Below are 70,969 nucleotides of genomic sequence, written 5' to 3' on the forward strand. Positions count from 1 at the left end.
GAGCAACCTGAACTAGTGACTAGGGATGATTACTTCCATGGTCCAATTCACCACACTGTTCCTGATAGAGGCCAGGATGCTGTTGGCCACCTGGGCACACTGCTGGGTCATATTCAGATGCCTGTCAACCAAAAAACCCCCAGGTCCTTTCCTGCCAGGCAGCCCTCCAGTCACTCCTCCCCAAGCCTGTAGCGATGCATGGGGTTGTTGTGACCCAAGTGCAGGACCTGGCACTTGGCCTTGTTGAACCTCATGCCCTTGGCCTCAGCCCATCGATCCAGCCTGTCCAGGTCCCTCTGCAACACCCTCCTACCCTCGAGCAGGTTGACACACGCACCCAACTTGGTGTCATCTGTGAACTTACTTGGGGTGCACTCGATCCCATTGTCCAGATCATTGATAAAGATTTTAAAGAGAATCGGCCCCAGTACTGAGCCCTGGGGAACACCACTCGTGACCGGCCACCAACTGGATTGAACTCCATTCACCATCACTCATTGGGCCCGGCTGTCCCAGAAGTTTTTCACCCAGCGAAGTGTACGCCCATCCAAGCCATGGGCAGCCAATTTCTCCAGGAGAACACTGTGGGAAACTGTGTCAAAAAGCTTTACTAAACTCCACGTAAACAACATCCACAGCCTTTCCCTCATCCACTCAGCGGGTCACCTTGTTTTAGAAGGAGATCAGGGTTGTCAAGCATGACCTGCCTTTCGTGAACCCATGCTGACTGCGCCTTATCGCCTGGTTGTTCTTCATGTGCCACATAATGGCACTCAGGATGACCTGTTCCATAATCAGGATGATGTCTTCCAAGTTGCTCTTCCATGCGGATGATGTGGGAAGGGAGGTGCAATGACACGTGCAGAATGACAGCAGGACACCTCCCAGGCTCCCAGGTGGGGACGAGGAGGCCATCAGGCTCTTGTACTCCTTATAGGCATCAGTGGCAGAGGTGACAGTCACAGACACGGAGATTAAGACCTTGGATCTCTTGGGGGCTTTTCACATTTCAACAGCCCCACACTGTTGAAACCACCGCAGGCTGTCCTATTGTGTTCCACACCTGGGCATGGTCCCTGCAGGCTGCAGACATCTCCCCTGCTTCTCCACCTTGCTCTCGCCTGAGCAACTCACTAAGCTTTCTGAAGTCTCGCCATCCTTCGGGGATATGTCTTTAATAAACACAAAGCCACGGGCTGATCCACATTCTTTCTGGATGGCCGCCTTTTCCACAGCACTGCCCTTGGAGTGACGTTTCTTTCTCCCGTTTCCTGTTTAAACCTCCCAAGCTACAAGTTCTGGCATTATTTCTTTCTCATGCGGTCTCCCACGAAGAAGAAAAGCCCCGTTATCTCTGAAACTGTCCTTCGAGCAACCCCTGTCCTGCCCAGAGCCCCTCCACCATGGGGCCAAAGGGGCAAAGAAGCCCACATTCCTCAGCCTCCCCACGCAGCGCATGTGCACTATACGCTGAACCACAGCTGGGCAGACCTCCTCTGGGCACTCTCCAGTTCCTCCCCACTCCTCCAAAATGGGGAGCTGCACACAGGGGGACACTTTTCTTTGGGGGGCCACTCCAGTTCCCAGCACCTTCTCCTCAGGATCACTGCTCAGCACGTTAGGTCCCAGCAGGCTCTGATGCACCTGGTTATTCCTTCCTCCCCCTCAGTGCAGGACTGGATGCTTCTCCTTGTAAACTTCTAGAGGTTGCTCTTGGCCATATCCCAGAGTTTCTCAAGGTTCCCCTGAAGTGAAGCTCCATTGCCCTGGACTGAAGATCCATTTGCTCAGCTGTTCATGTTTCTATGCTGATGGCTCACCCTGGTGGTGCTGTCTCTCACAAGATAACATGAGGAGTTGCAGGCCATGATACACAATTAAAGGAGGTACTAGTTCAATAGAATTGCCGCCTCAAGTAGGAAGTACCGTGACAACCATCACCAAAATACCAGTGAGGGTACTGGTATGGTGCGCTGCCTGTATGGCAGACTGCGTTAGTGGAAAATATAGACCTGTATAGACACACAGAGAAAATGGATCCCTCCAGGAGCTGGTTGTAGATGCTCTATCTAGAAGCCGGCCCCAGGATCTCCTCATCCCTCAGTTCCCCCCCACATAAACAAGCACACGCACACACAACTGCCTGTCTCCGGTATGGAAACACAAAACCCCTGAGGCTGGCAGGCAGCCAGCTTCCACCTCCTCTGTGCTTCCTCTTCAGGCTTGGGTTTTGTCAGCAGCTTCTTTCTCATCCACGCCGTCCTTTCTGAATGTCAAGGCGGGCCATTGTGGAGCGTGAAGAGGAGATCCTCAAGCAGCCCTCCGCACCCTGCTTCTCCGCAGGGCCGTATCCCACAGGATTCTTCCAAGCCAGTCCCCCAGCAGGCCAAAGCCTGCTCTCCAGACGTCTCCTGCTCTCGGCCTTTTTCCTTTCTCTCAGGAGCCTCAACTCTACCTTCTTAGCCCTGGCTTTTACAACCCTGACTAGCTGTTGCTTGTTTGTTGGTATGAAGTCTGGAGCAGACGTTCACCCGCCACAAAGCTGCCAGTTTCCCAGGTTGTTCTGTCCTCTCCTGTTGACGCCTCAGCTCCCAGCCGAGTCTGTCTGTCCCCAGGCAGAGCTCCCTGCATTCCTGCTGCTGCCTCACAGAACGGGCCAGAGGAATGCCACAGAAACGATCGGAGGGATGGAACCCCTCTGCTGTGAGGACAGGCTGAGAGAGTTGGGGCTGTTCCGTCTGGAGAAGAGAAGGCTCTGGGGAGACCTTCTTGCGGTGTTTCAGTTGTTACTTCAAAGTCTTCCCCTCTGAGACCTGCTGTCTGCACTCTGTGTCTCTCCTTGCTTGCTCCCCTGGGGAGCTGAGAACCCGCTACTTCATGGACACTGCAGCCAAGGCTGCCACTCCATTATCACAGCCCTGATCCTTTTTTCCCTGATTGCATGTAGGAGATCCAGGTGAGCATCACCTCTGTTGGCACATCTGGCAGCTGTGCTCAGAAGCCGGCCCCAGGAACCCACAGAAACTTCTGGGTCTGTTTGAACCCTGCAGTGTCCCCTCACCCAAAAGGGCTCACCAAATCTGCTGCCCAACCCCTAGAGGATCTCCATTCCCCCAGGAAGCTTCTACACTGAGGGCATCCCCCTCCTGATCTTAGAATCACAGAATCCTCATGGTTGGAAAGGACCTTTGAGATCATTGAGTCCAACCAAAAAAGCTACAATCTCTGCCGCTAGAACATGCCCTGAAGTGCCACATCTAGATGTTTCTTAAACACCTCTAGGGATGGTGACTCAACAACCTCCCTGGGCAGGCTGTTCCAGTGCCTGACCACTCTTCCAGTAAAGTCATTCTTCCTAATATCTAACCTAAACCTCCCCTGCCGCAACTTCAGACCATTTCCTCTTGTCCTGTCATTATTCACCTGGGAGAAGAGGCCAACACCCAGCTCTCTACACCCTCCTTTCAGGTAGTTGTAGAGGGCAATGAGGTCTCCCCTCAGCCTCCTCTTCTCCAAGCTAAACGTGCCCAGCTCCCTCAGCCTCTCCTCATATGCCCTGGTCTCCAGACCCCTCTCCAGCCTGGTAGCTCTCCTCTGGACACGCTCCAGCACCTCAATGTCCCTCTTGTACAGCGGGGCCCAGAACTGAACACAGCACTCGAGGTGAGGCCTCACCAGTGCCGAGTACAGAGGCACAATCACGTCCCTACTCCTGCTGACCACGCTATTCCTGATACAAGCCAGAATGCTGGTGGCCCTTTTGGCCACCTGGGCACACTGCTGGCTCATGTTAAGCTGGCCGTCCACCAGCACCCCCAGGTCCTTTTCTGCTGGGCAGCTTTCCAGCCACTCTGCCCCAAGCCTGTAGCCTTGCTTGGGGTTGTTGTGACCGAAATGCAGGACCCGGCACTTGGCCTTATTAAACCTCATACAGTTGGCCTTGGTCCATCGATCCAGCCTGTCCAGGGCCCTCTGGAGAGCTTTCCTACCCTCCAGCAGATCAACACCCACACCCAGTTTGGTGTCATCTGCAAACTTACTGAGGGTGCACTCAATCCCCTCATCCAGATCATCGATAAAGATATTAAACAAAACTGGCCCCAAAACTGAGCCCTGAGGGACACCACTGGTGACCGGCCACTAAGAGGATTTCACCCCATTAATCACAACTCTCTGGGCACGGCCATCCAGACAGTTTTTAACCCAGCGAAGAGTACACTTGTCTATGCCATGATTCACCAGCTTCTCCAGGAGAATGCTGCGGTGTCAAAGGCCTTACCAAAGTCCAGACAGACAACGTCCACAGCCTTCCCCGCATCCAGAAGGCGGGTCACATGGTCATAGGGAGAGATCAGGTTGGTTAAGCAGGACCTCCCTTTCCTAAACCCATGCTGGCTGGCCCCGATCCCTTGGCTGCCCTGCGCTTGCCGTGAGAGCTCACTCAAGAGCTGAGCGAGCTCTCCCCAGCTGTCTCTTCTGCAGACTCTCTATCCATCCATTACAGCACCTCAAGCTTTCTGACTTGTCCCACACACCTCGGCAGTTATTAAGTCAATGTCACAGCTCTGTGAGAGCACACAGAGCTCCAGCTCCTCCTGTCTGAGCCCCAGGCTCTGGGCATTGTCGCACATTTGGGCTGCAGCACCTCAGCTGTGGCACCAGCGCCAAGCTCTAAATTGTCACAGATCTTGTGCCATAGATCCTGGGCAAGCAAAGACTTTGTCCTGGTTTGAGGTAAAACAGAACCAACTTTCTGTTCAGTAATTTTACTTCTGAGCTAGGCCTCTTCTAACTCTCTGATGTTGTGTCTGAAACAGTTCGTTCAGTGATAAGACAGTTTGTGCCAAGGAACGCTACGCAGCGAGGCTCTTGCTTATACTTATTGCTATAACAACCAAGGTCAGCTAATTCTCATTATTTGACCCGTTAGAGGGTCAGAAGTGGAAAAACATAGAGGAGTCCCACCTGTGGGTAGGAGCGGACAGGACAGGTGACCAAAAATTGACCAACAGGGGTATTCCCAGCTGAGAGAGCTGGGACTCTAGCCTGGAGAAGAGAAGGCTGAGGGGAGACCTTATTAATGTTGACAAGTATCTAAAGGGTGGGTTTAAGGAGGATGGAGCCAGACACTTTTCAGTGGTTCCCAGTGACAGGATGAGGGTAACAGGCACAAGCTGGAACATAGGAAGTTCTGATCAAATATGAGAAAAAACTTCTTTACGGCGAGGGTGACAGAGCCCTGGAACAGGCTGCCCAGGGAGGCTGTGGAGTCCCCTTCTCTGGAGACTTTCAAGACCCGCCTGGATGCAGCCCTGAGTCATGTGCTCTGGGCAGTCCTGCTTTAGCAGGGGAATGGGACTAGATGATCTCTAGAGGTCCCTTCCAACTCTGAAAAATTCCGTGATTCCGTGATTCCGTGATCCCATCTGCCCCATGCTCAGTATAAAAGCTGAGGGATCAAAGGGTCAACTCTCTTCCTCCAATGGCTGACGTCCGAGGAGGACCCTGTCTGTTGATCTGCCCTTCATCCTGAACCATGTGTTCCTGACCCCAACTCTGGAACCTGGTTCCCACCCGTCGCTGGGTCCAGCCTGGGACTTCCCCAGTGCCTGCTGGTGACATCATCCTGGGAGCTTAATACGGTTTTGTATATACTGTATCTATTTCATTATTTTCTTTTTTATTTTATTATTAATATTTCATTAGTTTAGTTTCTTCTAAAGTCGTAAATCTCTCTTTATCTCTCCCTCTCCTCCCCGTGCACGGGAGGCTGGGGGGGATCATCGGTCACTGGCCATTGGCCAATTTGTCTAAAACCACGACAGACTTTCCTTCAGAGCAGAGACATGCTGGTCTGGATGGCAGGTGGCAATGTAAGGGTGAAAGTAGGGGCCCACAAAGTTAGAAAACTGTGCTCTTCCAGAGGCAAGAGAGAAACAGGGCTTGCCTTTGCAGCCCTGACAAGAGAGGGCTTTTCTGTCTGTGGTGTGGTGGAGGTCAAGCTGATCTCCAGGAAGGACAAGGAGCTGCTGAGAACGTCCTTGGTTATGGACATTGATCCAGATACACTGTGAAAATTGTTCACCTGTTCCTTGATTGCATTACAAAGAGGGGAATGAAAGATAAAGGCAAGAAGAATCAGCAGCATTTGGAAGTGTTGGCACAGGAGTGGAGACCCTGCTGTGATATGCCTCGCATTTGTGCTGGGCAGCTTTGGCATCTGAGGTAGCGCCACGGGCCTGCATTTGACCACTAAGTTGAGCAGCTGCCCTGGGCTAGGCTAGGCAACGTAGGGATGTCCATGGGAAAACTTTGGTTCCACTTGGGAACCAAATGTAGGAAATACAAGTGAAGGAGAAGAGAAACACAGGCTGAGCTCCCCCTGTGGCACGTGACTCCATCTGGGCAGATGAATACCTCCGTCGGCTGCCCTAACCATACTGAGGCGGGACAGGTTGAGTTGTCCTAAATGTGATCATCTTCTATCATTTCAGTTGGCCGAAGGGATTCCCCACCATCATCCAGGACGATGCCCCCAGATGCTGCCCTGTCTCTCACAACTGCTCCATTAGAGCTTGCAGTGCCCCGCACCTGTCCTGAGCCACCTCAAATGTCACCCTGTGTTTGCATCAGAAAAGGTCCCCCCTGGCCTCTATCTCCATTTTTAACATGGCAGCTCAGATAAAGACCTCACACCGATTTTGTGCAGCTGAGCTGAGGCAAGAGGAACCCCACCTCCTGTGGGTCTGTGGGATGCACTGGAGAAGCTGAGTGCCCCTCCAGCCTGGGGAATGCTGCTGAGAGCTGAGGTGCCTACATTGGCTTGGCTCAACCCCCGTCCTGCACAGGTGGAAATGATCCCCTGCCTGTTACTGCCTACGTGCCCTGCCTGACAATGGGAGAGGAGTGGGGGTTTTGAGATGGGAGCATTGGCACCTCCCGTCGATGCACACATCCTGGTAGAGCAATTCCCACTGCAGGAATCAGTCTGGCCAGTGTTTAGAGAGAGACCGTTGGTGATTACTTCAGTTTGCTTTGAATCCTGTTCCCCAGGAGAGACCCTGCTGCCTTTCAGGAGCTGTCAGCCCTGGAGCCCCAGGGCCACCTTGTGGGAGTCGGGGAGGATGGGGAGGAGGCAGAGAGAGTTATGCCTGGTCTTCTGCTGAGCTGGGCTGGGCTCCTGGGATGGAGGGAGCTCACGGCAAGCGGGCAGCGCTGCAGAGAGACAGCTCTGCCCAGGAGCAGCTCCTCTGCCAAGCGCAGCAGGGCTGAGGGCACTGCCTGCAGGCAGCAAGAGGAGAGGAGGGAGGCAGCATTAGGTTAAAGGCAGCCTGGAGTGGGAGGATCCTGAGAGTTAACAGGGGGAGAAATCTTCATAAAGCAAAGCGGCTGTAGTTCCTGCAGAGATCTCCAAAAGCTGGCACATCCCACAGCCCATGGGACCTTTCAGGAGCACTCTCACAACTCCTGTGTTGTGTTTTAGGAGGACATGCTGGCGAGCAGGGCTTTCCTGTGGCACCATCAAAGGCACAGGGCATGACGGCTGCCTTCTTCCATGAACAGCCCAAGGGCTGTGAAGGTGGGTGTGCAGCCGGGGGTGCCCAGGGCTGTCCTTCAGAGCAGGGTCCCTGCACCCCAGGGGCTATGTGCTGGGGCGGGGACATATCTCCTGCCAGGGTCAGCTCTCAGCCTGCCTGGGGAGCTTCCCACGGCAACTGTGGGGAGAAGCTGTGGGTGGAACGAGCAACCACGGGTAGGGGGGGCACCTGCTGTTGAGAGTATGCTGCGTGTGTCAGGGCTGCTCACAGCTCAAGATCACCTCCAGGCATCCCGGAGAGGACTTTTCAAGATGGAGTTCCCTGGAAGGGAAGTGTCCCTCTTTTGAGATCTCTCATCTTGTTGGCTGGGTGGGCAGTGGCACATTTTCAAGGCGACTTTTCAATTGCAAACTCAAAGGAGAGATCGCTGTATAGATTGGGAGCTTTTCTGGGTCTGTGTTTAGTTTCCAGTTTTTCAGATTTTTTGGGGGGGATACAGACAGAACCAGCATCCCCTTTCTAGTCTCCTCAGGGTTTGTGGGACCTGCTCTTTAGCCCCTGCACACACGGAGAGGCTGCAGGGCAGAGCTGGGCACAGAGGGGCTGGGCTGGGGTCTGGGAGCACTGGAGGGAAGAGACGAGGGGCCAGGGAAGCAGCTCCTGGCAGGGAGAGCTCCAGGCAGCAGAGATGGGCAGGGGAGGAGGGAACTGCTAAAGGAAGCCCTGTTGTAGGGGAGATATCGGCACCTCCCAGCCACCTCCGCAGTGCAGATGTCTTCCTTGAGCAACCCAGCCCAGCCCTTGGACCTCACTGCCATGGGTTCTCAGGTGGGAGTCACCTTTCTGTCCAGCAGAGCAGCAGAAGAGGCGAAGGGCATCCCTTCTGCCACGTGCCCATTTCTGGTGATCAGCAATCGGGACGAGGGCAACTGTCCTGCCTTCTCACTGTCCGGGAGGTGGCATGCACAGCTGGGCGAGGGTAACGCTGTCCTGAGGGCTTGGCTGCCTCTGCCCTGGCCTCTCTCAGCCAGGCCCTCACAGTATTTTTCCTGCTTTATCCACACATCTGTTTAAACTTATATTTTATCGCTGTCAGCCTCCCCGGGGAGGGGAATTTCAGCTGCAGAGTCCCACACTGATCTTGTTCATCCATTCCTGTAGTTTGTCCATGGAAATAAGTGTCCCAGCTTTCCTCTAAGCTGTGGGGCTGTGGGCAATGCTGCTGCGATTGAGAGACGGGACGCTGCTTGATGCAAGCAAAATGTCAGTTTATTAGATGCGTCGGAAAGCCTTTTATACAGCTACTTAACAATTACATAAATTCTATCATTTCTGATTGGCTTAGCTCTAAATATTTCATTACAATAATCCCTCCTACTTGCGGTTTCGCTACATGCTAGAAGCTACGGTTTTGCTATGTGCTAGAAGCTACAGTTATAACTTGTTGCCTACTCCCTACTTCTTCAAGGTTATTTGTCTCGGACCTGCAAGGCCAGCTGTTCCCTGACTCCTCAGAGTTATTTGTCCCAGGTCTGCAAGGCTGGCATGCCCTCGAGTTTCTTGCATACTTGTACTTTTCCGCTGGCAGACCCGACATCTCCCCCTTTTTTGTTTCTTTAAAGGCAGAACTGAGGCACGGGTTTAAAGGTCATCATACTCAGTGAGCTGGACAGAACTAACACTAGCGTAAATCTTTGGAATATCACCGTTTTGAATAAACCATGTATGTCGAACAACTTTAGTCACCATAGACCTGACACAGGAAAGAACGCAGCTTAGAATCAAAAGGCCTACCAATATAATAACTAATATGAGCACAGCAGATTGTACCAGGCTCCTAAGCCAGCCGTTTAGCCCAAACCAATCACCTAAAGCACCCAATCCGAAGAAGTCCGTATCAGATTGCACCTTCTGTGAATGCGTGAGGAGTTGTGTAATTTGCTTATGTATCGAAGAAGAGTGGTCCTCTAAGTCCATGCAGCACATTCCGTCAAAGTCCTCACAGCCATGTCCGTGGGCCAGTAGCAAGAAGTCAATAGCGGCTCTGTTTTGCAGGACTGCGTGTTGTACCGTGGACAAGTCTTCAGCCATCTCAGATAGTATGCGGCTGGTAGCATTTGCTTGCTTAACAACCCAACAGGCAATTGCATCTAAGTCTCTGTGGGCTCTCGCTGCTGCCACCCCAGGGGTAAATAGCGAGGCGAAAAAAACCTCCCAGCGATTCCATAGCTTAACATTATCGTCGCAAGTATTTTCTAATGCTTGTGTTGTGTCATGAGTAAAACGTAACCGCTGTTTTGGGCTTGGATGATAGTGAGGAGTGCCAAGACTAAGCTGTCCAATAGTACACGGGCCTCCTCTAGGGTTGGAAGGGATCCCAGACCAAGCTCTATTTCCGCAAATAAAAAAGAACCCCAAGGGGAGCTGCCTAGGGAGCATGGTACCGGGGGCTGAGTGAGTGGCGTCTCGAGCAATGCTCAAACACCATTGTTGTTGCCAGAGGGTAGCATTACCAATAGGTGAGATGGCGGTCGGTGCAGAATCCTTTACTAAGCGCCCCTCTTTTTGGGCCCCCGACCATGACCTAAGGCCAATAAACTAACAATGAGAAGCATTAAGAGAATCTACTAAGTCAATTTCCTGCGGCTTGGGCCCTATTGGCAATTTATCATCCCAATAATCGTATTTTTCAAAAAGGTCCTTAAGATTTTGCCATGAAAAAGGAAACCTTCCGGAAATACTGTACTGCTTCCGTAAGGTTGTCATAGAGTTATTAAACAGTAAAAAGGTCGAGTTATTCAGTGGTACCCCTACTAAGCAGGTGATGAAGGGCGAGCTGGGCGTAGCAAGACTGGCACAAAAGCTAGTTGTATTGAGCGACCTGGCCAGAGTAACCCAGACGTTTTGATGGGGGTCAAAAAGGTGAGGGTGGTACCCTGGCAAAGGATTGGCATGTGTCCAGGCCACACATGTACAAAAAAGTGTTAACAGGATCAGGATCATGATGTTTGAAGGAATTTTTTTTCGTCTTTTTTTTTTTTTTTTTTCAATGCTAAATTCTTACAATGCTAATTGTATATATTTCATATATTAGGCAACTGTCACACCATCTATTGGCCAATGTTAACCATCACTACCATCTCTTACCACAGCGATAGCAGTCACATAAAACCCAAGGGTCACAATTACCACAGGTGACGCAATGAATATGTTCTACTGGAGTCTCTGCTCTATTGTCCATAAAAGCACTGCATCAGTCCTCCGAATGTTCTCCGGTATGCTGTTCAGGGGAATGATCTAGCTGTGGATTGGTGTTGTGGCCGCCCGACTGTGGTAGGGGTTCACGGAACGGTCGCACGCTCTTCGCTGGGATCCACCTGGGGCCTCGTTCTGTGGAAACACAAGCATAGCCTCTGCCCCATGTGACAAGGGGGTATGGCCCCAAGACCTTACCTGTCTCAGGGTCGCGGATCAGGACTGGAGCTTTTACGCTGGCTTCGAAAGAAGTGTTTGTGTTAAAGTGGCGAACGATCGGAGGGTTGTTATCTATTAAAGAACAATTTAAAAAGTTAAAAACATACAAGGCTTTCTGTAGACGTTCTTCAGGGGTGGCTGTCCCTACTCCCCCCTTCTGTTGCTGTAACAAGCGCTTTAAAGACTGATGAGAGCGTTCAATCAGGGACTGGCCCGTAGGGGAATGCGGGATCCCAGTGATGTGAGTGATCCCCCAAGAGATAAAAAAGGTTTTAAGTGCAGCTGAGATATAAGCAGGGCCATTGTCTGTTTTGATTTGTGCAGGGATGCCTAAGGTAGCAAAAGCACGCAGCAGATGCCTGCAAACATCTTTTGCCGCCTCCCCCACAGGGCAGGAGGCAAATAGAGCGCCTGAAAAGGTGTCAATAGAGGAATGGACGTATTTTAATCTCCCAAATTCTGGATAGTGTGTGACATCCGTCTGCCATAATTGCAGGCTTTGTAAGCCTCTGGGATTAACCCCACATGGTGCCGTAGGAAAAGAATGTTTTTGACAATCAGGGCAGACAGCGATAATGTTCGCCGCTTGCTGAGAAGTGAGGCCAAACTGACGTTTGAGGCCCCCTGCATTCTGATGGAAAAAGGAATGACTAAGCTTAGCTCGTGCAATACGGTCAGGTAAAACTTGTACCGGCAGAGTGAGCATATCGGCCCGTCGATTGCCTTCTGCAATAAACCCAGGTAAAGAGGTGTGCAATCTAACATGTAAAACAAAATAGGGATGTGTTCGAGAGGTTAAAAGGAAAACAAGTTCCTGCAACAAAGCAAACAAATCAGCATGCGAAGTATGACGCAGCACCGAGGCCTCTGCCCGTTCGACGACGCCTGCAACATAAGCAGAATCAGTAATAAGATTCAGTGGTGTAGACCACTTACGAAAAGCTCGAACAACAGCGGCAAGCTCTACGATTTGAGGGGACCCGGAGACTGTCTCAACGTCCGGCTCCCATTGTTGAGAGCGGTCATCCCACCAGACAATCACCGACTTGTGTGTTTTTCCAGACCCATCGGTGAACACAGTAAGGCCTTGGAGGGGCTGGTGACATCTCTTTGGTATGGATATTAAGTTAAAGATGTAGAAGCTTGTGGGACGGAGGATGTGAGGTTAGTTGACCCGTATAATCTGTTAAGGCAAACACGAAAGCATCAGACTGTTGGAATAACCATTGTAGGTACGTATTAGTTACAGGTAAACAGATAGAAGCAAAGTCCATCCCTGACAGGGCAAGCAAGCGCTGCCGTGCTTTAATTACCAAGGAAGCAAACATTTCATGTTGCGTCCAAATTGTTTTAGTGGGCTGGTTGGGTAAAAAGACCCACTCAATGATTAATAAGGGATCAGGATTGTTAGGGTCCCATTGAAAAATCAAAGCATATCGCGGACGTGCAGGGTTCAAAATAATTAAATTGAAGGGCAATTCAGGCGCACAGCGGTGTGCTTGCCGTAAGGCGATGGCTTCTGCTACTTTTTGTAATGAGGCAGCGGCTTCAGGACCCAGTCGACGAGGGGAGCGTAAATTGGAATCTCCCTTGAGGAGTTCAAACAAAGGGCTTAAGTCTGAATTGGAGATTCCTAGCAAGGGTCGGACCCAAGTAATGGTCCCTAATAATTTTTGAACATCGTGCAAATTTTTAATGTCCGCCTGTATATGCACAGGTTGGGGAACTATCGTCTGGGTCCTGATGCGCCAACCCAAGTAGGTCCAAGGGGGCATTTTCTGGACTTTTTCGGGCGCAATACAGAGGCCTGCCGAATTGACAGCGGCCGTGACAAGGGCTACGGCCTTTTCCATGAGCTCAAGGTGAGGCGCAGCCATCAAGATATCATCCATATAACAGAACTTGAGGCAACACAACCCTGACAGGGCTAAGTACCTTGGCGACATACCATTGACAAATTGTCGGGCTATTTTTCATTCCCTGTGGCAGTACAACCCACTGATATCGTTGCACAGGGGCTTGCATATTGACACTTGGGACTGAAAAAGCAAATTTGGCAGCGTCATCAGGGTGTAGTGGAATGTTAAAAAAGCAATCCTTAAGGTCAATAATGGTGAGATTCCAATTGCGGGGGATCATAGTTGGAGAAGGGAGCCCTGGCTGCAGAGCTCCCATATCTACCATAGCATCATTGATTTTTCTGAGATCATGGAGCAGGCGCCACTTGCCAGATTGCTTCTTAATAACAAAGACAGGTGAATTCCAAGGACTAGTAGTAGGTACTATATGTCCTTTTGCTAATTGTTCCGTAACCAGTTCTTGGAGAGCACGAAGCTTTTCGCGTGGTAGGGGCCATTGATCTACCCAAATGGGCGTCTGAGTTTTCCAAGTCAGTTTCAGGGTGTCGCGCACCTCAATGGCCCATCCTAAAAATGTGACTGAATGGAAGTTCCCCATTGTGACAGCACATCACATCCCCATAAGACCATAGGAACAAGCAGCACAAAAGGCTTGACGGAAGCCACTCGTCCTTCTGGGCCTTTGATTTGGATCAATTCCGAGGATTGGTGGCTTCTACCAACTCCTCCGATTCCGGCTAGTGCCTGAGGCACAGCTGCCAAAGGCCATTGTGGAGGCCACTTCGCCTGTGAAATTACGGTAACATCGGCCCCTGTGTCAATAATCCCATTTAGGATTACTTGCTGAGTGCCGTGAATAAGAGTACATTGACAAAGTGGTCGCTTCTGGGAAATGGACTGTACCCAGAGAATCTGTGGATCCCCAGTAGATCCAAAACCTCCTTGTCTTTGCTGCGGAGGTGGGTGAGGCGAAAGAGAGCTTGCATTCTGCGGGATCAGTAGTAATTGTGCAATGCGGCTTCCTTTGGGTACTGTGCAAGGGGGAAATGGGGTCCAGGCCATGATTTTAATTTCCCCAACGGTATCCGCATCAATTACTCCAGGCAATGCAAAAAGTCCGGCTAAGGTAACCGATGATCTCCCTAATAGTAGCCCTTGTGTTGTCGGGGGTAAAGGACCTGAAACATTAGTTGCTAATAAATGAACAGAGGAATCAAGCAACGTTACTGCGTGTGAGGTTGCCAGGTCCAATCCGGCGCTACCGGCTGTTGCTGGGCGAAGACTTGTGGCGAGGTCACACCCATCTGCATGGCTCGATTCACCGGTGACGACACTTGTGTCTGTGCGCGTCGCTGCCCTGCGCTCCGCAAGCGGTTTCCCTGTATCGGCTGCCCTTGAAAATTATACTTAGAACGACATTGATTAGCATAATGACGCCCCTTCCTGCATCGGGGACAGATCCCAGGGGCTTGAGCTTTAGCTGCCCCATTAGAAGCGGGACAATTTCGTTTGATATGGCCTGGTTTACCACAACCGTAACAATTTCCTCCCCCAGACATGCCTCTCATAGCTGCGAAAGCAGCTGCCATCGCTTCAAATTTATGGTCCACAGTACCGATACCATTACAAGCCTCTACCATTTCAACCAAAGTCGGAGCTGGGTTAGGGAGAGATTTAAGTAATTTTTTACAGTCGGCGTTAGCACTTTCAACTGCTAATTTTAATAGCAAAATCTCTCGAGCTTCGGTATTATCTATTTGGTGTTCTAAAGCTTGCTTAAGTCTATCAATGAATTGCATGTACGGCTCCCGAGGTTCCTGTGTAATAGAGGTGAATGCCTTTTGAGGTTTACCGGAACTGGGTATTTTAAGTAAAGCCTTTTTTGCTTCTTCGCGGATCGCTTCCAGGGCCTCTCGTGGACAATCTCGAGCCTGTGCCGCTGGATCAGAGTGCTGACCCATACCCATAAGGTGCTCCATGGTCAGTGCAGCAAGAGCAGCATTATTATGACCCACGTAGCTGGTGAGGAGAGTTTGAAGGCCCCCCCTCCAATGCGACTCCCAGAGGGAATACTGGGAAGGGGTTAATAACAATTAAGCTAGCGATTTTAAATCATGGGGAGTCATAACATACGTATCAAAGACAGAAGACAGCAGGCTTGCAAAATATGGGGAAGAGAGCCCGTGTTCTGTGACGGTACGGCGCAGCTCTTTAATCACCGGGACGGACAAAGCCTCCCACTGCACTCCCCGGCCTTGATAAATAACAGGGGCGACTATCATTCGCGCTATTTCCAAGTCACCTTCTTTTAAAGCTTGACGTCTAATATTCGCCCACGTATCATGAGGGTCAGGGGGGTACAAGTCAGGCTCTTTATCGGGATCAACGGGCGCCGGGTCAAGCGGATCTTCCTCAGGAGGGTAGCCTGCGGCACAGACCTTTAAGGGTCCGGGCGACTTAGCGCGTCACGGAGGTAGCGGAGGGGGAAGCAAAGGCTGAGCTGATGAAGTTCCCCCTTAGTATCTGGAGAGTCTTTATGGCCCCTTTCCTGTGCCTTAATAGCCTCAAAGATATTTCTCCACCACGGAAGCAAACACTGAGCCTCGGCATTCCCTGACGTCGCTGAGTCCCACAACTTTACCCCCACATCGTCCCAAAGTTCCCGGGTAAAAATACTGGAGGCCGTAACAGTGGGGATCTTCATTTGTACCCACTTAAGCATAATCTTTAAGTCCTGCCCGGAAATATCTTTTTTATGTTTCCGGAGGAGCGTTTTCATAACTTCATATATGTCTCTCTCTGCGGGGGACATCTGATTCCCCATGTTTCCCACAGCTCACCTCTTAACTCCAGAGGGATTCCTGCCCAGTTCCTGCTTCCTTTCAGCAGCTCATTCAAAGTTCCGTGGGACTCGCAGCAAGCCGCTCAGCTAGGCGGTTCACCACCCCATCACGTCGGGGTCACCAATTTGCCGCGATTGAGAGACGGGACGCTGCTTGATGCAAGCAAGATGTCGGTTTATTAGACGCGTCGGAAAGCTTTTTATACAGCTACTTAACAGTTACATAAATTACACAAATTCTATCATTTCTAATTGGCTTAGCTCTAAATGTTTCATTACAATAATCCCTCCTACTTGCGGTTTCGCTACATGCTAGAAGCTACAGTTTTGGAATGTGCTAAAAGCTACAGTGATAACTTGTTGCCTACTCCCTACTTCTTCAAGGTTATTTATCTCAGACCTGCAAGGCCAGTTGTTCCCTGGCTCCTCAGAGTTATTTGTCTCAGGTCTGCAAGGTCGGCATGCCCTTGAATTTCTTGCATACTTGTACTTTTCTGCTAGCCGCCCCCAACAGATCTGCTCTGGTGTCTCCTGTCAGTGAGGACAGAGGGATGCTCTCCGAGCACACTGTGCTCTTCACACAAGTTTTCATGGCTCGCACATGCCTACACTCCGTGAGCGATGTTTACTTGCATAGGACAATTTGTCTTGTCACTCCAAACTAAGCCCTGGAAACCCTCCCTCAGCTTTTGGCTGCAATAGAAAAGGCTGGAAACACTGGAAAAAGGTGCTCAGTCCTCAGCACTAGAAGCTGCATGGGATCAAAATCCCAAAGAAGCCAAGAGTTTGTCTCCAGCACAAAGACACTTGACAGCACTTTGTCTTCACAGGCTGAGGTGTCCTGGACAGACACAACCATCTGAAAGCCTTGGAAACAAAACTCTTCATTACAGGTTTGATACATGGTCCCCTGAAAGGCAGGACATAGGTGGAAACCAGGGAAACAGCTGCTCTCAGAGAGAAATACAGATCAATGCTGCCATGCGGCACTTTACATCCTCAGGACAATTCCTGTCGATAGCTAGGAAGTGGAGAGAATGAAGAATTAGCGTTGTTCCAGCAGGAACACCAGGACCTTGAGGAAGCTGGGGTTGCCTCTCACCCCACCCGAAATGACTGTCCAGAGCTCCTCCGCACTGCAGCTCCCCACTGCATATGGGACGTGGCTTTTGACTGCTGGTCATAGGAGTTATTTCAGTTGACAACTTCATAGCTAGGAAGGTTCACCACCTCCAGGGTAGACAACAGCAGGAACAGAATTCTCCTGTGAGCTAACGTCTGCACTTCTCAAAGCCTTCCAAATATTTCATCGAAAAGAAAAAATTACTTGCTTAGAAACAAATGGACAATTTTCCAAATGCTGGGTGATTCAAGGGTATGGCAAGGAAAGAAAAAAAGAAAGAAACAAACAAAAAGGTAAAAATAAACAAAAAGCATCAGTTTCATGATGGTGTGAAGAAACAGGAAGATGCAAGGCTCTCATAAAAGTCACTTCTACACAGCTGTGGAAAACCTTCAAGAAAATTCTTTCAGTTAGAGGTGCAATCTCCACTATCCACTCTACATCCTCTTCTTTCCAGGTGCCAATATCCTGACAGCCCTGCAGGACATGCCCAGCTCCAGAGCAGCCCGGTGACGCAACAGCACAGATTCCATCCCCCAGGCTCCCACGGCCTCTAGGATGTCATTGTGCATTTCCACGACGACCCTGTGGTCTCTCCAAGGCCAGCTGGCAGCTGGCACCACACCCTGTCTTGCCGGGTTTCTGCCTGCCATCGAGGTACGGCAGCAGCTCCCGCTCCTCCTGGTGCTCCTACCCTGCGGGTAACCCCCCAGCCGGCTCTGCCCGCCAGTATCCCCCCATCACCCCTCTTGGCTTCCCCCAACAGAGAGGTTGCCTCTGCGGCTGCTGATGGCATCGCAAGTGCCCACTGTGAGCCTCACCGCCCCCGCCACGCTGTCACCGGTCACTGCCAGCGTGCAGCCGGGGCACTCCGAGCCTGCCCAGGCCCAGCCCAGCACCCACCAGCTGGCGCAGGCCAGCATCTGGCAGGGGGTGCCAGGGCCCCTGGGTGTCCTAGGGCAGCTGGGGCACATCCCCCACGGGGTGCCACTTCCCCCTGTGGCTGCTCCCTGTCCTCGTGCCTGCAGCTGGGGACAGCAGGTGGTGACAGGGCTCCTGGTGCCCCACCAGCCCATGGGGTTGGGGCCATGGGCCGTGGCCCACCAGGAACCCCTGTCCACCATGGCTCAGCATTGGGGGCAGGGCCTTCCTATGGCCCACACCCTGAGCACCAGCATCAAGAAGGCGCTGGAGGCCTCTGAGAATGACGTGGTGGTCATCAAGGGCAGCGGCCCCGACACCAGAAAAAAGTCCAAAGGTGAGTTTTGGGGGGTGGCAGAGCCCGTGGGTGGCCATCCCATGCCCAGGAAATCTTGCATCGCCATGGGGTCTGGCTGGTTTTGATTGCTCTGTCAGCAGGGGTGACCATCCTGGACACCCTGGAGAAGCCCCCGGTCCTGCCTGAGCTGGGGCCACACAGCTTTGCCGAGGCCTTTCCCGAGCTGGCAGGGGACAACCTGCACTTTCAGGATGAGCACGAGCACTTTCAGGAGTTCAACGTGGACATCACCGACATGCTCGCCTGGCTCGACACCCTGGAGGGCGAGGACACCGTCCCCGATGCCCTCGACATCTCCACCAGTCTCACCAGCACTGCCTTCCCCAACCAGCCCTGCCAATTCTCCGAGTACGGGGCAGAGGGTGACTGCCCTGAGGAGCAAGTGGTGGCGATGCTGGGAGAGGCCTACCCCTTCTTAGGGGTGGCAACGTCCCCCTTGCTGGACCACAAGGGGACACAGGGTGGGGTGGGAGCGGTCCTCCCCACCTGGCTGCCACTTTGTCCTGTAGAGACTTGTGGGGACAGTCCCATGGAGAGTCCCGTGAAGGATCGTCCAGAGGGTCCTCCAGAGAGTCCTCTGCTGAACTCCGTAGCAGCCCCCCAGCACCATCCGCCCCGCAAGGCCCAGCTGGTGGAGGAGGCACCGCACAGGCAGCCCCGGGTGCTTTTGAGCCGCTTGCCGCTGCCGCCGGGCATCGTCCCCCACTGGGTAGTGCCCAGATCAGGGAAGGCGGGCAGAAAGCAGGTGAAGCGCCCCGTGCCAGAGGGCACCCCAAGAATGGAAGAGACCTCCTCACGGGACAATATCCCACCCAAGAAGAGAAAGAAGATGGTGGTGTGCCAGGTGCTCAAACACTCAAAAACCCTGGGTGAGGGAAAGCTGATGGGGGACGGTGCTGCAGCTGGTAGCAGCAGGCAGCACGTGGGCAGCAGCAAGAGGAGGGCATGCCATGGCAACAACGTGCCCACCAGGCAATCCCGAACCCTGGGGGATGAGCAAAGTGCCCCACACCCCCCGACCACTGTTGATGGGTTGATAGGGAAGGTGGGGAGCACAAATCCCTGTGGCATGCGACCCGCACCCAGCCACTCCAGCCCCAGCCCTCTACCACGTCTCGCTTTCCTTCTTAAGTCATTAAAGGTTTGATGTTTGTTTCACATTGCTTCTACCTGCGGCCATTCGTGCAGCGGGAGGTGGGGGGGTTAACGCAGCCCCTGCCCCACACGTAGAGCTGCCCCTCCACCTCTTCACCCCAGGATATGAGGAACCCCCCCAAGATTCCGGAAAACCAGCAATGTGCTTCAGGACAGAGACAGAGGAAGAGAAAAAGAGGAGCAGGGAGCAGGACAGAGGGAGAGCAAGGGGAAACACAAAAGGGACAGGAAGAACGGCAGAGAAAGAGAGGGGCTTGGAAACTAGAGCAGGGGCAGGGAACAGGATACAAGAACAGCCCGAAGAGAGGCACAGGCAAGCAAAAAAGCGAGACCAGTGAGGCAAAGGCTGTGGGGGCACAAGCATGGGGAGGGAACTGCACGCAGCAGAGGGGTGACACGGCCCCCAGGCCCCAGGACTCAACGCAGTTCCCACTCTTGGTGCCGCCAGGAGAATGTTACAGTTCAGACGCTTCTGTCTCTGCCTCTCTCAGCTCTTACGATGGTCAAGCTTCCCAGACACACAGCCTCACACGCCCGCACACACACTGCACGGCCGTGCCGCACCTTTGGTTCCACATACAGACCCTGCGGTGTGTGGTGGCCAGCTGGCCTGCTGAGGGCTGCTCGCAGGGACCCTTCCTCACCCGCAGGGGCCGGCGGCCTCTTGTCTCCGGCTGGGGGCAGCTTCCAGATGGATGCCCTTTCTGTCCTTCTCCAGCCGCTTTACCTTTTCCTGATCCTTCAACTGCAGCCTCAGCTGCAGGCAGCCAATGACATCCCTGGGGGACGTCATCAGTGTTTTCCCATGCAATGAAAATAAAGATATTTCTGGACGTGCATGAATAGCAAGCGGAGAGCTATTGACCTTCCAAACCAGCAGAACTTGATTTGCATTTTTTCAGTGCTCCCTCTCAGACCGTGCATTTAATCTCCCTCATCTTTCATGAATTTCCACATCTCCTAACTAAACCGACCATGTCTGAAGTCACCATTCCAGCAGCGCTGGGGGTGTGCAAGGAGGCCAGGAGGCCCCCTCAGTGCCTCAGGACAACATGTCTCCTCACAGGCCTTGGTGGCAGAGGTGTCATTGCTGTGCCCAAGGGGACAAAGACTTGGGTTCTCTTGGTGACTTCCAGCCTTGCCAGCGCCCTTTGCCATCTCCACCACAGTGTGTCCTATGCTCTCCCACAGCTGCTTCTTTTTCCCTGCCGGCTGGAGACACCCATGTCGCTTCCCCACCTTGCTCTCACCCTGGCAGTTCCAGACACTCACCGACGTCTGTCCACCCTCACACTTTGTTCCATGACACACAAAGACATGGACTCATCTCAGACTCCTTCTGCATGACTTCTCGTACCACAGCCCTACCCTTGGAGTGATATTTCTGCTTCCTCATGGCCACTCTCCACCTTCCAAGCTGCACTGTGTGGCAGTGTTTCCCTCTCCTGCAGTTCCCAACCTCCAAGGAAAGCTCCACCAGCTGGGAAACAACCTTCAAGCAGCCATCCCAGCCCATCAGCCTTCTGGTGGCCTTTCACCAGACCAGACAGAAGCAGGCTCACCATGATGTCCCAAGGCTGCCAGCCTTTCAGCTTCTTGTATAGACATGACCAAGCTGCGTGCCTGCTGCTGTCCCTTCACGTACTAATGTAGAAGAGACATGAGACCCAAAATACAAGTCCCCTTGCTGGAGTGAGCCTGGGTCCTTCGGCAGAGGGCATCTCCCAGTCAATGTGCCACCCAGGGGCCTTCTGCCGGCCTGTCAGAGACACTGGCAGATGTGAGCTTAAAAGCACAGAGCCCAGCCATGAGCCAAGGGCTGACTTGTCAGCTCTCTCAGAAAGAAGGGACCTCACAGTCCCTTTCCCAGCCACATTCCTGCTGTAGCCTGTCCCCTCCAGAGGCAGAAGTGACCTCACAGCCCCTTCACCGCCATTGCCTTCCTCCTGGATGAGTTCCTGAGACACAATTGACCCCATGACCCCGTACCCACCCATCACCCTCCTTGTGGCCCAGTCCCTGAGCAGATAAAAGGGAGCTTCTCTCATCAAATTTATCTCACAGATTTCCTGCCAACAGTTTGAGGGGAGAAACGTTCCTCAGAGGAGCTGCTGTATTTATACTGGTGCATTTTGTATCTCACCTTCTGCCTGTTTCTTCTTCTTCCTCCGTCTGTTCTGTCTTCAAAGAGCTCTCCAAGGAAAAGATTCCTCGAATCCTAGGACGGCGCAGGTTGGAAGGGACCCCTGAACAGCGTTGTCCTGGGTCTGGCTGGGAGGGAGTTAACTTTCTCCATAGCAGCCCCTACACTGCTGCGCTTCCTACTCGTGCCTAGAAGGGTGTTGGTCCTGCACCAATGTTTTGGCTATCGCTGAGCAGTGCTCGCGCCACGTGAAGGCTGTCTCTCCCACCCCCTCTGAAGGTAGTACACTCGGGGTGGGCAAGTGGTTGGGCTGGGCCCTGAATTGACCAAAGGGATATTCCGTGCCATATGACATCATGCTCAGCAAGAAAAGCTGAGAGAAAGGACGGGGAAGGGGATGATATTCGTAATTAACACATTTGTCTTCCAAAGAGACTGCTATATGTATAGAATCATTGCCTCCCAGGAGGTAGCTGATATTGTCTCCTGACAGGAAGTAGAGGAAACAATCGCATCTGGTTTTCCTCTCCTTCTGTGTGTGGCCTTTGCTTTTCGCTTGCTTCTTTTTTTTTTTTGTCCTCACACACACAGACTGTCCCCCTCTGTCAAGCTACTTTTATCTTTACCCATGAGTGTTTTCACCTTCTTTTCTCCCTTTGTCATGCTGAGGAGGAGCGGTGAGAACCTCCCATGGCTTGGTGTGCACCTGATGGCCAGCCATGTGTAACCCACCACAGTCATCTTGCCCAACTCTCCTGCTACCAAGAGTGCTAACTAGGTGAGATTCTGCAAGGGCTCCCCACAACTTGGCATCATCCACAAAGGAGGGGAAAGTGCATTTTCTCCCACCATCCAGAGGGATAATAAAAATGTTCCCTACTTCTTGTCAAGGGCTGGTCTTTGAAGGATGCCACAGGAATTGGCCGCCAGGAGGACTTTGTAGCACAGATGACATCTCTCCTCAGCAATCAGCCAGCTTCCCACCCACCACATCGTCCACTTCTTCAGCCCGGCTGGCAACAAGCTGACTCTAAGGAGACTACAGAAGACCACGTCAAAGGCCTTGCTAAAGTCCGGGTACACAACATCCCCTTCTTTTCCCTCCCACATGTCTTCTGCGATCCCTTTCTTGTCCTTCAAATGCCTGCAGATGGCTGCAGGAGGACTTGTCATATCACCTTCCCTGGTGAGGCTGACCAGTCTGTGATCATCCCCATCCTCCTTCCTGCCTTTTTGAAAACTGTCTGCCTTCTCCAAGGCCCCAGGAATCTCTCTGACAGCTCTGGCCTTTCCAAGGTGTTGGAGAGAGGTGTCACAATGACACTGGCCAGCCTTCTCCATCTCCCTGACACCAACAGCCTTCTCACTATGACACGCTGCCAGAGGAGTGCCCAGGACACAATTCTAACCTGTCCAGGCCCTTGGGGCCACTTCAAAAGAGAACCATAAGGGATTTCTTCCAACAAGCCCACAACTCCAACGGCATCTCTCTGCAGCTGACAGCTTTCCTAAGCTGTTTTTGTCAGTTCCTCCCGACCCCCAATCCTTTCTTCTCCTCAGGCTGGAGATGAGAGGATTGAGCAGGGGTGAGGTGCGTGTTGAAAGAGGGCTTTGTTAAACTCTCTCCAGAGGGCTGTTCTGGGCATCCCACTGACAGTGAGGAGGGTGCCGCAGAAAGGAGTGGCTCCAGGGAGATGAGAGGAACCGGTGGAGAAGGCCTTCTGCCTGCCCCTGCTGGGCAGGAGGGCTGCCCCCAAGTGCAGCTCTGATGCACTCACAGGATACCAGCATGAACAGGAACGGCAAGAATGGGTCTAAAAAGCAGGTTATGAAAACAAAGTCCATGAGTGTCATGGTTTCACGTCAGGAGAGTTTCAGCATTGGTGCAAACCCACCGAATCATAGAGTCATAAACAGGCTTGGGTTTTAAGGGACCTTTAAAGGTCATCTTGTCCAACCCCCCTTGCAGTGAACAGGGACATCTCCAATGAGACAGGTTGCTCAGAGCCCTGTCCAAGCTGACCTTGAATGTCTCCAGAGACTGGGTACATACAACCTCTCCAGGAGACCTGTTTCAGTGTTTCACCCGCACAAGAAGAAGTGGTCCAGTACGTGGGAAACACAACATGTACCTGGGACAAGAAGGAAATGATTGCTGTAGATGACAGAATCCCCCTAGCCAAGGTGCAGCCTTCTTCTGGAGACAACCCTTCCAGTTCACGAGCCTTGCAGAGAGCAGGGGGCGGCATACAGCCCAGTACTCCTCGTAGGATGTGGCCACCAGCAGGAAACACTGCGTACACGCCAAAGGTGCAGGAAAGAGCACTAACCATTGCTGTGAGCAGAGATTGTGCTGTCCCCAGTCGGGGGACAGTCAGGATGCTGGAGCTGGAGCAGGTTTCCAAGTTTTCCAGCAGCATCAACATGACGAGGAGGGTTGTTCCCAACCCCAGTGATGGGGTAGGTCATGAGAAAGAGAGGAGGAAGAGACTTTTTCTGAAGGTTGAGGACATCTATTACTTAGGGCATTTGCTTCCCTGTTAGGTGCTTAAAAAAAACCTGTGATCGACGTTCAGAGAGGTGAAACATGGAGGGTGTGTGCCTCCGGCTACATTCCTACTCCCTAGACATGGTCTGTGCTTTGTGAAAGGTGAGAAATGCCATCTTCTAGAGGGCGATGCCACTCACGCCTGCAGAACCCTTTCTGACTGCACAGGTGAGATGCCCCACAGAGGCGCTTCTGTCACACTGTGTAATAAAAGGGACAGGCCATGAAGAGAGGGGAGGGTGAGGTACCACACAGGTGTTCCTGGAGACACACACGGCACTGTCAGGGCTGTGGCAGGGCTGTTCAGAGACACGAGTCCTTCCCTGGCACGGGCAGAGGCCCCGCAGCAGACTCCATGGCCTCCTGTTGCCACTCCCGGAGGCCGGCAGCACCTCAGCCCCGCGCTGTGTCTCCCTGCTCAGCACCTCTCTGAGGTGCCCCACGGCGTGAGGAATGGACACAGGGACCTGGGGTCAAGGAAGCCCATCCCAGTGCTGCATTCAGGGGGTTTCCCAGGGGACGTTACTCTCCGAGTGAAATGACCTCCAGCCACTGTCTGTCCCACAGGCCTTCATGGAGGCCCCAGCAACAGCTGATGGTGTTTGTGCTCACTCAGGTTAATCTCACCACACGCACATCATGCTCATGCCTGTGGTTGTTATTAGCCAGGTGTGTGGCCATTGCCCTGTGGCAGCTTCCCTGGGGTGTCCAGCACACACAGGACCTGACCAGAACCTGCTCTGCTGGTCCTTCACGTCCTGCCCAGGAGCCCTGGCTGAGCAAGGGAGCTGCTGCTTGTCCCCACCCTGCACACTTTACGCAATTAAGTTCTACACTGGTGGTGTCATTTGTGGGGAACTTCCCTGGGCGTATTCTTGACAGCAACTCTTGGAGAAGCCCTTCCAAACGTCTTTTTGCCTGAGGACCTTCAGGCACTGCCCTGAGGACATTCCCTGCTGTTAGGGAGGCCAGCTCTGTCAGAGAATTGACCAGTCCCTGCCCCTGCCTGTGCTCACAGGGCCGCCACACCATCAGCAGTGTGAGAGAGCTGCCAGAGCAATCGGGCCTTCCAAGAAGGCAAAGGATCAGAATGGAAAATGTGGAAACGGAAAGAAAGCAGCTCTGAGAAGACCAAGGCTGGTTCTCCCTCCTCTTCCTCCCTCTCCTCTCTCCTCTTCTTTCCCCTTCGCCTCTGCACACAGGCATTGCCCTACAGCTCCAGAGAGGGCTTCATAGGAAGGATTTTGAGCAAACAAGTCACTGGAAAGTTCTTTATTTCTTTCAAATAGACAGAGAGCACAGGGCCTCATTTACATAGTCTGCGGGCCTCACAAATTTGGAAAGATGCATCATTAGGAACAGCACAAATGACAAAATTTCTTTGTGGCCATCAGTATAAGAAGTAAAGCAAAGCAAAAAAACCCCAAAACCACAACCATACCCAACAAACCTACAGGAGATGGACTTGGCCTCTAATGAGTTACGTTATGAGTGATTTGCAGAAGACAAATTTTATTGCTTTTGAAAATCATCTGGTCATCAATTTCCGCAATGCATCCTTGAGCTCCTGGTTCCTCATGCTGTAGATGAGGGGGTTCACTGCTGGAGGCACCACTGAGTACAGCACTGCCACCACCAGTTCCAGAGATGGGGAGGAGATGGAGGAAGGCTTCAGGGAGGCAAACATGGCAGCGCTGAGAAAGAGGGAGACCACAGCCAGGTGAGGGAGGCACATGGAAAAGGCTTTGTGCCGTCCCTGCTCAGAGGGGATCCTCAGCACGACCCTGAAGATCTGCACGTAGAACAGCACAATGAAAACAAAACAACCAAAAGAGAATAAGGCACTGACCACAAATTCCCTGAGGTAGGCATCTGAGCAGGAGAGCTTGAGGATTTGGGGGACTTCACAGAAGAACTGGCCCACAGCATTGCCCTGGCAGAGGGGTAGGGAAAATGTACTGGCCGTGTGCAGGAGAGCAGTGAGAAACCCACTGCCCCAGGCAGCTGCTGCCATGTGGACACAAGCTCTGCTGCCCAGGAGGGTCCCGTAGTGCAGGGCTTTGCAGATGGCAACGTAGCGGTCATAGGACATGACAGTGAGAAGATAAAACTCTGCTACAGCACAGAAAAAGAAAAAAAATACCTGTGAAGCACATCCTGTGTAGGAGATGGCTCCAGTGTCCCAAAGGAAATTGGCCATGGATTTGGGAACAGTGTTGGAGATGGAGCCCAGGTCAAGAACAGAGAGGTTGAGGAGGAAGAAGTACATGGGGGTGTGGAGGCGGTGGTCACAGGCGATGGTGGTGATGATGAGGCCGTTGGCCAGGAGGGCAGCCAGGTAGATGCCCAGGAAGAGCCCGAAGTGCAAGAGCTGCAGCTCCCGTGTGTCTGCCAATGGCAGGAGGAGGAACTGGGTGATGGAGCTGCCATTGGACATTTGTTCACCTTCAGTGTGGGGGACTGTTGAAAGAGAAGACATTGACAAATTCAGGCAGACTGAGCCAATCCCATTCTTTTTTTCCCCAAAAATCTCCCCGCAATGACTTCTCCTTTGTAATAATTTCGTTCAGCTCCTTTTTGGAGATCAGGTTTGTGCTACTGAGGGCACTTTCCTTGCAGGGGCAGAAATCCTTCTTTTTCCCATTGCCTTTCGCCTGAACACTGCTGAGTCCTGAGGGACAAAAGGGCTCTCTGTGCCCTAGTGCAGAGTCAGGAGAGCTGCTCTGCTCACCAGTGACCTGCCGGGCACCACCCAAGTGTCCTGTGCTTACACCTCCATTGGACAATGGTCCCCCTGACAATGTCCTTGAAGAAGAAAATGGACTATTGTTACTGTTTGGGGAAGGATCCAGTTTCAAAGTCGGTTTCTCCCATCTGGTTGCTCTTTCCCTGTGCAGCGGAGCAGAGAGGGATGCAGCCGGCTGGCGTGGCTCTCTGCTGCCTGGAGCTGCCCCTGCCAGGAGCTGCTTCTCTGTGCCCAGGTCTCCTCCCTGTCCCTGCTCCCAGAGCCCATCCTACGCTCCATGCCAGGAGCCCAGCCCTGCTCCCAGAGCCCATCCTACGCTCCATGCCAGGAGCCCAGCCCAGCTCAGCAGCAGAGGACCAGCCCAAGGCAGCCCTTTCTCTGCCCCCTCGGGGATCCCTCCAGGTGTCCCTGGGGCTCCAGGGAACCTGCTAGGAAACAGGATGAAGCAATCACTAAGCTGGGGAGAGGCTCTTCCTTCCTGCACTGTCATTTCGTGTATCAGGAAAACAGTGAGTCTCAAGAATCCTATTTTCTCATCCCATCATTTGTCAGGACACCCAGACAGGGATAGGGAGTAATCGCCTTTATCCCTCCTGCTGAGGGAAGGAATTCAGCCGAGTCAATCAAGGCATCTCATCCCGGCTCTGTAGCCCTGGGGCCAGAAGGGGACTCAGCTCCCTCCCGTGCCTGCCACAAACCCGCAGGAGGTGGGATTCTTCTTGCCTCCGTTCAGGTGTGCACAAGATGAGCACCTGCAAGTGAGCTGTTTGTGTCCACTCCCTTGCTAATTAATGGAGAGTGAGGGAGTTGTTCAGGTGGGAACACCTGGTGACATTTGAGGTGACACCAGAGTTTGCCCAGGATATGTGCAGGTGACTGCAAGCCCTAATGCAGCAATGCTGAGACACAAGGCAGCATCTGGGGGCAACATCATGGAGCCTGGTGAGGAATTTCTTTGGTAGATGGAAATGAAAGTAGATGTTACATTTTGGACAGATAAAACCTTCAATATTCCCTACATCCACAGCACCTACAGAGGTGGTCATCTGACCAAATGCAGCTAAGTCCCTCTCTTTCTCTTCTCCACCAGGTGTATTTCCTAGATCTCTGCTGACTGTAGTGGCAGGTGTCTCGTGGACATTCCCCCATTGCTCAACCTAATTCAGGACAGCTCCTCAGTGGCCATATTCGGCTTGTTGTGCCACCTGAGATGCCAGCGCCCCCCAGAACAACTGCAGGTTGCTGGCAGGGACAGCACAGCACCTACAGGAAAGCCATTCCTGATCAGAGCAGATGCATGACAGACACCCCAGAGAGCACTGCGGCCAGATTTGGTTCCTTTGGGCAAGCCTATGTGGCAGCCCAGGCAGGTTGTTGCGTGAAACGGGGCCAAGTGGTTTTGGCAGAAGATAAACCCCCTTGCGTTCTAACACTCCTCACCGAGGTGGGAGGCCAGGTGCGGCTAGGTTTAAATTCTGAGTGATGCCCAATTCAGCACTATCAGTCCAATCGCGTTTAATATGTATTAAACTACTACGATTTGGATACACTAATAGTGGACTGCACCTTCAGTCTAGTCGTGCTCCTGAACTAGCACGGCCTCTCTCAAGTTTTGGTCGCGTTCAGTGAGAAAGCGAAACGACTAGCTACTTAAACAGTGCAGTTTATTTAAACAACAGATATACAGGTTCTTTAGGATTGCCGGTGATAAATACACTGTCTGCAAAGCACATGCAAATAAGGATATTGCTAAGTATACAAATGCGCGACAAAATTATAAACGATACAGCCTGGCTATAAATGTAGGGTAGAGATTCTCTAGAGAAATTTATAAGACCTCGAGAAAGCGCTCGGTGTAATCGAAGTCTTACCCAAAGGCGTCCCTATGGGGGGGAAGAGAGGCTCAGCCCGTCGACTGATCCCTGAAATCAGCGGTGGAATTCTTCGCGATGGTGTCTTTCCTGACATTCCCTCTCTCTTGGGCTATTTTTATATTATTTTTTTATCTTCAAAGTGGAGTTTGAGTGTCTTTACTCATACGTACTTTTATTATGATTAATGTATTCAAGGAGGAGTGTTCACACCTCGGGGGGCGGATAGCCTCCAGGATGGAGGTGTGTTTTGGTACATTGTGGTGAGCAAAGTTCACACAAAAGGACAGCATTTCATCAACATTCGACGAAATGTTGGCTCGGGTAGCGTGTAGGCCGCTTATCAGTTCCGTAGTACCATCTCGTCCCCATATCTGCTATTCGTCACAAGGGAAGGCCACGGAACAAGCGTGTTCCGTTCCATCCCTCGTGTAGTTTCGCAAACAACCTTGTACAGGGAATCACAGATGTTGCATTCTTCGTGTGCTAGCTGCGGCTGTATTCTACCTCAGAAGCCTCTTGATTTTATGACTTTCCTTAATGTGTGAACAATGCTGTATTTTTGTATTCTTGGCCAATTTAGTAATTATTCCACAGGTTTCTGTCCATCAGCAACCGAAACCCACCACTGCAGTGAGGCCCAGTCTGACCCATCTCCACCCAGTTGACGCAGACCAGGTCATGAACAAGAAGCCCATCACACGGAGGGCTCAACTCATTTGGCTGTTCCCAGACTCTGCTGAGTCTTCTTCCAACAATCCTTTGCTGAGCCCCTCGGTGATATAACCAAGGAAGAGGCGACTGATTGTCACAGTGCTCCTCGATCACAGCATCTCCACACCCAAGGACATTTTCAGCAGCACCTTGTCCTCCTGGAGATCAACTTTCCCTCCAGCACAGCTCTTTGGGAGCATCAAAGCCTTTTCCTGGCAGGGCTACAGAGCCCAGCCCTGCTTTTCTGGCCTCTGGGTGAACAGGATTTTCACTTTTGGTGCTTTCACATTGCTGCCCTCCGTCCACTCCAGCATGTCTCTGATCTCAAGCAAAGCATTGCACATACTGGGTCTTGGGGACTTGGTACTTAGTGACAAGGCTGAGCGTGGCCCCAGTGCTCCAGCCGAAGTGATGTAGTGCACCAAAAGTGCACCAACACCCTCAGCCTGGGGCACAGAGCGGAGGAGCTGGAGTCCCATGTACTACCACAGAGTTTTGATACTGGTGGAAGAAATGGCGAGGAGTGCTGGGAAAGCTCCGGCTGCTAGTTGTAAGAGACAGACTGTAAATTCCCTGACAAGGGGCAGAAGGCCCTCTAAGCTTTCAATGGAAAGCCTCCAACACTCGCAAGGAAATAAATAATGCAGGCCTGGCCTTCAAAGAACTGATAAGGCTCACAGTTCTAGCACCGGAAAGTGTGGGAGAACCGTCTTGTGAAGACAAGATAGCTCTGCCACTCGTGTGGTGAGCTTGCTAGTTCTCAGTTCTCAAGGCCATTGTGTCTGAGACGTGACCTTTGCTTCATTATCCATGAAATACATATGAAAGCACGCACACCCCTGCATATGATAATGAAGTTTATAGAGATCATGCTAAACATGTATGACTATGGTTCTCTCCCCACCCAAATGATGCTACACATCAGCCAGGAGGAGGAGACATCTGAGATGGAACTACCCCATAATGAGTGGGGCGGGCTGTGCTAATTCGGCAAACATAAAAGGGGAGGAAGACGAGTATGATGGGGGTGGATTTACAGGAGGTTGCTCCTACAAGACCTCCCCTGAGTTTTGGCTGTCTCAATGCTGAAACTGGGATTGGTGAACTCTTCATCTTTTCCTGCTGTCTTTTCTTATGGAGCTCCTCTATGGGATGTGCAAGAGGTTGGGTGAGTCCTTTGTGGGTGAGGATCAGAGGAGAGGCCTCTTAGTGTGGGAAACAAAGCACCTGCAATCAGGATAAGGAAGCGGAGAAAGGCTTATTCAAGAAACCCAAAGAATTGCCAGGTCTTATTGGGGATTTTAATGACCGTGGCACGCACTGGAAGAGGAGCACAGCAAGACGCACACTGTCCAGCAGGTGTCTAACCCTAACCCCACCCTGCCCGAACCGTAACCTAACCCTGCTCTGAACATAACCCTGACCTTATCTTAATCCTAACCCTAATCATTGCCTGACCCTAGCTCTACCCCAACCCCAGGTCATAACCCTCGACTCTAACTGTAACCCGCACCCCAACCTTACCCTTACCCTAACCAAACCCCAACCTATTTGAAATCTAACCCTAAACCACGTGAACTCTAGCTCTAATTTAAGCGTGAACATGAACCTTAACTAACCCTGACCTAACACTTATCTTAACCCAACAGCACGTGTGTAATGAAATCTGTATCATCCTGTCAGGCAATGATTACCATGGTAAGTTTGTCACAAAAGAAACAAACTTGAGCATAGTGGGAGCACAACTGGGATGGACAGACAAGCTGGTATCACCTTGTCAGTGCTGTCTCAAGGCCTGAGCAGTCGCCTTTCGCTTCCTCATGATCTGGAGGCTGGAGGCACCACTGTGTGTCACCCAAGTCAGACCCTTGGGTCAGATGAGCTGTTTTTCAGTTCTCATATACTGTGTTCCTTGTTTCTCCATTGACTCTGACAAGAGCTGAGTTACCTAGATATCCAGGCTGCAGATGGCATATTCCTCATGCAATGACCACTTGACCCCACCTCAAACTGAGATTCTTAAACATCTCTCAGCTGAGTCCCTTCTCCATAAGAAGCCACCTGCTGTTGTGGTGCTGCTAGATTGTAGCTGACACCCTTCAGGTGTGCCCAGCAAGAAGCCCTTCTGCTCTGGGAAGGGGGGCAATGTGAAGGGAGGGCTGAGCTCCCCAGGCAGCAAGAGCACTGCTCTGCTTCTGTGAGGGCTTGCAGGGTTGGGATCAGAGCGAATGGGCCCTCGGCTGCATTTGTAAGCTGTCAGAAATCCAAGCGACAGAGCAGCAGGTTTGGGAACCCTGAATGATTCGGGACTTATTCAAAAGTTCTAGATGCCTGACCTGTGCAGGAAAAATGGGTGTCATGGGGATATCACACGCTTTTAATCACTTTCTTCTCTGTATGATTGAAACCTGCATAAAGCAGTTTTCTTGCTTGCACAAAAATGTCTTTTAGCACCCTGAAAACTGGTAATTTAAGCATAACCTGCTGCTTCTCTGTCTTGTTTAAATGTGCCATGGATGCATCAGTGTCACTGGATTCTTTGGCAGAGAGAAGCCTGTGTTACTTCTGACGGGATTCACCCTTCACTAGGCAAAAACTGATGATTCAGATCTAAGATAGTCTCCCAGATCTTTGTGTGTGGATGCAGCGTCAGGGGATGAGCTCTCCCATGTGAGGAGAGCTGGGATTAATCTCTCTCACTAAGGTCTAAGCATCAAGTCATACCTTGCCTTGCTTTGGCTTGTTTGCCTCTCCTTGCCTAGCCTTGCCTTTCTTTGTCTTCCCCTTTTTCATCCTTCCCCCCTTTTAACCCTATTCCTTCTTAATGTTCTTACATTAAATGCACCTCTGATGAGATCTGGACAAGGAACGTAAGGCTGTCCTTAAAGGCACTAGTATTTGTCTCTTTTCTTCCTTTTCTCTCATCTTTCAATAGGTATTCTATTTAATAAAATCACCTCTAAAAGAGAAAGTCAAGTTTCTTTTACCCATATGACAATAAAACCCCCAGTTATTCAGGCTCAAGGACTCTGTTCTCTCTCTTTACAAACCTCCCCTCCGCAAGCGACCCACGTTAGATTTCCAAACATTCATGCCTATCTTGGTCGAGCTCTCCTAATCCTGCAATCGCACGTATGCTGATGTTTGTAGTCTTTCTCTAGGCTTGAAGTGTCTGTGATGGTGGACAGGCCACCAGCATCCTCTGAGAGCCTGTTGTTTGAATCGCTCTGTGCAGGAAAAATGCCCCAAAGAAAAGGCCTGGAGAATCACACTGGTGGATCTGGATTCATTCTTCTGGGATTTGCTGACCACTCCAGCCTGCAGGGCTTGTGCTTCACAGTATTCCTGGTCATCTACCTCATGGTCCTCACAGGGAACAGCCTGATTGCACTCATCACAGTAGTGGACTCAAGCCTCCACAGCCCCATGTATTTCTTCCGGAGGAACTTGTCCTTCCTGGAGATCTGCTACACATCAGTCACTCTGCCAAAAATGCTGGTGGTTTTCCTGCTGGAGGATGGCAGGACCTCCTTCATTGGCTGTGCTGCCCAGCTGTATTTCCTGGTGTTGCTGGGCAGCATCAAGTGCCTTCTTCTGGCTGTCATGGCCTATGACCGCTACATAGCCATCTGTGACCCCCTGCACTACCCCCTCATCATGAGGAGGGGTCTCTGCATCAGACTGGTGGTGGGGTCATGGGTGGCTGTCGTACCAGTGCAAGTAGGACAGACCTACCAGGTGTTCACTTTGCCCTCTGTGCATCCCATGACCTTCATCGCTTTTTTTGTGATGTCCCCCCTCTGCTGGAGCTGGCCTGTGCAGACACGTTCTGGAACCAAGTGACACTGTACACCATCATCCTGGTATTTGCAATCTTTCCCTTCTCCTTAATAGTTATTTCTTACATTTAAATTATCAGGGCAATTCTGAAAATACCTTCAGTTCTGCACAGACACAAAGCCTTTTCCACCTGTTCCTCACAGCTCGTGGTGGTGACACTCTTCTATGGCTCGGCCACAGTCGTCTACTTAAAGCAACGGTCAAGGGATTCCGTAGACACCGACAAATACCTTGCCCTGTTTTACACAATTTTTACCCCAGTGTTTAACCCTGTCATCTATAGCCTGAGGAATAAGGAAGTGAGAATTGCCTTGAAGACACTCCTACGGACAAAGTGGTACTACAGAGTACGTAAAATCCTCTCAAATAGTCCCCAAAAAGTCCCACTGGGCTACATGGTTGCCTGAAGAAAGGCATCTCATACCTGCTGAAACAAAACCATGTGTCCGGCCTGGCTTCCATCCTCCTCAAGAAGGGGAAAGGTGTCCTGAGGCATTCCTCCTATGTTGTGTCCCACCTTGATATCTTTGTACTCTAGAGCATCTTCAGCACCTCTGAGTAGTTTAATGCAAACAGCTACTTCAAGCTGTGTCTGACCAAATAATGTTAAAGGGAAATAGTCAAAGCATGTTCAGTAGCCATTGATGCCCAGAAAGTGAGACAAGTGGTGAAGAGACGACCAGCCTCACGTTTGAGAAATCGCTTGCTAGACCCCACGGGCTATCTTCTATAGCATCCCTGCATGGAATCGCCTTAAAAGTGTTCAAAGATATGAAGGGCATCTCCCCCTGCTATGATGTCTTGCTCTGAGTTGTGTAATTCTTGACTAACCTGACATAAAAATAAAAGATAAAAAGGTCACCAGGAGGACAGTCCAGCACTGGAATGGGGTCCCAGAGAATGGTGGAGTTTCTGTTTGTTGTGGTTTAACACCAGCCGGCAACTAAGCACTACACAGTCGCTCACTCACTTCCCGCCAGTGGGATGGGAGAGAGAATCAGAAGGGTAAAAGTGAGCAAACTCCGGGGCTGAGATCAAGCAATTTAATTGGTAAAGCAAAAGCCGCACACTTAAGCGAAGCAAAACAAGGAATTAATTCACTACTTCCCATGGGCAGGCAGGTGTTCGGCCACCTCCAGGAAGGCAGGGCTCCATACCACGTAATGGTTACTTGGGAAGACAAAACGCCGTAACTCCAAACATCCCTCCCTTCCTTCTTCTTCCCCCAGATTTATATGGTTGAGCATGATGCTACATGGTACGGGATATCCCTTTGGTCGGGGTCCACTGTCCCAGCTGTGTCCCCTCCCAACTTCTCGTGCACTCCCAGCCTACTTGCTGGTGGGGTGGTGTGAGGAGCAGAAAAGGCCATGGTGCTGTGTAAGCGCTGCTCAGCAATAATGGAAACATCTCTGTCTTATCAACACTGTTTCCAGCACAAATCCAAAACACAGCCCCATACAAGCTACTGTGAAGAAAATCAACTCTATCCCAGCAAAAACAAGCATTTATGTGCCGAATCTGCTTTGCCACTCTGAAACTGTCTCTGAAAAACTAGCCCAGTGGGGGTTTTTAGCCCAAATGCATATGCAGCACTGAAGTGTGTTTCCGTATTGTCCTGGTTTAGGCCGAGTTGGCCAATGACGGACATCAGATGCTCTCCCCCAGCTCTCACTCCGAGGAGAGGAAGGAAAGAAAGAGATTTATGAGTTTAGAAGGAACTAATCTACTTTAATGAAATACTCGTAATAAAATAAAAAGGAAATAATGAAATAGATACAATATCTAGAAAACTGTATCAAGCTCCAAGGATGATGTCACTGTCAGGCACTGGGGAAGTCCCAGACTGGACTCAATGACGGACAGGAACTGGATTCCAGGTCTGGAGCCAAGAATGCACAGATCGGGGTCAAAGGCAGATTAACACTGAGCATTCCGCCACCTGAGGAACCTGAACATACACAAGCCCACATGGTGGACAGACAATTCCCTGTCCTCTCTCTGCCTAGCTGAACAAGGTAACTTAGAGGAGAGGGGGCTGTAGGAACGTGTTTCTGCCCGGCGAAGCAGGTGTGTCTCCCCACTAACTCCCCCACCTTCCCAGGTACCCTTAAAAATAAGTATGAGGCTCTGCAAGGGGAACTCAATCATGACGAGGAGGATAATTCAGTGTCCACAGAGGTGTCACCACAGTTAAATCAGACTACACCTCCCATCAAAACATCTTCAGTTAAGGAAAAAAGACCGGTCATTGTTGTAGGTGACTCCCTCCTGAAGGGAACGGAAGGCCCAATATGCAGAACAGACCCACTTCTCAGGGAAGCCTGCTGCCTCCCTGGGGCCCAGGTTAAAGATATAAAAAGAAAACTTCCCTCCCTGGTAAGACCCTCAGATTATTACCCACTACTAATTTTTCAGACAGGCAGAGATGATCTGTTAACAAGAAACGCAAGTGCGATCAAGAGAGACTTCTGGGCCTTGGGATGACTGGTTAAAGGGTCAGGACTGCAAGTCATGTTCTCCTCGGTCCTCCCAGTCACAGGGAAAGATGAGGAAAGCAACAGGAAGAGCTGGAAGATCAATACTTGGCTCTGAGCCTGGTGCCAGTGGCAGGACTTTGTTTTTTTTGATCACGGGATGGTTTACACGACACCAGGCCTGCTCGAGACAGATGGGGTACGCCTGTCTCAAAAGGGGAAAAGGATCCTTGCACAGGAGTTGGCAGGGCTCATCAAATGGGCTTTAAACTAGATTTGAAGGGGAAAGGGGATGAATCCAGCAGCAGAGAGGCAAGGGTCTTTGATGGCTTAGAAACTATGGCTGCGCCTGGGAATGGTCAGGTAGAAGTTAAGCCTTCTTCCAGCAAAAAGGTGGCAGGACCAGTAGCCCAGCTGAAGTGCTTCTTGTCCTGGGTTGAGCAACACAGGACTAAGTTATCTTCTAATGTCTGGGAAAACGTCATTCTTAGAAGATTCTAGTGTCTGAATTCGTGAAAATATTTGCTTTATAGCCAGCTAGGCTATGTGGGATTCAAGGCCTCGGTGTTTTCAAGCCTTGGCAGGTGCAGGTACGAGGAGGAGCGAGGCCTGGGCATTTGACCCAGGCTGGCCAACAGGATTATTTCATACCATGAACATCACATTCGATACAAATGAGAAAGTTTGCTGCGTCGTTTCTCTCTCCCTTGATGGCTGTGGTGCAGAGAAAGTCCTTGCCCCGGTGCTGGACCCCTGAGCCCTTCCCTCCCTCCTGAAGCCGTTGCTCTTGCAGTGTCCGACATTTACTCTCCCCTGCTGGGAGTGCACAGCTTCCTACTGATAGAATTGGCTGAGTATAATTCTTGTACATCTTATATTAGTATTGGGATTAATACTGGTGCTTTAATATTGTTGTTAATTATTTAGTCTTGTCCTATTAAATCTACTTATATTTCAACCCTCATGTTTCCTTGCTTTCCGTGATTCCCCTTTCTGCGTGGGGAGGGGTCACTGGGTGATAGAATAGTTGTCTAAATGACAAGAAATTGTTATGGGTTTTCTGAAAACATAACACGTCTACACTAATGCACGCAGCATGGGCAACAAACAGGAGGAGCTGGAAGCCATTGTGCAGCAGGAAAACTATGATGTAGTCGCCATCACAGAAACGTGGCGGGATGAGTCGCACAACCAGTGCTGCATTAGATGGCTACAGACTCTTCAGAAGGGACGGGCAAGGAAGGAGAGGAGGCGGGGTGACTTTATATGTGACGGAGTGTTAGGAATATCAAGAGCTTCATGATGGTGACAATAGGGTTGAGTGTTTATGGGTGAGAATCAGGGGGAGGGCAAATAAGACAGATATCATGGTGGGAGTCTGTTATACACTGCCCAACCAGGATGCAGAGGTGGATGAAATATCGTACAAGCAGCTGGGAGAAATCTCATGATCGCTGGCCCTTGCCCTGGTGGGAGACTTCAACCTACCTGATACCAGCTGGGAGCACAATACGGCTGAGAGGGAACAGCCTAGGAAGTTCCTGGAGTGTGTTGCGGAGAACTTCCTGACACAGCTGGTGAGGGAGCTGACAAGGGAAAGAGCCCTGCCGGACCCGTTGTTTGTAAATGGAGAAAGACTTGTGGGGGATGTGACAGCTGGAGGCCATCTTGGGCATAGTGACCATGAAATTATTTTCAATTCTCAGAGGAGCAAGGAGGGTGGTCAGCAGAACTGCCACCATGGACTTCCAGAGGGCAGACTTTGGTCTTTCCAGGAGGCTGCTTGACAGAGCCACTTGGCAGGCAGTCCTGAAGGGCAAAGGAGTTCAGGAAGGCTGGACATTTTTCAAGACGAAAGTCTTAAAGGTGCAGGAGCAGGCTGTCCCCATGTGATGTAAAATGAGACATCAGGGAAAAAAGACAGCCTGGCTGAACAGAGAGCTACGGTTACAACTCAGGGAAAAAAGGAGAGTTTATGGTCTTTGGAAGAAGGCCACTCAGGAAGGCTACAGGGATGTTGTAAGGCTATGTAGGGAGAAAATTAGCAGGGCCAAAGCCCAACTAGAACTTAAACTGGCTTTGGATGTTAAGAACAAGAAGAAAAGTTCCTATAAACACACTAGTAACAAAAGGAGGACTCGGGAGAATCTCCATCCTTTATCCGATGAAGGCAGTAACATAGTGACAAAGGATGAGAAAAAAAGGCTGAGGTACTTAGTGCCTTCTTTGACTCCTTCTTTAGTAGTAGAGTGGGTTGTTCCCTGAGTACCCAGACCCCTGAGCTTATAGATAAGGGCAGGGAGCAGAAAGAAGCCCCCATAATCCAAAGGGAGATGGTGAGGGACCTGCTCCAACAGCTAGACATACACAAGTCTATGGGGCTAGGTGGCCTCCACGCGAGGGTACTGAAGGAGCTGGCAGAAGTACTCACCGAGCCACTTTCCATCATTTACCAGCAGTCCTGGTGAACCGGGGAGGTCCCAGTTCACTGGAGGTTAGAAAATGTGATGCCCATCCACAAGAAAGGACGGAAGGAAGATTTGGGGAAGTACAGGCCTGTCAGTCTGACCTCAGTGCCTGGGAAGGTCATGGAACGGATCATGCTGAGTGCCATTATGTGGCACATGAAGGACAACCAGGTGATCAGGCCCAGTCAGCATGGGTTCATGAAAGGCAGGTCCTGCCTGACAAACCTGATCTCCTTCTATGACAGGGTGACCCGCTTGGTGGATGAAGGAAAGGCTGTGGATGTTGTTTACCTGGACGCTAGTAAAGCCTTTGACAATGTTTCCCACAGCATTCTCCTGGAGAAACTGGCTGCCCATGGCTTGGACAGGTGTACGCTTTGCTGGGTAAAAAACAGGGCAATGGCCAGGCCCAACGAGTGGTGGTGAATGGAATTCAATCCAGTTGGCAGCTGGTCACAAGTGGTGTTCCCCAGGGCTCGGTATTGGGGCCAGTTCTCTTTAATGTCTTTATCAATGATTTGGACGAGGGGATTGAGTGCACCCTCAGTAAGTTTGCAGACGAGAGCAGGTTGGGTGGGATTGTCGACCTGCTTGAGGGTAGGATGGCTCCAGAGGCAGATCTGGGCAGGCTGTACCGATGGGCCGAGGCCAATGGTATGAGGTTCCTCAAGGCCAAGTGCCAGGTCCCGCACCTGGGTCACAACAACCCCATGCAGCGATACAGGCTGGGGGAAGAGTGTCTGGAGAGCTGCCTGGCAAAAAAGGACCTGGGGGTGTCAGTTGACAGCTGGCTGGATGTGAGCCAGCAGCATGCCCAGCGTGGCTGAGAAGGACAATAGCATCCTGGCCTGTATCAGGAATAACGTGGCCGGCAGGACTCGAGAGGCTGAGGGCCCTGGGCTCAGTGGTGCAGAGACTGAGGACAGTACAGAGGTAGCCTGAGTGTGCTTGAGGGCTGCTGGTGGAGCCGGTGGAGCTTTCCTTTGTAGTGGAAAACAGCATGAGAAAGAAATAATGCCCCAACATGCAGCTGGGGAGGTGCAGACTGGCCACCAGGAGAAAGAAATGTCATTCCAAGGGCAGTGCTGTGGTGCAACACGCCACCCAGAAAGAGTCTGGATCAGCCCAAGGCTTTGTGTTTCAGGGAAGAGCCAGGGAGGATGGAGAGATCTCAGCAAAGGAAGGTGGCAGCAAGGTGGGGCAGCCGGGTGGATGACTGCAGCCTGCAGGGAAAGAGGCAGAGGTGATGGGACACCGTAGGACAGCCTGTGGTGGAGATGACACAGGGATGTGGCAAAGCTGAAAGGCCCCTAACAGAGTCAGCCTCTTCATGTCTTGGGCTATGGCTGTTGTCTCTGCTACTGATGCCTACGAGGAGTCAAGTTATCCTTCCAGCACTGGGGTCTCATTGCCTCCTCGTCCATACTTCAGAGGCTGGGAGGTGTCGTACCATAGCGCTGGCCATGGCATTGCACATCTCCACACCACACTGTGCCAGGAAGAGCCCTGAGGAAGGAGTGAGGGAGAGGATCTCCCTTCCTGGGGGCTGGGGGTCAGGCCTTGGCCCTTTGGGTGATGGGGTCAGGCCTTTGCCCTTTGCACTAATGAAACACATCCAGGGTTACTCAGCACCAGAGCCACCTTCACCTTGCTTTTCCCGACCTGTCATCACTGCCTCCAGTTTCTGCTCTAACCGGACCCTGGGGACAACATCTCAGTGGTGTCCCTCAGTGGGACCTATTAACACTCCAAGAAACTTTGGAGTTTGAACCTGACTTTGACTTCCTGAGAGGTTTTTTCAGCTTCCTCTCAGTGTCTGGGGTTCATGGACTCGGCATCAAACCCACCAGAGGGGTCATTAAAACTCCTTGGGCTGGTGCTCTGCGTCTGAGCTGGGCTGGGCTCCTGGGATGGAGGGAGCTCATGGTAAGCGGGCAGCGCCTCAGAGAGACAGCTCTGCCCAGGAGCAGCTCCTCTGCCAAGCGCAATAGGTCTGAGGGCGGTGCCTGGGTGTCTCAGGGAGATGAGCGAGGCAGAGAGAGAGCTTAAAGGTGTCAGGATTGGGAGGATGACTGAGAGCTCACTGGAGGAGAAATCCTTGCAGCCCTTGGCACGGTAAGCCTCTGGGTGCAGGGCACTGCAGGTGGAGTTCCTGGAGGCATCTCCTAAAGCTGGCACAGCCACAGCTTATGGGATCTGTAAGGAGGCGGAGGGGGAGGAGGGGTCTTGTTATGAAATGTGAATAGCCGTGAAGCCAGGGTGTGCAGGCAGGGGTGCCCAGGGCTGTCCTTGAGCAGGGTCCCTGCACCCCGTGGGTCTGTGTGCCGGGGCAGGGACTCTGCCGGCTGCCAGGGTCAGGTCTCAGCCTGCCCCGGGAGGCCCCCACGGGCATGTGGGGAGAAGCTTTGGAGAAAGAGCAACCGCTGGCAGGGGAGGGTCCTGCTGTTGAGAGGGTGCTGCGTGGGTGAGGGCTGCTCACAGCTGCAGATCACTGCAGGACGTTCCCTGGAGATTTTTCAAGAAGCACAGCACGGCAGGGGCTACCTGCAAGGGAAGGATCCTGTTCTTCCAATCTTCTACTCCGGGTTGTCTGGGTGGGCGATGGGACAGAGAAATTCATCTCTCAGTTGAGGAGGGGGCACTGAAATTCCAAATCTGTTTCTCTTAGAAGTGAATAATCCAGGGAGGACTGGAAATCAACAACTGAATCTCTGCCCCTGCAACGATACTGCCCTCGGCAGCACAAAGCTGATCTCGCAAAAAGATATGAATGAAATTATTCTGAGGAAAGAGAAGTCATTTTGGGGAAAATTTTGGGAAATGGAATAGGATGGGCCCAAAGAAGTCTGCCTTAACTTGCCAAGGTCTTCTCCTCTTTCAACAGTCCCTCATGCCCAGAGTGAACAAATGTCCAATGGCAGCTCCATCACCCAGTTCCTCCTCCTGCCATTGGCAGACACACGGGAGCTGCAGCTCTTGCACTTCGGGCTCTTCCTGGGCATCTACCTGGCTGCCCTCCTGGCCAACGGCCTCATCATCACCACCATTGCCTGTGACCACCGCCTCCACACCCCCATGTACTTCTTCCTCCTCAGCCTCGCCCTCCTTGACCTGGGCTCCATCTCCACCACTGTCCCCAAAGCCATGGCCAATTCCTTCTGGGACACAAGGGCCATCTCCTATGCAGGATGTGTTGCACAGGTCTTTTTCTTTGTTTTCTGTGCTGCAACAGAGTTTTATCTTCTCACTGTCATGTCCTATGACCGCTACGTTGCCATCTGCAAAGCCCTGCACTACAGGACCCTCCTGGGCAGCAGAGCTTGTGTCCACATGGCAGCAGCTGCCTGGGGCAGTGGGTTTCTCACTGCTCTCCTGCACACGGCCAGTACATTTTCCCTACCCCTCTGCCAGGGCAATGCTGTGGACCAGTTCTTCTGTGAAATCCCCCAGATCCTCAAGCTCTCCTGTTCAGACTACTACTTCAGGGAAGCTGGGCTTCTTGTGGTTGGTGTCTGTTTAGGCTTTGGTTGTTTTGTTTTCATTGTGCTGTCCTATGTGCAGATCTTCAGGACCGTGCTGAGGATCCCCTCTGAGCAGGGAGGGCACAAAGCCTTTTCCATGTGCCTCCCTCTCCTGGCCGTGGTCTCCCTGTTTGTCAGCACTGCCACGTTTGCCTACCTGAAGCCCCCCTCCATCTCCTCCACAGTTCTAAATCTGGTGGTGGCAGTGCTGTACTCAGTGGTGCCTCCAGCAGTGAACCCCCTCATCTACAGCATGAGGAACCAGGAGCTCAAGGATGCCCTAAGGAAACTGGCTCAGTGGAAGTTCTTTCTCCAATAATAACCTGTCTCCCTTCTCCGCAAGTTTCCTAGACTTTATGTTAGGCAATACGCCTGCTTTTTTCTCTTGCAATAATCCTGCTTATATATAATTTTCCGGGTTTGTACTACTTGTCTTGAGGTTTGATCCAGTTGTTTCTGACCCTTGCACAACACTGTGTCAAAGGTGACCTGTCTAATAGCAGCTCTTCAGTAAAAAGGCATCTCCCAGGTGCAGTGCCTGGAGGCTAGGTGCTTCCTCCAAAGGTGCTGCCAATAAAACGTCCAAGGAACTGGTCTTTCAAAGAGTCTCTTCTCCCTGTGTTCTCCCTGTGTTTGGGGTTAAGCTCACTGTACTATTGGGTTCCGTTGGACCAAATGTTCTGGTTTTAAAGGCTCTCTTCTTGTGTCCACTGGTAGTGGAGATGGCGCATGAGCTCCTGATTAACTCCTCAGACTGCTTCATATGTGTCAGGACCTGCAGCATACAGCAGATTCTATGGAAATGAATTTGGATGTGTGAGGAGAGGATGGGGACTCGCCCCGTGCCCTGAGCTGTGGGTGAATGAAGACACAGAAGGTGAAACGCCCACAGAGGTGAAGTCGCCCACAAGCAAAAAACTAAATTGAGGTATGCACAAACAAGAACTCTGCAGTCCCCTGAAAGTCAGTGGGGACCCAGTAGGCATGGGAAAGGGAGAGGTGTGGGAGCTGCCCGAGGACCCCCAGGGCCAGGAGTGTCGTGCTGTCCTGGGGAGTGGGGCTGATGGGAGCAGAGGAGGGGGCAAATTCAGTCAGGGTTGTGGGTTCACCTAAATAGGATAGCAGGAGGGGCAGAGAGTGACTAGCCTGTTTAAATTGTTCCCTTGGGGCCAGCACTGGCCTGGGGCTGATGGGGAGGCTGAGCTCCTTGTCTGCCCCACAGGAGCTGCTGTGCCCTTCAGAGGAGCTGGGGCTGGGGATGAGCGCCAAGAGCTCTGCAGCAACTGTGGTGGGCACTGCCATGGGACCAGCCCAGACCGGGCAGCTGTGCTTGGCTGGGCAGAGGAGGGGGCAAGGGGTCTGGGGAGAGCCGAGGAACAGCTAGGATGGGCTGGTAAAAGCCTGGGAGAGGAAAACATCAGTGTAGAGCTAAGTTGTGCAGGGCGTGGGCACTCCAGGTGTGGCCTCACCAGAGCCGAGTAGAGGGGAAGGGTCACCTCCCTCCATCTGCCAGCAATGCTTTTCCTAAACAGCCCAGGAGGCTGTTGGCCTTTGCCACGGGGGTGCATTGCTGGCTCATGCTCAGCTGCTTGTCCTCCAGGACCCCAGGGTCCTTCTCTGCAGAGCCACTATCTAGCCAGTCAGCGCCCAGGACGATGTCCGCTGTGTGGCTAGATCACAAGCTGTCCTCCCCCAGGGACTTTCTCAGCAGCACCTTGGCCTTCTTGGAGATGAGCTCCACCTCTGTCACAGGTCCCACAGAGCTTCAGAGAAACCTGGGACAGCAAACCCCTCTCCTGCCAGGGCTGCGCAGCCAAGGCCTGTTTCTCTCTGGCCTCAGGGACTGCAGCTTCTACTCTAGTTGTGGGAACCCCATTCATCACTTTGTGTCCACCTGACATCCACTCCAGCAAGCCTCTCCAGGTTTTCTGGTAGGACCTGTGGCCTGTGGGGGACCCACACTGGAGCAGTCCGTGCCTGAAGGACTGTACCCCATGGAAAGGATCCACGCTGGAGCAGTTTGTGGAGAACTGCAGTCAGTGGGAAGGAGCCACATTTGGGGAAGCTCAGAAACAAAGTGTTATGAACCGACTGCAACTCCCATTCCACAAACCCCTGTGCCACTCGGGGCAAAGGCAGAAGAGTTAGGAATGAAGTTGAGCCTGGGAAGAAGGGAGGGAGGGGGGAAGGTGGTTTTAATTGTGTTTTATTTCTCACTGTCATTTTTAATTAATTTCCCCAAGTTGGGTCTGTTTTGCACATGACAGCAACCGGTAGGTAAATTAAGAACATGGTGAGAGTTCCCCTCACACAAAAGTGCAGTTATTTCATCATGAAGGCAATTAGATTGGCAAGGCATGATTTCATAAAATCGTAGAATGGTTTTAGTTGGAAGGGACCTTAAAGATCATCTAGTTCACACACCCCTGCCCTGGGCAGGGACACCTCCCACCAGCCCAGGCTGCTCCAAGCCCCGTCCAGCCTGGCCTTGAACCCTTCCAGGGATGGGGCAGCCACAGCTTCTCTGGGCAACTGGGCCAGGGGCTCACCACCCTCAGAGTGAAGTTTCTTCCTGATATCTAATCTAAATCTACCCTCTTCCAGTTTGAAACCATTGCCCCTCGTCCTATCAATTCATGCCCTTGTAAAAAGTCCCTCTCCAGCTTTCGTGTAGGCCCACTTCAGATACTGGAAGGCTGCTATAAGGTCTCCACACAGCCTTCTCTTCTCCAGGCTGAACAACCCCAGTTCCAACAGGTCCATGTCCTTCCTATGTTGAGGACTCCAGAGCTGGACGCAGTACTTCAGGTGGGGTCTCACCAGAGCACAGCAGAGGGGCAGAATCCCCCCCGTCCCCCTGCTGGCCACGCTTTTGATGCAGCCCAGGATGCGGATGGCTCTCAGGGCTGCGAGTGCACATCACTGGCTCATGTTGAGCTTCTTATCCACCAGCACCCCCAAGTCTTTCTCCTCAGGGCTGCTCTCAAGCCATTCTCCACACAACCTGTATTTGTGCTTGGGATTGTCCTGACCCGTGTGCAGGACCTTGCACTTGGCCTGGTTGAACCTCATGAGGTTTACACAGGTCCATCTCTCAAGCCTGTCAAGGTCCCCCTGGATGGCATCCCTTCCCTCCAGCTTGTCAACTGCTCCACAGCTTGGTGTCGTCGGCGACCTTGCTGAGGGTGCACTCAATCCCAATGTTCATGTCGCCAACAAAGATGTTAAATAGCACTGGTTCCAGTACCAGACCCTGAGGAACACCACTGGTCACTGCTCACCACTTAGACATCGAGCCATTGACTGCAACCCTTTGAGTGCAACCATCTAGCCAGATTTTTGTCCAACAAGTGGTTCATTGGTCAAATCCATGTTTTTCCAATTTAGAGACCAGGATGTCGTGTGGGACAATGTCAAATGTTTTGCACAAGTCCAGGCAGATGATGTTAGTTGCTCTTCCCTTATCCACCAATGCTATAACCCGGTCATTGAAGGCCATCAAATTTGCCAGACACAATTTGTTCTTGGTGAAGCCATGTTGGCTGTAACCAATGACCTCCTTATTTTGCAGGTGCCTTAGCATAGCTTCCAAGATGATCTGCTCTGTGATTTGCCAGGCACAGAGGTGAGACTGACTGGCCTGTAGTTGGCTGGATCTTCCTTTTTTCCCTTTTTGAAAATCAGCTTTCTTGTTGCCCTTGATGCCTCTGGCCAGATTTGACTTCATCTGGGCTTTGGCTTTCCTAACATGATCCATGGCTGCTTAGACACTTTCTCTGTATTCCTCCCAGGCTACCTGTCCTTGCTTCCACCTTCTGTAGGCTTCCTTTTTCTTTGATTTACTCGTGGTAAGTCCATGCTGATGGTTCTTAGCACAGCTGCCAAATGGGCCACACAGTCTGAGGCACAAGTGGAGCTGGTACTCCCAAAAGAGGAAGAGCTGGTCAGAGATGTGAAGACCAGTCTCAGCCTTGACTGTAGTGACCATAAAATTGTGGTCTCCCAGATCTCCAGGGAAACAGGGAAGGAGAGCAGCAGAGCACAGACCCTGGACAGTAGGGAAGGAGGCCTACTGAGGGCACTGGCAGGTGGGCTCCCATGGAAACAGTGACAGGGCCCTGAAAACATCCACAGGCCTTCATGGCCCTGACCAGCTTCACCTGGGGCCTCCACCCCCACCTCTGTCCATCAGCCCAGGAGTCCCTTTAAGCCCAGGCCTGAGGTTCAGCCCCAGCTTGATCTATGCTGTAGGTGTAAAGGTCTCCAGACACAGCCTTGCCTGTCCATGGACCTTGTTGGTTTGGTCTTGCAGGCTGACTTCCCAGCTTGATTCTTTACCTGGTGTACCATGAAATAACTGACATTCACTGAACGGCCCTCCAAGTGCTAGACCCCAGCTAATTCACAGAGGCCTAGGGCCTTTCTGCTTGCTTTCTCCATATCACTTGGTCAGGTTTTGGGAGGAGAGGAAGAAAAGCACTTGAGGTTTCTGGGTGCCAATGATTGAAAGTGGGAAGCAGAACCATCCCATGTGAAATGATTTAAAGGCTAGGCTAGTTCAACACTCTTATTTTCAACTCCTTTCTTGGCCCTGAAAACCTCCCCGTGGGGACAGACCGGCTGGTATGAGGTCCTCCAGACCTTCCCTTCTCCAGGCTAAACAAGGCCCTTCCCCTTCAGCCCCTAAGCATCTTGGTGGCCAACCGCTGAACTCGCTCCCAGCTATCAGAAACTTCCTTGCTGTGGTGGGTTGACTCTGGCCAATAGCCAACAGCCCAGCAGCCACACAGTCACTCACACTTTCTTCCCCCTTCCCGAGTGGGACAAGGAAGACATGAAGTGTGAAAAGTTTGTGGTTGACAGAATAACAGTTTAATAAGCGAAGAGATTAAGAAAACCTCAACAAGCGAAACACAGGCCATCGCTCACCACCTCCCACAAGTAAACTGATGGCCAGCCAGTCTCCAAGCAGCAGGCTCCTTGAACAACAAAAACTTCACCGTCTTCTTCCTCTGTCTCAAGCCTTTATTCCTGAGCATGAGGTCATATGGTATGGAATATGCCTCTGGTCAGCTTGGATTGGCGGTCCTGGCTGGGTCCCCTTTCAACTTCTTTCTCACCTCCCACCTAGTCACTGGAGGGAGCAGAGTGAGAACTAGAGAAGGCCTTGACACCGTGCAAACTCTGTTCAGCAATACCCAAAACACTGGAGTGTTATCAACACTGAGTTTTCTCAAGTCCCATGGGCAAAGGAAACAGCCGTCCTCCAGGACTTCTTGTGGCCTGGCCCAGAAGAGAAGCCGTGCTGGGCTGGCCTTTTTCCTGTAGGAGAGTTAGACCTGCAGCCCATGGAGGACCCCGGTGGAGCAGGCTCCTGGCAGGACCTGCTGCCCAAGGAGAGGAGCCCATGCTGGAGCAGGTTTTGCAGCAGGACCTGTGGCCTGTGGGGGACCCACACTGGAGCAGTCCGTGCCTGAAGGACTGTACCCCATGGAAAGGATCCACGCTGGAGCAGTTTGTGGAGAACTGCAGTCAGTGGGAAGGAGCCACATTTGGGGAAGCTCAGAAACAAAGTGTTATGAACCGACTGCAGCTCCCATTCCACAACCCCCCTGTGCCACTCGGGGCAAAGGTAGAAGAGTTAGGAATGAAGTTGAGCCTGGGAAGAAGGGAGGGAGGGGGGAAGGTGGTTTTTAGTTGTGTTTTCTTTCTCACTGTCCTATTCTGTTACAATCAATTGGAAATAAATTTAATGAATTTTCCCAAGTTGGGCCTGTTTTGCCTGTGTTGAGAATTGGTAAATTAACTGGTAAACAAACGATCCTCCCAATTTATTGCTATTGACAAACGTGGCGAGAGTTGCCCTCATGCACAAAGGCAGTTACTTCATCGTGAAGTCAATCAGGTTGGCGAGGCATGATTTATCCTTGGTAAGTCCATGCTGATGGGTTTTGGACACGTTCTGTTGGTGGTGCCCAGAAATGTCACCCAAAAGGACTCGAACTGATGGCCCTCTCCTCACCGATGTGAGCCTGTGCAGCCTGGGGTTCCCTGGGGTGCACTTTTGGATTCTTCCAAAGACGGGTGCACCACTTGCTTGTCCTCTCTCACAAGAGACCTCTGCCAATCCCATGACCTCTCAGAAAGGATATTCCAAAGAAATATTGATCTTCCCTGTGACGCCATTACAACTATTCTCCCTGTTACACAGTGCAGTCAGTTTCTCTGATTGTTCATATACTTGTCCTGATACAGTGACCATTTCTAAAGTCACCTTTTCAGATCCAGACTGTCTAGGCAAAGGCCCTTTCCATAATTCTTCAGTTTTCTTCTCCATTTACTCTTTGTTCATTCAGGTACCTCTCACCTATGCTGCTGCTTTCACCTTCAGAGACTGAACAGCTTGACTATCTTTCAACAGTCTAATGGTCTCCTTATCCAGATCTTTAATTATGTTTATATCTATCTTTTTTTATCTAACTACCTAAAATATTTCTGCTAAGATTATCCCTTGTAGAAAAGCAACCTCATTAGTGGTAGCTTGTACTTCGCGTGTGATTACAGAATACGATTTATTATTTATGAAAACTGATTGTGCTTTACTTTTCTGAAGAATGGGAAAAACTCTCCTGTGCCTGAGTGCAGCCATGTCTCTAAGGAGCTCAGGTGGGAGATGGTGCAATGGAGCTGTAACCTCCAGCTGCAGAGATCAGTGGAGAAGTCTGGTGCAAGGAGCAGTGATGTAAGTCCCAGGTGGCCAATGTCAGAAATGGGGAGGTTGGGGAGGTGAGGAGCAAGGCTGTCCATGCAGCGATGGACATCAAGGGACTACTTTTCCTTTCTGCCCAGACTTCCTGAGCAAACACTCTGCATCAGTATCAATCAGAGAATGCTTCTATCACCTCTTCTTTAAAGTGAAAAGTAATAAAATATATCCTTCAACATAAAAGATGCATCTTTGGAATCTTCCTACTTAATTACGCTATGAAACCTCTCTAATTAGCTGTACAAGTCTTGAAGACTTGAAGAAAGTTACAAAAGGAGAAATACCTTGTTAAGGCTTTCTGTCTTTTAATGAGCCCCATGGTGTATTTGCTGCTGAGTCCATAGACCTCAGATCCTGAGAGAAGGTTGAACAAAGTGCTCAAGAAATCAGAAGCCAAACTCAAAGTACCTGGAAGCGTTAATGAGCCCCACTGAGGGCCATTGCTGACAAAGCCTCCCCAGGGACTCGTTAGAGCAGATAGCTGGAGGCTGTGATTGCAGGTGGGCAAAGGCAGAGTGCAGGTGGCTGGAAAGCTGAAGAAACCCTTGGTTTGTTTGATGCAGCAGAAAGGCCAAGCCCTCAGCCCCAGGCCCTGGCAAGGCAGATCCTGTCCCTCACTTGTGGCCTAGGGCTCTTCCTGGGACAGAGGGATGTGAGGGGGAGCAATGACAAGTGTAGGAAAATTCTGTGACACCTCCTGGCCTCCCAGAGAAGGGGCGAGGATGAAACAGAGTCCTGAGGCTCAAAAGAATCACAGACGCATAGAATCAATTATGTTGGAAAGGATCTTTAACATCATTGAGTCCAACTGTAAACCTAACACTGCCAGGTCCACCACTAAACCACACTCCTGCATGCCACATCTTGTGGTGCTGTGCTCTCCCCCTTCCCTGCCCCTCTGGCTCCTGCTCAAGCCATAACCATCAGTGGGAGTTGTGATGAGTTGCACCTGGACTTTGGGGGATGGCTGGTAACAGTCAAAACACTGTCTGGAGTGGGGGCCTAGATATTTTGTTCCCATGCCAATATGACTATAGGTCAATTCTCCTACTCCATAAACAGTGGACAGAGCAAGAGCCCTTGGAGCTCTCCTGCACGGCAGTGGCTGCACGACAGGATCTTCCCTTGAGTGGGGACGCTCACTTAAGGTTCTTCTCCTCGAGGCTGAGAGATTCCTTGCCGCAACAGATTCTCGGTAAGTGACTAATAGCATGCTAAACTTTGAAATCTTAGCTAAGGGATCTAAGGATTGATTGCGCATATAGAATCCTTTAGACATAAACCGTTGACCAAGTCTGGGACTAGGATTGGATCCAGCCGCAGCCAGACTCCTCTCTGAGAAGGAGTTTAGAAAGCCAGGGGGTCCTTTCTGAACCTCGGGACTCAACGGGAGGGTCTCCCTGAGAGCTTGTCTGACCCTGGCCTCTATGCAGTAAATAATCAGGTGTACCTTGTCATCGAACCTCATAAAACACTGTCGCATTCACTGCTAACTTTGTTAAATCACTGTTTTCTATTAATAAATATTTCACTATTCATGACCAGGCACCTTGGCTCTGTCGGATGCCTTACCAGTGAGCCCAGAAACCTCAACCCAGGGAAGAGAAATGCTGAGACATTTCACTGCTGAGAAAGTAAAAGCTGGCAGAAGCCTTGGGACCATTAGTGTGGACGTCCCACCACCTACAGAAGAGTCCAGAAAGTTTCCAGGAAGAAGAGACCTCCGAGGCACCTAACACAGCCACAAGCCTCATCCTGCCCTAAAAAGGTATGCAGAAGGAAATGACTTCACACACACAGACCCCAGTTGTGAGCCTGCTGATGGACAATCATGTGCCCAGGCCGCAGTGATCCCACAAGCAACCTCTAGCTGCTGGCATGTTCCATACGTGCTGGCGTGTTCCATACTGTGTGTTGCATTCATACTCACGCTGCTGGCATGTCCCGTACTTGGGACCTCACAAGAACCAAGGCCGGTCATCAGCCCTCTGCTGGCCTAAGGGGTGCTCTGGAACACAGGGCTTCAAACACCTCTGACCTTGCTCATGGTCTCTCAGGTCCTCAGGCAGCAGCACCCTCACAACTGGCATTCAGGCCATACGCCTGCTGCGGGGCTATCAAGGACTCAGGCAGAAGTGACCTCCCAAGCACCGAGCTCATCCATGAGGCTGGTGCTGGCCTATCGGGCACTCAGACAGCAGTGACCTCCAAAGCAGTATCAGAGAGATCTGCCTGTTTCTGGTCTATCAGAGATTCTGGCAGCACTGACCTCATAACCAACATCCACACCATGTGCCTGCTGCTGGCCTGTCAGGTACTCATGGAGAAAGGACCTCGTAGGCACCGAACCCAGCCTTGAGCCTGGGGTTGGCCTGCCACCTGCAGAGACAGGGGTGACCCCAAAATGAGCATCCAAAGCAGATGCCCGCTGTTATAGCAGCAGTGACCTCACAATCAACATGCCAGACCTTGGCCTGCTGCTGGACTGGGGTTCTCAGGCAGAAGGGACCTCACAAGCAACTACTCTAATCATAAAGCCTTTTGCTGGACTGCCATGTCCTCACAGAATCATGTAGATTGAAAGGGATCTTTGGAGATCATCTAGATCAATCCCATCACGTAAGAAGACGTCCAGGCTGGTTTTAAGTATCTCCACGAACGGACACTCCACAGCCTCTCAGGGCAGCCTGTGCCAGGGTCATGCACCCTTGATGCCAAAACATGTTTTCTTGAGTTCAGTTGGAATTTCTTGGTTTTGAGGATTGGGGCCTAGCACATAAGCCCTGTGTGGGGATGGTGAGGGACATGGGCTTCTTCAACCTGGTGAACCTCCTCCAGTGAGGGTCGTCATCCAAAAGGGATAACCTCACTCGAAGTATGGGGGAGAGGTGGGTGGGACAGGATAGATATAAACACATGGAAGGATTTTGCTGAAGAGATTATTAGCCTGCTGAAAGACCAGGGCATTCTTCCAACTGCCTGAAGCTCAAAGCAGCACCTGGGTAGTTTAGAGGGATGTGACTGAGCGAGGAGTAAGTGACGGGGAAACTGGAGAGCAATGGGGAGGCTGGCCCTGCTGCCCCCTTAATGGTTCGATGGGCCCACCATGCTGGAACCGCATGGGACAGGTGTGCTCGAGGGTGGGGAGACATCCCCCCGGCGAAGTACCCTGGCAGCCCTCAGGGCTCTGTCCCCCTCAGCCTGCCTGTTTTTGTGGCCTCCCCCAGTGCCTGGGCCACAGATGGTCTGTGTCCCCTCAGTGCCAGCCCCTCTCCCCAGGCCAGCACAGGAGTCCTGGTCCAGGCACAGAGCAGCCTGTCCAGAGTGGGGGCCTGCAGGAAGAGGTTTCTCCTTCTCAAGGATTCCTCCCTGCAAGCACAGAAATGCTCCCTTGCTCTTCTCCAGGGACACCCCTTCTCCCCAGAGAGCCTTTCCCCAGGTGAGCGTGTCCAGGCTGGCCTGGCTGGACATTCCTGGTTCCCACTGCGTGCTCCCTGCAGGGCCCTGAGCTGGTGTTTCTGCTCTGCAGAGGGAGGGGGCTGTGGTGCCCTGAGGCCATGGGGTGACCCTGCACTGGCCATGCTGGTCGGGGTGAGGAGCAGAACTTGCCAGAAAGGGATCACTGCTGCTAAGCCCCCTTCCATCTTCCCTCATTGCTCAGTAGCCAAGGACAGGGCTTGGCAGGACCAAGGGGTGTCTTCAGTTTCACAAAGGGCAGGGAAGGGCTGCACTAGATCAATCCCGCAGGGTTTCCAGGACAGTGGACTGAACCATTGTTTCCCATTCTTCAGAAAAGTAAAGCACAATCAGTTTTCATAAATAATAAATCGTATTCTGTAATCACACGCGAAGTACAAGCTACCACTAATGAGGTTGCTTTTCTACAAGGGATAATCTTAGCAGAAATATTTTAGGTAGTTAGATAAAAAAAGATAGATATAAACATAATTAAAGATCTGGATAAGGAGACCATTAGACTGTTGAAAGATAGTCAAGCTGTTCAGTCTCTGAAGGTGAAAGCAGCAGCATAGGTGAGAGGTACCTGAATGAACAAAGAGTAAATGGAGAAGAAAACTGAAGAATTATGGAAAGGGCCTTTGCCTAGACAGTCTGGATCTGAAAAGGTGACTTTAGAAATGGTCACTGTATCAGGACAAGTATATGAACAATCAGAGAAACTGACTGCACTGTGTAACAGGGAGAATAGTTGTAATGGCGTCACAGGGAAGATCAATATTTCTTTGGAATATCCTTTCTGAGAGGTCATGGGATTGGCAGAGGTCTCTTGTGAGAGAGGACAAGCAAGTGGTGCACCCGTCTTTGGAAGAATCCAAAAGTGCACCCCAGGGAACCCCAGGCTGCACAGGCTCACATCGGTGAGGAGAGGGCCATCAGTTCGAGTCCTTTTGGGTGACATTTCTGGGCACCACCAACAGAACGTGTCCAAAACCCATCAGCATGGACTTACCAAGGATAAATCATGCCTCGCCAACCTGATTGACTTCACGATGAAGTAACTGCCTTTGTGCATGAGGGCAACTCTCGCCACGTTTGTCAATAGCAATAAATTGGGAGGATCGTTTGTTTACCAGTTAATTTACCAATTCTCAACACAGGCAAAACAGGCCCAACTTGGGAAAATTCATTAAATTTATTTCCAATTGATTGTAACAGAATAGGACAGTGAGAAAGAAAACACAACTAAAAACACCTTCCCCCCTCCCTCCCTTCTTCCCAGGCTCAACTTCATTCCTAACTCTTCTACCTTTGCCCCGAGTGGCACAGGGGGGTTGTGGAATGGGAGCTGCAGTCGGTTCATAACACTTTGTTTCTGAGCTTCCCCAAATGTGGCTCCTTCCCACTGACTGCAGTTCTCCACAAACTGCTCCAGCGTGGATCCTTTCCATGGGGTACAGTCCTTCAGGCACGGACTGCTCCAGTGTGGGTCCCCCACAGGCCACAGGTCCTGCTGCAAAACCTGCTCCAGCATGGGCTCCTCTCCTTGGGCAGCAGGTCCTGCCAGGAGCCTGCTCCACCGGGGTCCTCCATGGGCTGCAGGTCTAACTCTCCTACAGGAAAAAGGCCAGCCCAGCACGGCTTCTCTTCTGGGCCAGGCCACAAGAAGTCCTGGAGGACGGCTGTTTCCTTTGCCCATGGGACTTGAGAAAACTCAGTGTTGATAACACTCCAGTGTTTTGGGTATTGCTGAACAGAGTTTGCACGGTGTCAAGGCCTTCTCTAGTTCTCACTCTGCTCCCTCCAGTGACTAGGTGGGAGGTGAGAAAGAAGTTGAAAGGGGACCCAGCCAGGACCGCCAATCCAAGCTGACCAGAGGCATATTCCATACCATATGACCTCATGCTCAGGAATAAAGGCTTGAGACAGAGGAAGAAGACGGTGAAGTTTTTGTTGTTCAAGGAGCCTGCTGCTTGGAGACTGGCTGGCCATCAGTTTACTTGTGGGAGGTGGTGAGCGATGGCCTGTGTTTCGCTTGTTGAGGTTTTCTTAATCTCTTCGCTTATTAAACTGTTATTCTGTCAACCACAAACTTTTCACACTTCATGTCTTCCTTGTCCCACTCGGGAAGGGGGAAGAAAGTGTGAGTGACTGTGTGGCTGCTGGGCTGTTGGCTATTGGCCAGAGTCAACCCACCACAGCAAGGAAGTTTCTGATAGCTGGGAGCGAGTTCAGCGGTTGGCCACCAAGATGCTTAGGGGCTGAAGGGGAAGGGCCTTGTTTAGCCTGGAGAAGGGAAGGTCTGGAGGACCTCATACCAGCCGGTCTGTCCCCACGGGGAGGTTTTCAGGGCCAAGAAAGGAGTTGAAAATAAGAGTGTTGAACTAGCCTAGCCTTTAAATCATTTCACATGGGATGGTTCTGCTTCCCACTTTCAATCATTGGCACCCAGAAACCTCAAGTGCTTTTCTTCCTCTCCTCCCAAAACCTGACCAAGTGATATGGAGAAAGCAAGCAGAAAGGCCCTAGGCCTCTGTGAATTAGCTGGGGTCTAGCACTTGGAGGGCCGTTCAGTGAATGTCAGTTATTTCATGGTACACCAGGTAAAGAATCAAGCTGGGAAGTCAGCCTGCAAGACCAAACCAACAAGGTCCATGGACAGGCAAGGCTGTGTCTGGAGACCTTTACACCTACAGCATAGATCAAGCTGGGGCTGAACCTCAGGCCTGGGCTTAAAGGGACTCCTGGGCTGATGGACAGAGGTGGGGGTGGAGGCCCCAGGTGAAGCTGGTCAGGGCCATGAAGGCCTGTGGATGTTTTCAGGGCCCTGTCACTGTTTCCATGGGAGCCCACCTGCCAGTGCCCTCAGTAGGCCTCCTTCCCTACTGTCCAGGGTCTGTGCTCTGCTGCTCTCCTTCCCTGTTTCCCTGGAGATCTGGGAGACCACAATTTTATGGTCACTACAGTCAAGGCTGAGACTGGTCTTCACATCTCTGACCAGCTCTTCCTCTTTTGGGAGTACCAGCTCCACTTGTGCCTCAGACTGTGTGGCCCATTTGGCAGCTGTGCTAAGAACCATCAGCATGGACTTACCACGAGTAAATCAAAGAAAAAGGAAGCCTACAGAAGGTGGAAGCAAGGACAGGTAGCCTGGGAGGAATACAGAGAAAGTGTCTAAGCAGCCATGGATCATGTTAGGAAAGCCAAAGCCCAGATAAAGTCAAATCTGGCCAGAGGCATCAAGGGCAACAAGAAAGCTGATTTTCAAAAAGGGAAAAAAGGAAGATCCAGCCAACTACAGGCCAGTCAGTCTCACCTCTGTGCCTGGCAAATCACAGAGCAGATCATCTTGGAAGCTATGCTAAGGCACCTGCAAAATAAGGAGGTCACTGGTTACAGCCAACATGGCTTCACCAAGAACAAATTGTGTCTGGCAAATTTGATGGCCTTCAATGACCGGGTTATAGCATTGGTGGATAAGGGAAGAGCAACTAACATCATCTGCCTGGACTTGTGCAAAACATTTGACATTGTCCCGCACGACATCCTGGTCTCTAAATTGGAAAAACATGGATTTGACCAATGAACCACTTGTTGGACAAAAATCTGGCTAGATGGTTGCACTCAAAGGGTTGCAGTCAATGGCTCGATGTCTAAGTGGTGAGCAGTGACCAGTGGTGTTCCTCAGGGTCTAGTACTGGAACCAGTGCTATTTAACATCTTTGTTGGCAACATGAACATTGGGATTGAGTGCACCCTCAGCAGGGTCGCCAACGACACCAAGCTGTGGAGCAGCTGACAAGCTGGAGGGAAGGGATGCCATCCAGGGGGACCTTGACAGGCTTGAGAGATGGACCTGTGTAAACCTCATGAGGTTCAACCAGGCCAAGTGCAAGGTCCTGCACACAGGTCAGGACAATCCCAAGCACAAATACAGGTTGTGTGGAGAATGGCTTGAGAGCAGCCCTGAGGAGAAAGACTTGGGGGTGCTGGTGGATAAGAAGCTCAACATGAGCCAGTGATGTGCACTCGCAGCCCTGAGAGCCATCCGCATCCTGGGCTGCATCAAAAGCGTGGCCAGCAGGGGGAGGGGGGGGATTCTGCCCCTCTGCTGTGCTCTGGTGAGACCCCACCTGAAGTACTGCGTCCAGCTCTGGAGTCCTCAACATAGGAAGGACATGGACCTGTTGGAACTGGGGTTGTTCAGCCTGGAGAAGAGAAGGCTGTGTGGAGACCTTATAGCAGCCTTCCAGTATCTGAAGTGGGCCTACACGAAAGCTGGAGAGGGACTTTTTACAAGGGCATGAATTGATAGGACGAGGGGCAATGGTTTCAAACTGGAAGAGGGTAGATTTAGATTAGATATCAGGAAGAAACTTCACTCTGAGGGTGGTGAGCCCCTGGCCCAGTTGCCCAGAGAAGCTGTGGCTGCCCCATCCCTGGAAGGGTTCAAGGCCAGGCTGGACGGGGCTTGGAGCAGCCTGGGCTGGTGGGAGGTGTCCCTGCCCAGGGCAGGGGTGTGTGAACTAGATGATCTTTAAGGTCCCTTCCAACTAAAACCATTCTACGATTTTATGAAATCATGCCTTGCCAATCTAATTGCCTTCATGATGAAATAACTGCACTTTTGTGTGAGGGGAACTCTCACCATGTTCTTAATTTACCTACCGGTTGCTGTCATGTGCAAAACAGACCCAACTTGGGGAAATTAATTAAAAATGACAGTGAGAAATAAAACACAATTAAAACCACCTTCCCCCCTCCCTCCCTTCTTCCCAGGCTCAACTTCATTCCTAACTCTTCTGCCTTTGCCCCGAGTGGCACAGGGGTTTGTGGAATGGGAGTTGCAGTCGGTTCATAACACTTTGTTTCTGAGCTTCCCCAAATGTGGCTCCTTCCCACTGACTGCAGTTCTCCACAAACTGCTCCAGCGTGGATCCTTTCCATGGGGTACAGTCCTTCAGGCACGGACTGCTCCAGTGTGGGTCCCCCACAGGCCACAGGTCCTACCAGAAAACCTGGAGAGGCTTGCTGGAGTGGATGTCAGGTGGACACAAAGTGATGAATGGGGTTCCCACAACTAGAGTAGAAGCTGCAGTCCCTGAGGCCAGAGAGAAACAGGCCTTGGCTGCGCAGCCCTGGCAGGAGAGGGGTTTGCTGTCCCAGGTTTCTCTGAAGCTCTGTGGGACCTGTGACAGAGGTGGAGCTCATCTCCAAGAAGGCCAAGGTGCTGCTGAGAAAGTCCCTGGGGGAGGACAGCTTGTGATCTAGCCACACAGCGGACATCGTCCTGGGCGCTGACTGGCTAGATAGTGGCTCTGCAGAGAAGGACCCTGGGGTCCTGGAGGACAAGCAGCTGAGCATGAGCCAGCAATGCACCCCCGTGGCAAAGGCCAACAGCCTCCTGGGCTGTTTAGGAAAAGCATTGCTGGCAGATGGAGGGAGGTGACCCTTCCCCTCTACTCGGCTCTGGTGAGGCCACACCTGGAGTGCCCACGCCCTGCACAACTTAGCTCTACACTGATGTTTTCCTCTCCCAGGCTTTTACCAGCCCATCCTAGCTGTTCCTCGGCTCTCCCCAGACCCCTTGCCCCCTCCTCTGCCCAGCCAAGCACAGCTGCCCGGTCTGGGCTGGTCCCATGGCAGTGCCCACCACAGTTGCTGCAGAGCTCTTGGCACTCATCCCCAGCCCCAGCTCCTCTGAAGGGCACAGCAGCTCCTGTGGGGCAGACAAGGAGCTCAGCCTCCCCATCAGCCCCAGGCCAGTGCTGGCCCCAAGGGAACAATTTAAACAGGCTAGTCACTCTCTGCCCCTCCTGCTATCCTATTTAGGTGAACCCACAACCCTGACTGAATTTGCCCCCTCCTCTGCTCCCATCAGCCCCACTCCCCAGGACAGCACGACACTCCTGGCCCTGGGGGTCCTCGGGCAGCTCCCACACCTCTCCCTTTCCCATGCCTACTGGGTCCCCACTGACTTTCAGGGGACTGCAGAGTTCTTGTTTGTGCATACCTCAATTTAGTTTTTTGCTTGTGGGCGACTTCACCTCTGTGGGCGTTTCACCTTCTGTGTCTTCATTCACCCACAGCTCAGGGCACGGGGCGAGTCCCCATCCTCTCCTCACACATCCAAATTCATTTCCATAGAATCTGCTGTATGCTGCAGGTCCTGACACATATGAAGCAGTCTGAGGAGTTAATCAGGAGCTCATGCGCCATCTCCACTACCAGTGGACACAAGAAGAGAGCCTTTAAAACCAGAACATTTGGTCCAACGGAACCCAATAGTACAGTGAGCTTAACCCCAAACACAGGGAGAACACAGGGAGAAGAGACTCTTTGAAAGACCAGTTCCTTGGACGTTTTATTGGCAGCACCTTTGGAGGAAGCACCTAGCCTCCAGGCACTGCACCTGGGAGATGCCTTTTTACTGAAGAGCTGCTATTAGACAGGTCACCTTTGACACAGTGTTGTGCAAGGGTCAGAAACAACTGGATCAAACCTCAAGACAAGTAGTACAAACCCGGAAAATTATATATAAGCAGGATTATTGCAAGAGAAAAAAGCAGGCGTATTGCCTAACATAAAGTCTAGGAAACTTGCGGAGAAGGGAGACAGGTTATTATTGGAGAAAGAACTTCCACTGAGCCAGTTTCCTTAGGGCATCCTTGAGCTCCTGGTTCCTCATGCTGTAGATGAGGGGGTTCACTGCTGGAGGCACCACTGAGTACAGCACTGCCACCACCAGATTTAGAACTGTGGAGGAGATGGAGGGGGGCTTCAGGTAGGCAAACGTGGCAGTGCTGACAAACAGGGAGACCACGGCCAGGAGAGGGAGGCACATGGAAAAGGCTTTGTGCCCTCCCTGCTCAGAGGGGATCCTCAGCACGGTCCTGAAGATCTGCACATAGGACAGCACAATGAAAACAAAACAACCAAAGCCTAAACAGACACCAACCACAAGAAGCCCAGCTTCCCTGAAGTAGTAGTCTGAACAGGAGAGCTTGAGGATCTGGGGGATTTCACAGAAGAACTGGTCCACAGCATTGCCCTGGCAGAGGGGTAGGGAAAATGTACTGGCCGTGTGCAGGAGAGCAGTGAGAAACCCACTGCCCCAGGCAGCTGCTGCCATGTGGACACAAGCTCTGCTGCCCAGGAGGGTCCTGTAGTGCAGGGCTTTGCAGATGGCAACGTAGCGGTCATAGGACATGACAGTGAGAAGATAAAACTCTGTTGCAGCACAGAAAACAAAGAAAAAGACCTGTGCAACACATCCTGCATAGGAGATGGCCCTTGTGTCCCAGAAGGAATTGGCCATGGCTTTGGGGACAGTGGTGGAGATGGAGCCCAGGTCAAGGAGGGCGAGGCTGAGGAGGAAGAAGTACATGGGGGTGTGGAGGCGGTGGTCACAGGCAATGGTGGTGATGATGAGGCCGTTGGCCAGGAGGGCAGCCAGGTAGATGCCCAGGAAGAGCCCGAAGTGCAAGAGCTGCAGCTCCCGTGTGTCTGCCAATGGCAGGAGGAGGAACTGGGTGATGGAGCTGCCATTGGACATTTGTTCACTCTGGGCATGAGGGACTGTTGAAAGAGGAGAAGACCTTGGCAAGTTAAGGCAGACTTCTTTGGGCCCATCCTATTCCATTTCCCAAAATTTTCCCCAAAATGACTTCTCTTTCCTCAGAATAATTTCATTCATATCTTTTTGCGAGATCAGCTTTGTGCTGCCGAGGGCAGTATCGTTGCAGGGGCAGAGATTCAGTTGTTGATTTCCAGTCCTCCCTGGATTATTCACTTCTAAGAGAAACAGATTTGGAATTTCAGTGCCCCCTCCTCAACTGAGAGATGAATTTCTCTGTCCCATCGCCCACCCAGACAACCCGGAGTAGAAGATTGGAAGAACAGGATCCTTCCCTTGCAGGTAGCCCCTGCCGTGCTGTGCTTCTTGAAAAATCTCCAGGGAACGTCCTGCAGTGATCTGCAGCTGTGAGCAGCCCTCACCCACGCAGCACCCTCTCAACAGCAGGACCCTCCCCTGCCAGCGGTTGCTCTTTCTCCAAAGCTTCTCCCCACATGCCCGTGGGGGCCTCCCGGGGCAGGCTGAGACCTGACCCTGGCAGCCGGCAGAGTCCCTGCCCCGGCACACAGACCCACGGGGTGCAGGGACCCTGCTCAAGGACAGCCCTGGGCACCCCTGCCTGCACACCCTGGCTTCACGGCTATTCACATTTCATAACAAGACCCTTCCTCCCCCTCCGCCTCCTTACAGATCCCATAAGCTGTGGCTGTGCCAGCTTTAGGAGATGCCTCCAGGAACTCCACCTGCAGTGCCCTGCACCCAGAGGCTTACCGTGCCAAGGGCTGCAAGGATTTCTCCTCCAGTGAGCTCTCAGTCATCCTCCCAATCCTGACACCTCTAAGCTCTCTCTCTGCCTCGCTCATCTCCCTGAGACACCCAGGCACCGCCCTCAGACCTATTGCGCTTGGCAGAGGAGCTGCTCCTGGGCAGAGCTGTCTCTCTGAGGCGCTGCCCGCTTGCCATGAGCTCCCTCCATCCCAGGAGCCCAGCCCAGCTCAGACGCAGAGCACCAGCCCAAGGAGTTTTAATGACCCCTCTGGTGGGTTTGATGCCGAGTCCATGAACCCCAGACACTGAGAGGAAGCTGAAAAAACCTCTCAGGAAGTCAAAGTCAGGTTCAAACTCCAAAGTTTCTTGGAGTGTTAATAGGTCCCACTGAGGGACACCACTGAGATGTTGTCCCCAGGGTCCGGTTAGAGCAGAAACTGGAGGCAGTGATGACAGGTCGGGAAAAGCAAGGTGAAGGTGGCTCTGGTGCTGAGTAACCCTGGATGTGTTTCATTAGTGCAAAGGGCAAAGGCCTGACCCCATCACCCAAAGGGCCAAGGCCTGACCCCCAGCCCCCAGGAAGGGAGATCCTCTCCCTCACTCCTTCCTCAGGGCTCTTCCTGGCACAGTGTGGTGTGGAGATGTGCAATGCCATGGCCAGCGCTATGGTACGACACCTCCCAGCCTCTGAAGTATGGACGAGGAGGCAATGAGACCCCAGTGCTGGAAGGATAACTTGACTCCTCGTAGGCATCAGTAGCAGAGACAACAGCCATAGCCCAAGACATGAAGAGGCTGACTCTGTTAGGGGCCTTTCAGCTTTGCCACATCCCTGTGTCATCTCCACCACAGGCTGTCCTACGGTGTCCCATCACCTCTGCCTCTTTCCCTGCAGGCTGCAGTCATCCACCCGGCTGCCCCACCTTGCTGCCACCTTCCTTTGCTGAGATCTCTCCATCCTCCCTGGCTCTTCCCTGAAACACAAAGCCTTGGGCTGATCCAGACTCTTTCTGGGTGGCGTGTTGCACCACAGCACTGCCCTTGGAATGACATTTCTTTCTCCTGGTGGCCAGTCTGCACCTCCCCAGCTGCATGTTGGGGCATTATTTCTTTCTCATGCTGTTTTCCACTACAAAGGAAAGCTCCACCGGCTCCACCAGCAGCCCTCAAGCACACTCAGGCTACCTCTGTACTGTCCTCAGTCTCTGCACCACTGAGCCCAGGGCCCTCAGCCTCTCGAGTCCTGCCGGCCACGTTATTCCTGATACAGGCCAGGATGCTATTGTCCTTCTCAGCCACGCTGGGCATGCTGCTGGCTCACATCCAGCCAGCTGTCAACTGACACCCCCAGGTCCTTTTTTGCCAGGCAGCTCTCCAGACACTCTTCCCCCAGCCTGTATCGCTGCATGGGGTTGTTGTGACCCAGGTGCGGGACCTGGCACTTGGCCTTGAGGAACCTCATACCATTGGCCTCGGCCCATCGGTACAGCCTGCCCAGATCTGCCTCTGGAGCCATCCTACCCTCAAGCAGGTCGACAATCCCACCCAACCTGCTCTCGTCTGCAAACTTACTGAGGGTGCACTCAATCCCCTCGTCCAAATCATTGATAAAGACATTAAAGAGAACTGGCCCCAATACCGAGCCCTGGGGAACACCACTTGTGACCAGCTGCCAACTGGATTGAATTCCATTCACCACCACTCGTTGGGCCTGGCCATTGCGCTGGTTTTTACCCAGCAAAGCGGGGTAACCTCCAGTGAACTGGGACCTCCCCGGTTCACCAGGACTGCTGGTAAATGATGGAAAGTGGCTCGGTGAGTACTTCTGCCAGCTCCTTCAGTACCCTCGCGTGGAGGCCACCTAGCCCCATAGACTTGTGTATGTCTAGCTGTTGGAGCAGGTCCCTCACCATCTCCCTTTGGATTATGGGGGCTTCTTTCTGCTCCCTGCCCTTATCTACAAGCTCAGGGGTCTGGGTACTCAGGGAACAACCCACTCTACTACTAAAGAAGGAGTCAAAGAAGGCACTAAGTACCTCAGCCTTTTTTTCTCATCCTTTGTCACTATGTTACTGCCTTCATCGGATAAAGGATGGAGATTCTCCCGAGTCCTCCTTTTGTTACTAGTGTGTTTATAGGAACTTTTCTTCTTGTTCTTAACATCCAAAGCCAGTTTAAGTTCTAGTTGGGCTTTGGCCCTGCTAATTTTCTCCCTACATAGCCTTACAACATCCCTGTAGCCTTCCTGAGTGGCCTTCTACCAAAGACCATAAACTCTCCTTTTTTTCCCTGAGTTGTAACCATATCTCTCTGTTCAGCCAGGCTGTCTTTTTTCCCTGATGTCTTGGAATCACAGAATCATGGAATTTTCAGGGTTGGAAGGGACCTCTAGAGATCACCTAGTCCAACCAACTAATCCTGCCAAAGCAGGATTGCCTGGAGCATGTTACTCAGGACTGCATCCAAGCAAGTCTTGAAAATCTACAGAGAAGGGGACTCCAGAACCTCCCTGGGCAGCCTGTTCCAGTGCACTGTCACTCTCACCGTAAAGAAGTTTTTTTCTCATATTTGATCGGAACTTCCTATGTTCCAGCTTGTGCCTGTTACCCCTCGTCCTGTTACTGGGAACCACTGAAAAGTGTCTGGCTCCATCCTCCTTAAACCCACCCTCTACACACTTGTGAACATTAATAAGGTTTCCCCTCAGCCTTCTCTTCTCCAGGCTGAAGAGTCCCAGCTCTCTCAGCCTTTTCTCCTAAGGGAGATGCTCCAGTCCCTCAGTCATCTTTGTTGCCCTACACTGGACTCTCTCCAGCAGTTCCCTCTCTCTCTTGAACTGGGGAGCCCAGAACTGGACACAGTGTTCCAGTTGTGGCCTCACCAGTGCAGAGCAGAGGGGGAGAACGACCTCCCTTGACCTGCTGGCCACACTCTTCCCTGTGCAGCCCACAATTCCATCGGCCTTCTTGGTGACAAGGGCACATTGCTGGCTCATGGATAATTTAGTGTCTACCAAGACCTCCAGATCCTTTTCTTCAGAGCTGCTTTCCAGCAGGTCCACCCCTAACCTATACTGGTGCCTGACATTCTTCCTCCCCAGGTGGAGGACCCTACATTTGTCCTTGTTGAACCTCATGAGGTTCTTCTCTGCCCAGTTCTCCAGCCTGTCCAGGTCACGCTGGATGGCAGCTCAGCCCTCTGGGGTGTCAGCCACCCCACCCAGTTTGGTATCATCAGTGAACCTGCTGAGCATACTCTCTGTCCCCTATTCCAGGTCATTGATGAATACGATAAACAATACGATAAACAATACCGGTCCAAGTATCGACCCCTGGGGGACACCACTGGTTATGGCCTCCAACTCGACCCTGCTCCATTAATCACAACCCTCTGAGTCCTGTCACACAGCCAGCTCTCGGTCCACCTCACTGTCCTCTCGCCTAGTCCACACTTCCTCAGTTTCCTAAGGAGGATGTTATGAGAGACAGTGTCGAAAGCCCTGCTGAAGTCAAGGCAGATGACATCTGCTGCTCTGCCCTCATCCAGCCAACCAGTTATAACATCATAGAAGGCTGTGAGATTGGTCAAGCATGATTTGCCCTTGGTAAATCCATGTTGACCACTTTCAATAACTTCCTGCTCTTGAAGATGCTTGCATACGACAACCAGAATGAGTCGCTCCATTACCTTCCCAGGGACAGAGGTGAGACTAACCGGTCTGTAGTTCCCTGGGTCCTCCTTCCTGCTCTTTTTGAAGGCTGGAGTGATATTGGCCTTCCTCCAGTCCTCAGGCACCTCTCCTGTCCTCCATGACCTTTCAAAGATGATGGAGAGTGGCCAAGCAATAACATCTGCCAGCTCTCTCAGCACTCGCGGCTGCATCTCATCAGGGCCCATGGACTTACGGATGTCTGGATTGGACAAATGGTCTCTAACCTGATCTTCCTCTACTGAGGAAAACTCTTCCTCTCTCCAGACCTTCCCCCTTGCCTCCAGGGCCTGGGATTCATGAGGGACAGCTTTAGCAGTGAAGACTGAAGCAAAGAAGGCATTCAGTAGCTCTGCCTTCTCTGTGACTTCCACCACTAGGGCGCCCATCTCATTCATCAGTGGGCCTACATTTTCCCTACTCTTCCTTTTTCTATTGGTATACTGAAAGAACCTCTTCTTGTTATCTTTAATTGTGGTGGCCAAGATGAGTTCCGCTTGAGCTTTGGACCTTCTAATTTTTGCCCTGCAGAGCTTCACTACTTGGTATTTTCCATAAGCAGCCAACCCCCTTTTCCAAAGATCATAAACTTTCTCTTTTTTCCTGAGGTTCAGCCAAAGCGCTCTATTTAGCTAGGCTGGTCTTCTTCCCTGTCTGCTCATTTTTTGGGACTTGGGGATGGCCTTCTCCTGAGCTTTTAAGAGTTCCTCCTTGAATTAAGACCAGCCTTCCTGGGCACCTTTGCCCTTCAGGACTGTCCCCCAAGGGACACACTCGACCATAGAATCATAGAATCATAGAATTGTTGAGGTTGGAAGGGACCTTTAAGATCATCGAGTCCAACCTTTAGCCTACCCTGACAAGAGCCACTTCTAAACCATGTCCCTCAGTGCCCCATCTACCCTTTTTTTAAACACCTCCAGAGATGGTGAATCCACCACCTCCCTGGGCAGCCTGTTCCAATGTTTAATAACCCTTTCAGTGAAAAAATGTCTCCTAATATCTAATCTAAACCTCCCCTGACGTAACTTGAACCCGTTTCCCCTCGTCCTATCACTTGTCACCAGGGAGAAGAGGTCAGCCCCCATCTCTCTACAACCTCCTTTCAGGTAGTTGTAGAGGGTGATAAGGTCTCCCCTCAGCCTCCTCTTCTCCAGGCTAAACAACCCCAGCTCCCTCAGTCGTTCTTCATAAGGTTTGTCCTCCAGGCCCCTCACCAGCTTTGTAGCCCTTCTCTGGACACGCTCCAACACCTCAATGTCCCTCTTGTAGCGAGGGGCCCAAAACTGAACGCAGTACTCGAGGTGGGGCCTCACCAGTGCCGAGTACAGGGGGATGATCACTTCCCTAGTCCGGCTCACCACACTATTCCTGATACAGGCTAGGATGCTGTTGGCCTTCTTGGCCACCTGGGCACACTGCTGGCTCATATTCAGCCGGCTGTCCACCAACGCTCCCAAGTCCTTTTCTGTCGAGCTGCTTTCAAGCCACCCTGCCCCAATCCTGTAGCGCTGCATGGGGTTGTTGTGACCCAAGTGCAGGACCCGGCATTTGGCCTTGTTGAACCTCATACCATTGGTCTCAGCCCATCGGTCCAGCCTGTCCAGATCCCTCTGCAGAGCCAACCTACCCTCAAGCAGATCAACGCGCCCGCCCAGTTTAGTGTCATCTGCGAACTTACTGAGGGTGCATTCGATCCCTTCATCCAGATCATTGATAAAGATATTAAAGAGAACCGGCCCCAGCACCGAACCCTGGGGGACACCACTTGTGACTGGACACCAACTGGATTTAACTCCATTTACCACCACTCTCTGGGCACGGCCATCCAGCCAGTTTTTTACCCAGCGAAGAGTACACCTGTCCAGGCCATGAGCAGCCAGTTTCTCCAGGAGAATGCTGTGGGAAACAGTGTCAAAAGCTTTGCAAAAATCCAAGTAGATAACATCCACAGCTTTTCCCTCATCCACTAAGTGGGTCACCTTATCATAGAAGGATATTAGGTTTGATATTAGGTTTGATGCTCCTAAGCAGGCCAAAGTTTGCCCTTTGGAAATCCAAGGTGGCAGTTCTGCTGGCTCCCCGCCTTGCTTCACCAAGAATCGAAAATTCTATCATTTCATGGTCACTCTGCCCGAGACGACCTCCAATCTTTACGTCCCCTACAAGACCTTCTGTTGCGGGCGGAGTGAATAACTTCACTTGTAAGAGAGTAGTGAAATGTTTATTAACATAAAACAGTGATTTAACAAAGTTAGCAGTGAATGCGACAGTGTTTTACGAGATTCGATGCCAGGGCACACTTGATTATTTACTGCATAGAGGCCGGGGTCAGACAAGCTCTCAGGGAGACCCTCCCGTTGAGTCCCGAGGTTCAGAAAGGACCCCCTGGCTTTCTAAACTCCTTCTCAGAGAGGAGTCTGGCTGCGGCTGGATCCAATCCTAGTCCCAGACTTGGTCAACGGTTTATGTCTAAAGGATTCTATATGCGCAATCAATCCTTAGATCCCTTAGCTAAGATTTCAAAGTTTAGCATGCTATTAGTCACTTACCGAGAATCTGTTGCGGCAAGGAATCTCTCAGCCTCGAGGAGAAGAACCTTAAGTGAGCGTCCCCACTCAAGGGAAGACCCTGTCGTGCAGCCGCTGCTGTGCAGGAGAGCTCAAAGGGCTCTTGGGCTGTCCACTGTTTATGGAGTAGGAGAATTGACCTACAGTCATATTCTCATGGGAACAAGATACCCAGGTTCCCCCTCCAGACAGGGTTTTGGTTATGTTGCCAGCCATCTCCCACAGTTCAAGTGCGACTCATCACAACTCCCGCTGATGGCCATGGCTTGAGCAGGAGCCGGGGGGGGTAAAAGGGGAGAGCACACCACCACACCTTCTCTGTTAACAAGGAGCAGGTCCAGTAGGGCACCTTCCCTAATTGGCTCCTTCACCAGCTGTGTTAGGAAGTTGTCTTCCACACACTCCAGGAACCTCCGGGACTGTTCCCTCTCTGCTGTGTTATATTTCCAGCAGACATCTGGGAAGTTGAAGTCCCCCACAAGAACAAGGGCGAGCGATCGTGAGACCTCTGCCAGCTGCTTATAGAATATTTCATCAGCCTCTACATCCTGGTTGGGGAGTCTATAACAAACTCCCACCACGGTGTCCGGCTTATTGGCCTTCCCCTTGATTCTCATCCATAAATGCTCAACAATGTCGTCATGCACATTGTTAAGTTCTTGGCATTCAAGACTGCCCCTGACCTAGAGGACCACCCCACCACCTCTCCTTCCTTGCCTAGCCCTTCTGAAGAGTTGGTAGCCGTCAGTCACCGCACTCCAGTTGTGCGTGTCTTCCCACCACGTTTCTGTGATGGCAATTATGTCATACTTTCCCTGCTGTACAGTGGCCTCCAACTCTTCCTGTTTGTTGCCCATGCTGCGTGCATTCCTGTAGATGCACTTCAGCTGGCCTAATTGCCTTGTCACTTGACTGGGGGGACAAGCCCTTATTCCCACCTGTCCACGCTCAGACATTTCTGCAGGTGCCAACCCATCACTACTCCTCATGTCTTTGCTAGCACGTGGGTCATCATCTCCCACCTTCACTGCAACAACAGGCTGCAAGACCTTGCTAGCACTTTTACCCACCGGCGCTGGCGTGCTGCTCCCAGGCACCGCTTTAGTCACTCTGGTTACATCCCCGCCCCCCTGCAAACCTAGTTTAAAGCCCTTTCAATGAGTCCTGCTAACTCCTGTCCTAGAATCCTTCTTCCCCGTTGGGTTAGGCTTTCCCCACCTGTTGCCCTGTACATCAACCCATGGTCAAAGTAACCAAAGTTCTGTCGGTTGCACCAGTCTCTGAGACAGGAGTTAATCTCCTGACTCTTCCTGTTTATCCCCTCATCAATCCCTGCAACTGGTGGGATAGAGGAGAACACTACTTGTGCTCCTGATCCCTTAACCAGCCGTCCCAGGCCTCTGAAGTCTCTCTTCATTGCCCTTAGACTTCTGGTAGCTATCTCATCATTACCTACTTGAAATATCAGTAGTGGATAATAATCTGAGGGCCGAACCAGGGTAGGGAGTTTCCTCCATGTCCTTGATCCTGGCCCCAGGGAGGCAGCTGACTACTTTGTGGGATGGGTCTGGTCGACAGATAGGGCCCTCTGTTCCCCTCAGAAGGGGACCTACTACAATTGCCTTCCTTTTTTTCTTGGTTGAGGAGGTCCTGAGTCATGGGGGTGAGTGATTAGCCCTGTGTGACTCACTAGATGGACAATCCTCCCCATGCTCATTTGCCTGGCCCTCAGATTCCAAAGCCCCAGTGACTACAACCCCTCTTTTCTTTCTTGGGGCTGTGGTGATAGTACAGGCAGTACGCCTTTCTGACTGTGGAGGTGTCTCTAGTGTAGGTTGCCCGTCATCCACACCCTCACTCGACTGGCCTTCCTCGTTCAGTACCTCATAGCTGTTGTTCAGAGGTACCGGGTACAACAGGGGGGGCAAGGAGAGGGTTCGCCCACTGCCCCGACCGTGAACTCGCCTCCATTCACGCCCTTCATTTAGGCTTCTGCCTTCTGCGTGGCAGGAGCAGGGTACAGGGGCCTCTAGATCCCGGCTGCTTCCTGCTGGGTGCTCCTGTTGCTGTTTGAAGGAGGGCAGAGCCTGGCTCCACCAGTCTATTTCTTCCTCAGCCTCCCCAATGCTTCTTAACCTTTCAGCTTCCTCTCGCAGCTCTGCCACCAGGCTGAGCACATCACTTACCTGTTCGCAACACGCGCGGCAGTTCCCACAGCTGCCTCCCGTTGTCGGCGAAAGGCTCCAGCGCTCCCTGCCCCCGGTGACCTGGAAGGCTTCGTGTCTCTGGGGGAGCCCCGTCTGGGTTCCCACATCCTTTCTGGTTGAGGCTGAGCACACCACCTTCTTGTGGGTGGAAGCCAGGGCTAACCTTCACTAAGCACAACTAATCTTCACTTGAGTGAAGTGCAGCACCTCGTGTCCTGCCCAACGAGCTGCAAACAGCAGCTGAAACAGCTCAACCAGCTGCAAACAGCTGCAGCACCGCACCCACACTCAGTTGGTGCTCTGTGGGCAGCACTTGCTGCCCTCCCAGAGTCTTGTTATAGTCTGATGAGCGGTGGGTGTTGCTGGGCCCGCCCACACTAGCTCAGCAGGTCCCCCCCACAAGCGGTCGGCCCCCAGCATGGGCACACTGCTTCTCCCAGCTTCTAAGAGCCCCCAAAAGAGATTTTTGACGGCCCTTTTGGCTTCAGATCGCTTCCCCTGAGCAGACTTACCTGCCCTGAAGCTCCTCTCCGCAGCAAATGGCCGCTTGATGTGTTAATGCCTCTTTTGAGTCTGGACCCGCCTCACACATGAAGAAAACCTTTCAGGTAACTACATAGGAGGAGTCGTACGTGGCTGTTATCCAGGACTTCAGCAGTCTCCAGCCAAGGTCAAAACACTCCAAAGCTGCCTGGGAGAAGTACCAGATTGCTACAGGGCATGGACCTGCCTCCAACATTGACAAAAGGACTGTGTCCAGTTCTGGGCTCCCCAGTTCAAGAAGGACAGGGAAGTGCTGGAGAGATGCTGAGGGGCCTGGAACATCTCTCTTCTGAAGAAAGGCTGAGGGATTTGGGTCTCTTCAGTCTGGAAAAAAGACGACTGAGGGGGGATCTTATCAACACTTATAAATACTTCAAGGCGGGGCGTCAGGAGGATGGGGCCAGGCTCCTTCCAGTGGTGCCCGGCGACAGGACAAGAGGTAATGGGCACAAACTTGACCATAGGAAGTTCCATCTCAACACGAGGAGGAACTTCTACCCTGAGGGTGTCAGAGCCCTGGCACAGGCTGCCCAGAGAGGTGGGGGAGTCTCCAACTCTGGAAACATCCCAAACCCGCCTGGACGCGTTCCTGTGCCACCTGCTCTGGGTGACCCTGCTCTGGCCGGGGGTTGGAGGAGATGATCTCCAGAGGGCCCCTTCCAACCCCTGCCAGTCTGTGATTCTGTGAACTGCTAATTTGCAGTTCGGGAGTGTATTCCTAATCAATGCATCGAGTATCACAGAGGATAGCGTGCCGGAGTTATAGAAGCGTGCCAGAGTTATAGAAGCTGTATGCATCTTGGGAGAGCAAATTCTTTTTGCCAAAGTAAGTACTTTTGATTCATGGGAATTAGTTGAAATAGTGTATGTGGCTGACATTGATTTAGAATAACTACCCCAGTAATAGTCGAAAATCCAGTCTAGTAATCCAAAAGTACATGCTTGTTTAACAGTAAGTGTAAGAAAGGCAGGTATTGCTTTTGCAGAGGAGAAAAGCCGTTTCCATCAGAGGTGACACGATAAGGGAATGACTAAGACAAAGAGGCTCCAGCAAAGGCTTGTAGAACATCTCTTATCACACAGACAAAAGGACAAACTGATTCCTCCTGGATTAGTGTCTAGAAGGGTAGTCAAACATTTAACCAGGGGTAATGACATTGAGCAATCTTTTACCAAAAAGGAAAGAAATAAACTAGTCAGATAATCCCTTTAAGTGTAGCATAAAGAGAAGTAAACAGAGGCAGGACATGTGGGAAGAATTTTAGGCGCCTCGAATAGACTGTGAACCCTGGAGTACCCAACCAATGGGAAACAGGGGAGGGAAAAATTCGGCCGGGATTAGGGAATAAAAAGGTGTGTTTCAAGAACTGGAAGTGTGCCTACTTGCTAGGTCACCCGCTCTTGCAAGAACGTGAATAAAAATGTGCTTCACAGAGGATGCTGCCTGAGCCTATTTCATTCGGACCGGAACTTGTTTCTCCCAGGGGGCAGATTTAAGGGAGGGGACTGTATCGGGGCGGGGGGGGCGCGTGTGTTTGGGGGGCGTGGGGAGAGGGACATGTTTAGGGGAGGGGGGGTTAGAGTACCTTCGATAGGACCTTTTCTCTCGTGTTTTTCCATTAAAAGTTGTTTCTCCAGCCCCGCTCCGTGCCTGTCTGGGAGGGGAGGGAGTGCGGGGGACAGCGGGAATCGGCCCCCACCAGGTGCCACAGTCCCACATGGGACCCCGAAGGGCACCGAGCCGCCCCCAGGGCCGAGTCAAAGCCAGTGGGGTGA

At 51.8% G+C, this 70,969-nt stretch overlaps 1 protein-coding gene and 1 pseudogene across 1 annotated transcript; one reads left to right on the forward strand and one right to left on the reverse strand.

Moving 5' to 3' along the window:
- Positions 1–25,489: 25,489 nt before the first annotated feature.
- Positions 25,490–26,398, reverse strand: LOC134509804 (olfactory receptor 14J1-like). Its single transcript, XM_063322384.1, has one exon. The coding sequence runs from the start codon at positions 26,396–26,398 to the stop codon at positions 25,490–25,492; it is 909 nt and encodes a 302-aa protein (XP_063178454.1).
- Positions 26,399–32,469: 6,071 nt separating this feature from the next.
- Positions 32,470–33,539, forward strand: LOC134509805 (olfactory receptor 10AG1-like; annotated as a pseudogene).
- The last annotated feature ends 37,430 nt before the right edge of the window (positions 33,540–70,969 follow it).

The sequence above is a fragment of the Chroicocephalus ridibundus genome, unplaced genomic scaffold (genome assembly GCF_963924245.1).
Source record: "Chroicocephalus ridibundus unplaced genomic scaffold, bChrRid1.1 SCAFFOLD_203, whole genome shotgun sequence".
Taxonomy (NCBI): domain Eukaryota; kingdom Metazoa; phylum Chordata; class Aves; order Charadriiformes; family Laridae; genus Chroicocephalus; species Chroicocephalus ridibundus.

Bases quoted from the DNA above. Each gene is read 5' to 3' on its own strand.
- LOC134509804 (XM_063322384.1), bottom strand. From the start codon at position 26,398: ATGTCCAATGGCAGCTCCATCACCCAGTTCCTCCTCCTGCCATTGGCA.